Source organism: Myotis myotis, unplaced genomic scaffold (genome assembly GCF_014108235.1).
Source record: "Myotis myotis isolate mMyoMyo1 unplaced genomic scaffold, mMyoMyo1.p scaffold_m19_p_3, whole genome shotgun sequence".
In the NCBI taxonomy this organism is placed as follows: domain Eukaryota; kingdom Metazoa; phylum Chordata; class Mammalia; order Chiroptera; family Vespertilionidae; genus Myotis; species Myotis myotis.
The window spans coordinates 67,034,857-67,106,945 of NW_023416335.1; positions in this window are offsets into that span (position 1 = coordinate 67,034,857).

Genomic DNA, 72,089 nt, shown 5'->3' on the forward strand with positions numbered 1-72,089 from the left:
TCATTGGCAACATTTTCATGGCTGGAGGTCAAGTTCTGTTGTGAAGAAATTTTTTAGGGATACATAATAACTGACATAAAAATTTAAAATAAAATGCACATTTTATCAATCCCTTAACTCTTTTGCATATAAAATATTTTAAGTTAAAGTTTTCATTATTTTAATCACTAAGGCATCCAACAAGATTTGTATACTTTGAGAGTACTCTTTTGCTTTCACCAAAAGAAAGAACTTATATGCATATATGCATAACCCATGTACATAGACAATAGTGAAGGATTGGGGGTGTGGGGGAAGGAGTAGGGTGAAGGGGATCAATGAGGGAATAAAAGCAGAAAATCTCTAATACTTTCAATAATACAGATATTTTTTAAAGGAATTCTGAACCTATTAGTTACTCAGATCCAATAATGTGCTCTGTCCACAGATCAGGCTGAGCAAACTCCTTGCAGCAAGGCATCAGAAACTTTGGTTGCAGTGTTCTGATATATTCCTTCACAAAAAGGGCCTGGACAGTGCTAGCAGTGCCCTCTCAACCATCATTAACCTTTACCAGAGGAAAGGATAAAGAGTAAACATAAATGTTTGTCATGGTAGATTTTAAAAATTAATTAAAATGTATACTTACATTACGAAAAACTACTTTTGAAAGAGTTTCTGCCTATTTTCTCAGATATAAAACTCTTTAAAAGCAGTTTCCATAAATCATGTCAAGAAACTGGTAAACAAATAAATACAGGAAATTCTCAAGGTATTAGTTTTTGGAATAATCTGATTCATGCCTGATTCTTCAGCCTAAATTAACATTCTCAAATTATCTCTTCAACCCAGAATCTTTGTACATGCTGTTCCTTGAGAAATTTTTAAAAATACCCTCTCACCTAGTTAATTCCTAATCTTTCTTCATATCGCCCATCAATCTTCACTCTTTAAGGGAATAATTCCATCTTGTCATAAGTCAACTTCTCATAAAATATGTTCTTACTATATATATGGATATAACTCCTTGATTAATGAAGGTTTTCATTAAATTGTCAACTCAGATAACAAACTATTTTGTTTTTCTCATGACCATAATATCAGCAGCAAACATAGATTTGACAATTAGAAAACGTTCAAAGACTCTCACTACAATGCTCGACACAGGAATCACACACTAACACGTCACAAGTCTATCTACCTGAACATACATTAACATAGAGAAAGCCATATTATACGGATTTGGAATATATTTGAATAATAGGAATTTTGAGTCAGGTAATGAGTGAATATAGGCTTAAGTTAAAGAAAAGCTAAATGGAAGTGAACATATGGATAATTAGTTGAAAATTATAGCAGTTATCTGAACTGATAATAGAAGGATATGGATTTACAGCATTACAGATTTTACACAGTAAAATAGCACCAGTTAGAGTCACTGAAAAAGCAATTTTGGATTTATCACTTGCTCAAAGACTTTCTGTATGACACAATTTAGAATTGAATAATAGCTAAGCAGATGACAAGACCATGCCTCTAATCAAAGTCTCAGATGCAAGAGGAAGCAGAGAGCACTAGGACCTTTATCAATTCTTTACTTATCCTGGAGAGAATGTAAGAAAAGAGATGCAACTGAAATCTGGAATGTCTTCATAAGTTATCTACTGGCTCCAACCTCCACTAATTCTCTAGTGGTAGTTTGGGGCTGACTGAAAAATTCCAGAAAAATAAATTTTTGTTTCCATGGCAACCTTTTTATGAAGTTGGTTGGGATAAACTATGGCTGTCTGTATTTTTGGTAGACAATGAAACCTGCTACCTGTTAAAGTAATATTAAAAGTCCTCTAGGGAGAGCTAAATAGACTGAGTAATTTTATTTTTTTGTGGTGTGATTATAGACATTAGTCTTTTAGCTGAAATAACCCTGTCTTACAGGAAGTGGAAAAGTGCACACTCAATACTCGGCAGCTTTGGGAACAATTACACAAAAATTTGAAGGTCGGCTTGTACACCTGATGTATCATCCCAAGTGAAGCCTATTTTTCTCTTATTATTACATTTTTACATCCTTTAGTGCCTTCTTGGTAATTCTCACACTTCTTTACATGTTACAACCTAAAAATTAGATTCACTAAATATTCACTGTGCAATGTAGTGTTTTATTTTATGCAAAATAATTGAAATAACATGATTTTTAAATTATTTATTGATTTTTTTTCTTTATTTTTTTTTATTGTTGTCACTATTACAGATGTCCCTCACATTCCCCTCTTTGCCTAACTCCACTCAGCCCCCACCTTCCCTGGCCCCTGACTTCACCATATTGTTGTCTGTATCCATAGGCTATTTTTTTTTTTTATTTTATTAACTAAGATGTCTTTATTTTTTTGTGTGATTAATCACTATGCTTTAATTATGTTCAATTTGTAACAAGGAAATTGGGGGTCACCACAACATGAGGAACTATATTAAAGGGTCTCAGCATTAGGAAGGTTGAGACCACTGGTCTAAGGTTTATTTCTACCTCAATTGCTGGCCCCGGTCCGGGCTTGGGCAGGAGGCAAACAACTGATGTGTTTCTCTCACATGGATTATTTCTGTCTTTCCCTCTCTCCCCCTCTCTCTCTCTAAACATCAATGGGAAAACATCCTAGGGTGAGGATTAAAAAAACAAACGAGGTGGGTAACCTGGTCAGAAGGTCAAATCTTCAAAGTGGCTAGATGCTGGGGTCCAACCCCAGCGGGTCCAGGGGTTCCCAAAGGTGTAGACGGAGTCCTCAAAGAAGGAATGACACGGAGACAATGTTCAGTTGATCAGCAACCTAGCCAGGATCTCTAGCCAGGATCTCCAGCCAAGCTCTGGTCTGGATCTCCAGCGAAGTTCTGTTCAGGATCTCCAGCCAGGTTCTGTGTCCATGTTTTCCTTCTAGGTTCTCCAGCCAGGTTCTGTCCAGGTTCTCCAGCCAGGTTCAGTCACCAGGTTCTAGTCAGGTTCTCTTGCCATGTTCTACCCAGGTTCTGTAGCCAGGTTCTGTCTCTAGGTTCTTCAGCCAGGTTCTCCCACTAGGTTCTGTCTCTAGGTTCTGTGGCCAGTTTCTGTCCAGGATCTTTTGCCATGTTCTCTCCATTGAAGTTCTTCTGTCTCTAGGTTCTGTGTAGGTTCTGTGTCTAGGTTCTGTGTCTCTTGGTTCTGTCTTCTAAGTTCTGTCTCTAGGTTCTGAGTCCTGTTGTCTTGTTACATCTGTATTTATACCAGTTGATTTTAATCCTATCAATCTCTATTCCAAAGGTTAGGGCGTTTCTTATCTCCATTCCAGGGAGTAAAGATTATGTAGCTTAAGCATGATTGTTCGTAGTTAAAGTGATTAATTACCCGCCTGGCACTTAGTTAAGGGGTTTTATTCCCTCCCTAACTTCAGGGGAAAATCCCTACCTGGGGAAACAACCTTTCTCAGAGAGGTGACCTTGGTTAAAACACATAGTGCCAAGAAGGTGAGCAAACATATTAAGAACAGTATGCCATATATGCCAGGTCCCTTGAAACAGCAAGGATGAACCGGCTCCCGGCAGCTAGAAGCTGCTCCTCTCAGGGGGTCTGGACTGAATGTTGGAGAGCATTTCCAGGAAGGCCTGTGGGGATGGTGCCTCCACATTCTGGAAGGTGTTCTGAACTCTGCAGAACAGGAATAAGTATTTCAGCTCCAGCCAGATGAACCAGAAGTGGATCTCATCGAACAGGATGAAGACGCCAGGGCAGCGACTGGGGTAGGCCAAGCCATCTGAGGTAACAATGTTCACGCCATAGAAACACATCCTGCAGGTTCGGGGGAAGTTCTCGTCTCTTGAGCGCACGACCACAGGCAGAACAAAGGGGACAGGCTGCTCCTCCGAAGCTGCAGCCCCGGACTCCCCGCCGCTGGGCTGGGCAGGGCTCTGCCAGGCATGGCCCTCGCTTTCCTCAGCCCCGTCTTCTTGCTGCTGCTGCTGCTGCTCCGGATCACCTGCTCCTCAATCTCCTGGACCACGCGGGAGAGCTCATGGAAGTTGCAGAAGATCTCGCCATCCGGCTGGATGCGGCGCATGAGGTGGATCTCCAACGTCCAGATGAAGTCCGCCGTGACGCTCGTGACCCTGGCATACTTCCCACGGAAGCTGAGCATGGCAAGCACTAGGCGGACGTCATAGAATGCGCCTTGGAAGAGGCCTGGCCTGATGAGGTCCCCGGGTGGCTGGGCGGGAGGTAGACGCGGCGTAGGTCACCGAGTAATAGGGCAGTCTGTCCTCCCGCAACAGCACCAGCCCGCGTTCTCCCCTAAGCCGCCTTGGTGAATCCTTTTGCTGGTCTCTCTTGATCCACTGGATGCTGAGCCTGTCCTTCTGAATCTGCATGTGGCGGCGGTGGGACAAGCTGTAGAGCTGTCCATGTACTCCACTGTGGCTGATTTCCTCTCCGTCAGGCGAATTCTGAAAAACGGCGGGAATTGCAGTGGGCCATCCATATCGGTGATAATGGGAGGCCAGCACGTCGAACCAGTAATGCATAAGCCGTCTACCACGACATTCAGCAGTGTTCGATAGCTATGATCTAGCGGCCACAATCCCAAAATGTGTCTGTATGGGTGGAACAGCTTCGCAGAGACTTCTCTATAAGACATACCCCTCCTCTCCTGGTTCGGCAAGTTTTCAGGAACGCCATACTGCATAGGCTATTTTTATATGATCTTTGGCTAATCTCTTCACCTTATTTTACCCAGACCCTACCAACCCCCTTGTGAATATTTTATTTTCAATTATTTGGAATCTAAAGTTGACAGGCTTATGAACATTTATACATATTGATCATTAAAAAATCTAGATTTCAAAAAATAGCCCTAACTGGTTTTGGCTCAGTAGATAGAGCGTCAGCCTGCGGACCGAAAGGTCCCAGGTTCGATTCCGGTCAAGGGCATGTACCTTGGTTGCGGGCACATCCCCAGTAGGAGGTGTGCGGGAGGCAGCTGATCGATGTTTCTCTCATCGATATTTCTAACACTCTATCCCTCTCCCTTCCTCTCTGTAAAAAATCAATAAAATATATTTAAAAAAAATAGAGTGACAGTAATAAACTGAGTCTTTAAAAATACAGTGAATTCTAATTATTCATGGTAGCTATGAACTAAAAAGTCACTGCTGACACTGAATTGGCAAATACTAAACCATTGCTGGGGATACATATTTATATTTATATGTAAAATTACACATGGATTATAATCTCAAATCCTGAAATCAACTCATTCTGGTATATTATTTTCCCCTATTTAAAAGAGAGAGAAACCTAGTTATAGATGTGTTAAGTGACCTGCCTGAGGCCACCCCATGAAAAGGTGCCAACTTAGGATTCAAACCACATCCAACTGGCCCCAGAACCAGAGCTTCTTGCATTACATTAAACCTCCCCTACATTGCATCTCCATCCTCTGATCATCTCTGTATGAGAGCTGAGGGCCTACTGATACCTTGTTGGACTCAAGCTGGGCTCATGGCCATGGGGCAACTCAATTTTTTCATTCCTTTGCACGTGTCCCTCCCTGAATGACACAGAAGCCCATGACTATTAATTTGGGGGTAACAAATACATTTAGCAAGTTTGCAAATTTGCAAATACAGAATCCAGGAGAAAAGTACAGGATTGACTGTACACCTCTGTGAATGAAATCCTATCTTCATTTCTAAGTTGTGACTTTTTCAATGTTTCTATCAAAAGCCTCCTCTGTATACCAAGCCCTTTTAACTTGGTGAGACTTTAACTTCCAAGTGTCCCTTCTTATGATGGACAGTCACTTAAATATCTGCTCGGTTCTTACAATCTGCTGGCTATTGTTTCCTCTCTGGACACTTGCATTTCCAGTTGAGGGACAACTATAGGATTGAGAGGAGTTGTACAGAGGTTGGTCAAGCCTTTTTTGTGGCTTCCTCTTTTGGGCAGTTCACATTTCTAGTGACACTGGGGCCTCAAAATCTATCCTTTGACTTCTCAGACCAATAAAATCCTGGTTCTCTGCTTGAACTCTCTTCTCTGTTCCATTTGTAGACTGAGCAGGTTTCTTTTATAAAAGCCATATAAATGTGGAATTACCCAATGTGTTTCTTTCTAGACAGGTTATATTTACTAAAGTTTCTACCTGCTTTTGACCTGATTTAAGTGACTTCAAAAATAGTTTCCAAAGTTTTTTGTTTGTGTGTTTGTTTGTTTTGTGTGTGTGTGTGTGTGTGTGTGTGTGTGTGTGTTTTTGTTTGTTTATTTATTTTTTTTAGTTTCCTATTACTACCATTAGAAACATTAATGAAAGCAACTCTTATCGTTATAGGAAGTCTAATTTATATTTTCAGACCTCCCGTATGTGAGCAGTTGCTATTGTCTGCCTATTTTTAAAATTTATTGATTGATTTTTTAAGAAGTGAGAGAAAGGGAGAGAGAGAAAAACGTTAATTAATCTATGCTTTCATTGGTTGACTCTTGTATGTGCCCAGACCAGAGATTGAACCTACAACCCTGGTGTATTGGGACAACATTCTAACCAACTGAGCTATTTGGCCAGGTTTCCTATTTCTTTTTAATCATGAACATTATATGGTAAGCTGAGTTAAATTAGGGAATTTAACTTTAAGATATTTGGAAGAAATTTGGTGCATGAATCAAAGCCTCGATGTTATTATTTTCCAAATCTTTGGTTTTCTAAAAGAGCTGTACACGACTGCAGACACAGCTGATTCTCACAGCCACTTGGCCTGGAGGTCAAACCCTCCCTGGTATTAGCTACAACAATCAAGGCTTAACTACAAGACTGCGCACAAAGACCACTAGGCGGTGCACCAAGGAAGCATAACAAAATGCGGAGACAAAGAAACAGGACAAAATTGTCAATGGAAGATATAGAGTTCAGAACCACACTTTTAAGGTCTCTCAAAAACTGTTTAGAAGCCGCCGATAAACTTAATGAGATCTACAAGAAAACTGATGAGACCCTCGATGTTATGATGGGGAACCAACTAGAAATTAAGCATACACGGACTGAAATAACGAATATTATACAGACTCCCGACAGCAGACCAGAGGAGTGCAAGAATCAAGTCAATGATTTGAAATGCGAGGAAGCAAAAAACACCCAACGGGAGGGGCGGAATGAAAAAAGAATCCAAAAATGCGAGGATAGTGTAATGAGCCTCTGGGACAGCTTCAAGCGTACCAACATCAGAATTATAGGGGTGCCAGAAGATGAGAGAGAGCAAGATATTGAAAACCTATTTGAAGAAATAATGACAGAAGGGAATGGCAAGAAATATTCAAAGTGATGAATACCAAGAACCTACAACCAAGATTACTTTATCCAGCAAAGCTATCATTCAGAATTGAAGGTCAGATAAAGAGGTTCACAGATAAGGAAAAGCTAAAGGAGTTCATCACCACCAAACCAGGATTATATGAAATGCTGAAAGGTGTCCTTTAAGAAGAGGAAGAGGAAGAAAAAGGTAAAGATACAAATTATGAACAACAAATATGCATCTATCAACAAGTGAATCTAAGAATCTAGTGAATAAATAATCTGATGAACAGAATGAACTGGTGATTATAATAGAATCAGGGACATAGAAAGGGAGTGAACTGACTATTCTTGGGGGGGAAAGGGGTGTGGGAGATGAGGGAAGAGACAAAAATCGTGCACCTATGGATAAGGACAGTGGGTGGGGAGTGAGGTCGGAGGGTGGGGCGGGAACTGGGAGGAGGGGAGTTATGGGGGGAAAAAAGAGGAACAAATGTAATAATCTGAACAATAAAGATTTAATTAATTAAAAAAAGAGCTGTACACAACTTGTAAGAACATAGAAAAGTAAAGTTAAACATGCTTAAAATTCCCAGGCCATATATACAAATTAACAGATATATTAAGAATTATCAAATCTACTTATAGCTATTGTAGCTATGGTATGTATTTCAAAAGTAAACCCAGAATACAAGGAAATTTTTTGCCCAATTTAAAAACTGTCAGGTTTGCCCTGACCGGTTTGGCTCAGTGGATAGAGAGTCGGCCTGCAGACTCAAGGGTTCCAGGTTCGATTCCGGCCAAGGGCATGTACCTTGGTTGCGGGCACAAACCCAGTGGGGAGTGTGCAGGAGGCAACTGATAGATGTTTCTCTTTCACTGATATTTCTAACTTTCTATTCCTCTCCCTTCCTCTCTGTAAAAAAATCAATAAAATATATTAAAAAATAATAATAAAAAATAAATTGCCGGGGTCCAACCCCAGCAGGTCCAGGGGTCCCCGAAGACGTAGACAGAGTCGGCGAAGAAGGAAGGAGACGGAGACAGTGTTCAGTTGATCAGCAGCCTAGCCAGGATCTCTAGCCAGGATCTCCAGCCAAGTTCTGGTCTGGATCTCCAGAGAGGTTCTGCTGTTTATTGTCTTGTTACATCCGTATTTATACCAGTTGATTTTAATCCTGTCAATTTCTATTACAAAGGTTAGGGCGTTTCTTATCTCCATTCCAGGGAGTAAAGATTATGTAGCTTAAGCATGATTGTTTGTAGTGATTAACTACCCGCCTGGTACTTAGTTAAGGAGTTTCATCCCCTCCCTGACTTCAGGGAAAAATTCCTACCTGGGGAAACAACCTTTCTAGGAGAGGCATCCCCTCCCTGACTTCAGGGAAAAATTCCTACCTGGGGAAACAACCTTTCTTGGAGAGGTGACCTTGGTTAAAACACACAGCGCTAAGGGGAGCAAACATATTAAGAACAGTATGCTATATATGCCAGGTCCCTTGAAACATATGCTGTGCAGATGTTTCTATCCTGCAGCGACTGTGTAAAGCAGCAAGGATGGTCCAGCTTCCGGCAAATTCCCCCTTTTTTATTTTTTAAATGATAGCGCATGCAAATCAGTGGCCACCTCTCAGATTGGGCCGTTTAAGTCTCGGAAGAAGAGTGAGTGGCAAGCAATGATAGTGAGCATAGCTATAAACATAATGGATGGAGTGCAGAAGGAGCCCCGTTCCTGTAGAAGGTTGCCAGCCTCTTCAGTCAAGGGATTTCAGCTGTCCTCAAGTTGTTGGTTTGGTTGTCTTTGTTGGTCTGGCTAGCGGGCGGCGTCACTGGCAACAGGCTTCCCAAAACGTCAGCAAGTTGAAGGGCTGCATCAAAGGGTCCATCAGGGCCGTGGTTGATGGTGGTGTCGATGTCCGAGGAGGAGTAAGCTGTGCCTCTGGATCCAGCTGATATGGAAAATGGAGGGTAGTAGAAAAAGAAGAGAAAGCAAAAGAACTACAAGGCATGGAAGTGTTTAGAAAAAAGAGAAGAAAGGGAAGAATGCAGCATCCTGACACAGCCCTTTCCTTCAGCTGCCCCTTTCCCTGTGGTCCAAGGTAGAAATGGGAAACAAGTCCTGTTGCAGTGAGAGGGCAGCTGCTGTCAGCCAGTCTCTGTCTTTACCTGGGTCCCGATCTGAGCTGGGCATGGGAAGCAGGAAGCAGCCATGGGGACAGGAGACCTTCCTCAGAAGGGGCGAGTGTTCAAGCCCCTGAACCATTGGGGAGGGGGGGTCTGTGCCCCACCTTTGTTGCACCCCAAGTTTTCTCCTACTGGCCCCCGACTGTGCCTGTCTTAGGTTGCCCCACCCTGTGGAGTCTTACCCGTCGTTGACTACCAGCCATCTCTGGGCCAAGTAGGGTGATGTGAGGTTCAGTTTTGTCTCCTTGATAGCCTATGTCCCTCTGGCCTCCATGCCCAGCAACTGCCCTGGGATCCCCTTGCCTGCTGGCGGGGCTCTGGCATTGATCATAGGGAACTCAGGTTTCTTCTCTAGAGAGGGCCCAGCTTACGCCATTGGGCCAGAGACAGATCCATGGTACCAGCCACCATGCGGCTTCAACCTCAGCATGAACAGAGAGCTCAGGCAACAGCTATGGGCAATTGGATTGTAAGAAGAGGGTCCCTCTTGACACAAGGGTAAGAGGGGCCAATACAGGACAAAGGAGAGTCCTGGAACAGGGCTTTCTCAGCCCAGGATGTCAGGCTCTTGGCCCAAGACAACTCCATGTATGGGGCATATACCAAACACCCCTAGTCATGGCATAAAAGGGAGATGCCCTTCCTGGAACAGTAGGGTAGGGAGATTCTAGAAAAGGCTGTGTTCAGGAAAGAAGGAGAAAGGCCAAAGAACCAGCAAACAAGTAGTTAGATTTTAAAAAAAGGAAAAAGGAAAGGAGATGTGGGGCAAAGCTGGGACATGTGGAAAGACAAAACGGAGGCACATGTGATCCTCCCAATGGACAGATTGTTCCAGCTCAGGTCTGCACATCTGCTGCAGATGGGCACTGGTCAGGTGTGCTATGATGAGGCAGAGATGGCGGGCCATGAGACATAAGGTCGGACTAGATGGTCTGGAATCCACACAGGTGAGTCTGCGTCCTGTGGAAATATACAAGCATATCCTCTCCCCTGGGTTAAAAGTACATCAGGTCCCTTCCAGGCTCCTGTAAGCAAGTCTCTCCATTTGACGAGGGCTTTAGGTTTAGTTAGATCAGGGTTCCAATGCCTGTACATCGGGGAATTTCCCTCAGAATCTACATTTAGTATATTAATTACAAATTGAGCATGTTGTAGAACATGATGAGGAGAGGAATATTTAAACTCATTTTCTTGTAATATTTTGTAACAGGAGTAAATCAAACACTGCTGGGGCTATATAATAGAACTCCCATTTGAGATAAGATATCTCTTCCCCATAATGTAAAGGGGATAGTCGTAATTACATAGGGACAGAATGTTCCTGAATGTTGATCTTCATCAGCCCAAGTTAGAATCTGAGAACTCTTTTTTACATTAGATGCCTTGCCTAGTCCTACTAGGGAAGTGGAGGTGGTGTGCGTGGGCCATGAAGAGGGCCAATCCTTCCCTGCTATGCAGGAAACATCTGCTCCTGTATCCAACAGACCTTCAATTGGTTTTCCCTGAATTTGTAAAATTTTTGTAGGTCTAGTAGCATGGATTTCTTGTATCCAAAATGCTGCATCACTAGATCCAAAGCCTCCGGCCCCTCTAGCTTCCTGGGTAACAGCTGTCCCTATTTTATGTATTGGTAACAGGATTAATTGGGCAATTCTCTGGGTGGGCTGAATCTGTATAGTTGTGGTGGGTGGGGAAAGTAAAATCTGTATTTCTCCTGTGTAGTCTGCATCAACAACTCCTGGGATGACTAAGATCCCCTGTAACGAGGTGGAGCTCCGTCCTAATATTAAACCTACGGTTCCCTCAGGCAGCGGCCCAGACACTCCTGTAGGAATGGCTGCTACTGGCGAGTCTGGGGTTAGTACTGCATGGGTGGTTGAGTGGAGGTCCAATCCTGCACTGCTTGGGGTTGCCCTGAAGAGGTCACTGACTGATCGAAATTTGCAAAGGGGTTGAAGGTTGATGCCCCTATTATTGCAGGGGCCTGGGGCTGGCCCCTTCTCAAGTTTCCCAATTGAGGTGATGGGATATAACCTCCTTGGGAGCTATTTGTAGAGTTTAAAGGCCGACCATTTTTATGGTATTTTGATCTACATTCCTTTGCCCAATGGAATCCTTTCTGACATCGGGGACAAACGGTTTTTGGAGGATTAATATTATTCCCTAATGTATTTCCAGGCTGTCGAGGAGCTTGCCATCTGGCCTGAGTATTATTATTTTTATTTGGGCATTCTCTGCTAAAGTGCCCAGATAAGCCACAAGAGTAGCAGTTCATATTTCTTTTATTACCTGTAGTATTGCTGGCTTGTCCTATAGCCTGTACATATTGAGGGTATGTCTCCCCTTTGAGAGCTGCAGCTATAGCTACACCATGTATAAATGCTGGACTTACATCAGCACACTGTTTTATAAAATCATTTATAGTTCCTGTTCTGCGAATCGGCCTTAATAAAGCCTGACAGGTATTATTAGCATTTTCAAAAGCCAGTTGTTTGATTAGGATATCGGCTGCCTCTTTGTTATTGATTACTCTCTTGACTGCCTGCATGAGGCGAGAAAGGAAATCCTGATATGGTTCCCCGACCTTCTGTTTAACCTCTGTAAGGGTGGTGGTTTTTCCTGCTGTATAAGGTAGGGATTTCCAGGCACTTACTGCACAACTGGTTACTTTGGTAAGTGCCTCTGTGGGCATATTCATTTGCTCCTCAGCCGTGTTAAAATCACCTTCTCCTAATATCATGTCTAGGGTTATTCTTTTTCTGGTTTTTTCGCTAGTGGCTACAGCTTTCTTAGCAAGATCTTCATATTCAGTTTTCCATAATAAGTAATCGCCTCCTGAGAGACAGGATTTACAAACCTGTGACCAATCATAAGGAGTCATCCATTTACTGGCTAGGGTTTCTACCAAGGTTTGTGTGTAAGGAGCTAGAGGTCCATATTCAGAGCAGGCCAATTTTAATTCTTTAAGTACTTTGTAAGGTATAGGCTCCAAGGTGGGGTTTCTATTCCCACCAGACTCATTCTCATATGTAACTGGGAAGCAGAGTGAGAATTCAAGATCTCCATTAGCTTCAGCTTCTCTTATTGCCCTTTGAAATTTAGACATGGAGCTCATAGGAGCCACAGGACCTGGTTTAGGCTTCCTTTCTAATTTGGGGAGCCTGTTTTGAATGGGAGGGCCATTCTCCTCTCTACTGACTGGAAAGGAACAATGGTCATGTTTATGATATTTATTCTCCTCCCGATCAGTAGGCATAGTTAAATTGCTTTTAGATTGAGCTGAAGACAATGATGATGTGTCCTCTCTGGGTGGAGCCGAGGGACTATTTAAATTTTGAGAAAGTTCAACCGTTTTTGCCTCTGGTGCCAAGGTGTCACAGATTGAATCCCAGAGGGAAAAGAAACATGGCAGGACCTTGTCAGATTCATGGTGTTTCTTTAATTGCTTTCCTACTTCAACCCAAGTTTTTAAATTAACAGTTCCATCCTCTGGAAGCCATTGACATACTTCTTCTATAAAACTTTCTGTCTCACTGGGAAAAACCTCAACTCCAATTCTGCTAGTAAGCATATGCGTTAAAAGATTAATACAGAGTCTTTTTTCTTTAGACTCAGTATGACCCATCTTGTCAATCTAAGTTCTGTACTAACTACCCGCTTACCCTACTTATTCTCTATGGGGGGGGGGGGGAGGGGGATCTGCAGCACCCTACGGTGCAGTCCTATCCGTCCCAAGTACGGGGGGACTTACCTAAGGGAACCCTGTTCGGGCGCCAGATGCCGGGGTCCAACCCCAGCAGATCCAGGGGTCCCCGAAGACGTAGACAGAGTCGGCGAAGAAGGAAGGACATGGAGACAGTGTTCAGTTGATCAGCAGCCTAGCCAGGATCTCTAGCCAGGATCTCCAGCCAAGTTCTGGTCTGGATCTCCAGAGAGGTTCTGCTGTTTATTGTCTTGTTACATCCGTATTTATACCAGTTGATTTTAATCCTGTCAATTTCTATTACAAAGGTTAGGGCGTTTCTTATCTCCATTCCAGGGAGTAAAGATTATGTAGCTTAAGCATGATTGTTTGTAGTGATTAACTACCCGCCTGGTACTTAGTTAAGGAGTTTCATCCCCTCCCTGACTTCAGGGAAAAATTCCTACCTGAGGAAACAACCTTTCTAGGAGAGGCATCCCCTCCCTGACTTCAGGGAAAAATTCCTACCTGGGGAAACAACCTTTCTTGGAGAGGTGACCTTGGTTAAAACACACAGCGCTAAGGGGAGCAAACATATTAAGAACAGTATGCTATATATGCCAGGTCCCTTGAAACATATGCTGTGCAGATGTTTCTATCCTGCAGCGACTGTGTAAAGCAGCAAGGATGGTCCGGCTTCCGGCAATAAATAAAAACGGTCAGGTTTTATTTGGTTATTTGGAAATAAACACACTAATATTAGTTATAAAATTAATGTAATTTTAGGGAAAATTAACTTATTGGCAGTTAAATAACTTTTACCTAATAAAAATCTAATGACTTAAATGGCAGCATATTTTTCTCAAGCACAAAAAGAGTTTCCCCAAAATGCCACTGTTTAAATAGTAAAAGGGGGTATAGTTGTAAAGTGAGTAACAGTGAGGGGGAAAAATTAATGACATCATTTTAATAATAACTCAAACTATCTATAATAGATCAGGGTTTCCCAGTCACAGTTTTAAATATCATTGGTGAGTATATAGGACTCTTGGTGACATTTTGAAGCAGCAGCATTCTCTCCTTGCTTCTGTAAATTAAGTATCTAAAATAATCTACTATAATTTGACATTTGACCTCAATAGTGAAAAAGTTTTCTCAATATCAAATAATTTTATGAGTAAGAAATGACATTGAAATGACCTGGGATAATTGACCAGTTGTCCTTATTATAGGGCCCTTTTGATAAAAGCGGATTTTCAGTGTTTAATTCTAGTTTTCTCTTTAAGCACTATTACTTTTTATAAAATGTGAAACTTTGAGTTTGGACCACAAGAGTCAATGATATCAATCACACAGTCTTCTTTCATCAGATATATTTTTAAAAAAACCCCTCCATCTCATATGTAATACTTTGTCCTACTATATTTTCAGATTCTACTCTTTGCCTTTTATTCTCTCTCCTCACATATTATAAAACCAGGAAATTAGATTTTCATTGGGATGTTACAATTTCTTTTTGGAGGAAAGAATAAAGGTCAGGTAGCATTCCATTTTGGGAAGATAATTAAATGGCTGGCATTGAAGTATCTGCCAAGATGATGGAGTAGTACCCATTTTTATTTTTCAGTGAAACCATATGAAATTGCAAATAAAAGCACTCACTACTTCTCTTGTCAGAATTGAAATTAAAAAGTCTTTTGTGTTCATGACTCCAGAATCAAAAATTTTTATGAGTGATTCATACTGAGTTCATTGCTTTTTCTTTTAAAAAATAATTTTGAAATCTGAATTACAGCAAATAATTTTAAACTCAAATTTAAGACAATCTTATTTATCATGAAAATAAATGTTTAAAACTACATGTTAATACTTAATTTTTACCTTATTCATTATTAAATGGATTGGAAAATTATTTAAAATGCAAGTGGGTCAAATATAGTATGATCTATATTCTGTGAGGATAAACTAGGAAAGCTTTTTAATATTTAATTGGTAGTGTATCATAAGGAAAATAAATAAGCCATTCTTTATGTTTGACGTTTTTGTTTGTTTTTTTAAATCATTAAATATTAAATATATATATAAGAAATCATAGTCACTATAATAAGAATGATGAAAACAATAATAACTTACAAATACCACATGGTTTGCGTTAATTGAGTGCTAATTACAGGCACAATGATAAGAGATTTACTTAAATGAACTTTTGTTTTTTTAATAATTTCAATATCCTTTAAATTCATATTTTTAAAAGCAATTTTAGAGCTTGGATAAGAAGAAATCATGCTTTATTCATACAAAATATGTTTCTGATTGCTTTCAGAAAGTAATGCAGAAAAATTTTTACTCTGTTTTACAATTTGATGGAAATATTTTATCTTTTAAAGAAAAAATACACTGTACAGAGGAAAGATCATAGACATTGATGAGGCAAGCCTCAATTTGAGTCCTGCCTCAGACATATTTTGTCAAATTCTTATCTTAATTCTTCACTTTGAAAATAATTTATTTTTTTATGTATAATTATATTTTTATTGTTGTGGTCATAGCAACGGGGGAGGAAGAATCACATAAATACACAAAGGCATGTTCTGTAAAGGTAGCTATTACTGTCTTTGGGAAGAATGAACTGGTAGATGGTCATGTGCAGAGGTTCTCTCTGGGCAGCGATGTCTGCATCTTTGGGGAGCGAAGTGAATTATTATAAGCCTGGTGATGAGGAAAACAAGTTATTTGGAAACACCAACTGAAAATAAAAGACCTATTCCTATCTGAGTTGAAATAGCTTCAGACTTGAGATCCCAATATAATCATATTTAACTCTATATAACCACGCATAAATCTGTCTATATGCCACAAACTCAACATTACCAGCTTCATCAGTATGTGAACACTTTTCTTTGTTTTGTTTTCATAGTAAGTTTTATTTGCTTTTTTTCTTAATTGAGAAGTCAATGTGTGTGTTATCCTGGACCTAGAAGCAATGCATACTACAGAACATGTTTCTTATATTTAAAAATTTAAAATCTAACTGGAAACTCAAAACTTAGAAGAAAATAATTAAGAAATAGGACATTTGTATATGATGCAATTCAAAAAATTGTGCCAGGCTTAACAATTTCAGATATTTAGTTTTCTTGTTTGTTTGTTTTTTAAGCAAAAGAATCATTCTCCTTGAAGTATTAACTCTCTTACTGTACTAAAATTTAAAACATGTTAAATAATATATCATTTGATTTATTGATTGATGGATCCTTTAGTGAGAACCTGTTTTATACCAAATAATATTCCATTGGAGAGAAATATAAAGATGAATTAAATCTTTTTTCTTTATCACTCGATGCTAGGAGAAGGAGGAAACAGATATATACACAATTACGCTGAAACTCGTACCTATTCATTAGGAAGGTTTGAGTAAATCTATGTTTTTACAACCGATGGCTCATCCTCCTATCTTTAACTACAGGAGTGGGAAGAAGAGACACAAAGAAAGATAAAATAGAACTGAACTGGATCTTTGATAAAGATCACCAACTAAAGAAATGGAGCAAATGATAAACATGCTGGACAAAAATATATCCAGGTAGATACATCCTACGAAAAGTTCAAATTAAGACTAGCTAACTATACTCTACTTTGCTAGTACCAAATTCTTTTTGAAGATTTTACGTGGAAGTACATGGTATTGCTATTGTTATTGCCATTTTACAAATAAGAAGCTAAAACTTGGGGAAATTAAATAATTTATTTAGATCTGTGCAACTAGTAATTGGCAGAAATAGGCATTGAACCAGCTAATCCGGCCATAGTGTGTGTCTCTGCAATACTTCTTCTTAAAGCTGTTAAAATATCAAATATGCATTAAGTTTGCATGAGTTCAGTGCCAGTAGCTTCTGCATTTTGGTAATCCTGAAAATCATTAGTTTAACATAATACATATTTAGTTTTCCTCTCCTGAAGTCCCACTCGAAGCAAGCAATTGAGGAAAAGGGGTACTCTACTCCAGTCACCTAACCCAGGCTGATGAATTCTGACTAAGACACATGATTTTTAAAGTTATGTTAGATGAATACAATGAGCTAGAAAGGGGAAAGAGAGAGCATGAAGGATTGTGTCAAATTCTTTTATGAACCAGGCTTAGAAGTAGTGTATGCAGCTTTAACTCACAAGCCAATCACAAAGACTTAGTCACATGGTTTCATCTAGATACAATGTTAGAACAGTATATATAGTCTCTGGGCATAAATTTTCAAATAAAAACTCTATCTAGCCTGGTTAATTCTTTCTGCCACAAATACGCTATCCTCTGTGTTAGAGATTACACTTGTATCCTTAAAGGAATACTTTTATTAAAAAAAATAAGCTATTATATTAACACTAAAGGCCCAATGCACAAATTTGTGCACCTTGAAAGAAACTGTGGGCTATGAGGTTGTGGTGGGCACAGGGGCGGGTCTTGGTCCATCCTCTGTGCCCCTGCCCAGCCCCTCCTGCCACGGCCCCCTGTCCCCTATCTGCCAGAAGCTCTGCTCTCACCACTGCTGCTCCCACGTGCTGAGGGCACTGGCCCCATTCACATCTGCTGACAGCATGGAGCGATTGGAGCCAGTGCCAGTAGTGGATGTGAGTGGTAGCAGCTGCCCTAATCACCCCTCAGGAGCAGGGGGAGGTGGAGAAGCCCTGAGGGGTGATTAGGACCAGCAGCTGCCAATTGAACCCTCTGATGGTGCCTAGTGATCGGGGCCAGCACCAGGCGCCGGCAGCAGGTGCAAGCAACAGCTCAGGCACCGGCAGTGGGTGCGAGTGGGGCCAGTGCCAGCAGCAGGTGTGAGCACCTGGCAGGATCACAGTACACAGGAGCAAAGAATTTTCAGTAGCCACCAGAGGCTCGCCCGGATGACAGCTACTAGCGCCCCGCCTTGGTCTGGCGCTCCCACTCACCTGCTCCACCATCTGGCCGCGGCCAATGCCTGACATGTTCCGTGCTCTGCTGCTGGCTGCCAAAGACCACAATGCTTTGCCCGTACCCCCTGGTGGTCAGTGCACGTCATAGCGACCGGTTGTTCAGTTTTTCGGTTGTTATCCTGTTCAGTCTATTTGCATATTTAGGGTTTATATATATAGATGAATGATCATCCATGTTTAATAATGTTACTCATAAAACTAAGCCTTAAATTTTATATATGTATATATATAAATTATATATTTATATATTATATATTATATATTATATATTATATATTATATATTATATATATATTATATATGTATATATATAAACTATGTATATATACATATATAATATATATATATATATTAGCTTACAAAGAACTTTTGGGAATGAGAAGTAATATGGAGGTCATCTGATACATCATTGGCATTCTTGAAAACAGGTTTTTATGAGTAAAAATATTGCGATAAGTAAATAAATTACCCATTCTCCTATAATCCTCTATCAGTCTTTAATTTTTACCATATATATGGTAATTTCTACATGTATTTTCTTTCTTATGGGTACTTACATTTCATTCAGAGTACTCTCTGGCTTACTGATTGTATCTCTTGCTTTGTTCTGTATGAGAAATATGCATAGATCTAAATATGATTATAAACAAATTTATGGATGTATATATATATATATATATATATGTATATAGATGATAATATAGATAGATATAGATATATAATTACATAGCATAATAATCAGTGTGATGCTATTTTTAACCAATATAATTTGGTAAATATTCAATTAATATTTTTCTATTCCACTGTTACTACATATCTGAACAAGTTTATTATCATTGTTAATCTGATTGTTTATAAAATGGTTAAATTCATGTGTCAAGACAATAATAAAAACCAATAGAGTTTTTTAAATATAATTCACCTATATTGTTTTTATTTCTAGCCAATAAAGCAGAGAAAATAATAATGTGGAAGAGACCTGATAAATACTTATTCATAGCTTTAGTAACATTATGGTCAATGGAAATAACATATAACTTCCTTGGACAACAGATAATAATAATAATAATGATAATCATAATCATAATAATAGTGTAGAATTAGAAAAAATTTACTGTTAAGTGTTGTCTGCTGTTAAAAGTGCTTAAAATGAAATAATATATTTTGTAACTCACTATTCTTAATATATATTCTGTGTTATTAGCCCAGAAACATTTTTATACAAGAATTTTTCTTTACAAAATTTTATATTGTATTATATTAATACAATATAAAAATAAATGATACAGAAATAATAAAACTATCTTCATTTAAGTGTCTCAGAAGATGAGCAAGATGCCTAATTTTCTTAGTATAAAAAGCTTCTCAGAATGACTAAAATAAGTCATTACTTTTACTTTACTCAGAATTTTTCTACTGATATTATTATGATGTCCATATTAATTTATATGCACACAGATACATATATACATACATTAATTTAGGAAAAATGATAGTGCATGTTGGATTCTGTCCAAATTTTCATATCTATTTTCCTTAACTGAACACATATAATTCATCACAAACAGGCAAGTAATTATTTGATTATTTAATTGAATAACATGATTATTTGAACTATATGGTACAAATAATATATGTCAGCATGCATACTTGTACATATACATGTGTAAGATATGTTACCCATATCTGTGTGTATATATACATAATTTTTTCAACAATGGCTGTGTTTTCCAACATTTATTACCAAATAAAGCCAAATATAATGAGGAAAATTAAGAGTATACAAATAATTATTTTCTCTTCTCTCACAGATGTCAAGCATGGATTTCAGATTTAAGATGAGAAATAACTTTTAGTTTTCTTAGAAGTCTCTAATGTTGATTTATAAACGCATTCTTCAAAAGACAAAATTACACTGTAAGTTGAAAGGTTAGACCTTGATCTAATTGAGCTCAAATAATACATATTGTCTTTAATAGAAAACAGATATTTTAATTTGATATTGAGTAAAAAACCAGCAACAGATTATAGTAATTTTGAAATGAAAATCATTTCCTTAAATTTTACCTCTTTTAACTTGTAACTGTGAAAAATTCTATGAGCTAATAGAAGATCTTAGTGAAACGATATATTGGGTCCATATTCTAAAGCTTAAGCCTGTAAAATATTTGAAAGTTTTCTATTAGTAGAGGAAAGATAGTCTATAAGTAAACACACTTATATATGCCTAGTAGGTATATGTATATGTATATATACATATATATTTGTATATATGGTATTCCAAAAAATATGTATATACACACTTTGAATAATTATAAAGGATGTGTTTATTAAAATACATTTCATTTTCAAAATTAAGCTATCAGCTGCTAAAGAGAGTATATATTTTTGGGGACACACTGTGTATGTATACTGATATATGCATAGACATACATACAATACATATATATACTAGAGGCCCAGTGCATGGATTTGTGCACAGGTGGGGTCCCTCAGCCTGGCCTGCACCCTCTTGCAATCCAGGATCCCTCGGGGGTTGTCAGACTGCCAGTTATGGGATTGGGCGAAACCGGCAGTCTGACATCCTCAGAGGGATATAACATTGCCAAAGCAGTAGGCAGCTGGAGAGGCTCCCATGGCTGCAGCTGCACTTGTCAGCCATGTGCCCAGCTTCTGACTGAGCGGCACTCCTGCTATGTAAGTACACTGACCACCAGGGAGCAGCTCCTGTGTTGAGCATCTGACGCCCACTATCATTGGGTGTCATAGTGATTGATCAACCAGTCATAACGGTCATAAGGGTTGCTTAGTCTTTTATATAGAGAGATATATACTAGAGGCCCAATGCATGAAATTCGTGCAAGGGGTTTGGTCCTCGCAGCTGCAGCAGCTTGCCTCTGCCCTCGCAGCCCCAGCTTCGTCCAGAAGGTCATCCGAAAGGATGTCCAGAAGGACGTCTAGTCTAATTAGCATATTATGCTTTTAATATATATATATATATATATATATATATATATATATATATATATATATATATCACACACATGAATTAAGTCTTATGTTACTATATGGACCTTTACAATATTCTTTTGGAAAAAACATTATTCTCCCTAACTTTTCAGAAAAAGAACTTAAGCTTAGAAAGTTTAAGTCAATGTCCAGTATTACAGCTATTAAAGCATAGAATTAACATCTAAATTTAATCTGTGTAACTCCAAAATCTAGAACTTTAACATTAAACATTGTTGCTTTCTTCAGAGCAAGCAGACTTCTAAAAAATAATTTATCTATTAATTTAAAATTTTGAAATACTTGGAATATAAATACCTGTATTTTATATACTCAGAATAATGTGTCAAGCTTTAATATCATATGCAGGTTGACATTAAATGTAAACTTCTTGTTTTATGCAATTCCCATGATAACCACAAAGAAAAGACTGATAGATGATAGACAAAAGCAAATGACATAGTAATTAAATCATGCCACTACACACACAAAAAGTAATGAGAAAGAAAATAAGGCAGCAAGAGAGAAAAAGATGGACCACTTAGCTACAAGACACAGAAAACAATTAACAAAATAACAATAGTAATAGTACGCCCCGCCCTTTCAGTAATTATTTTAATTAATGCATTAAACTATCCAATCAAAATATATAGCTTCTCAAAATCATTTTACAGAAGATCCAACTATATGCTGTCTACAAGAGACTAACTTTAGATATTAAAAACATACACAGCTGGTAGTGAAAAGATGGAAAAAGATAGTTCATAAACATGGCACTTAAAAGAAAGCAATGGTGGCTACATGTATATGAGATAAAACAGACTTTAAGTCAAAAATTATCACAAAGACAAAGAAGGAGATTATAATAATAAAAAGATCAATTACCAGGAAGATACAAAAATTATAAATATAGGCACCTTACAGTAGAGCACCAAAATACATTAAACAAACATTGACAGATTGATGGGAGAAATTGACACTAACAGAGTAACTTTAGGTGATTTCAATACCTCTTTTTTAACCATTGATAAATCAAGCAGAGAGATCAATAAGAAAACAGGGACTTGAACAATACCATGGAAGAATTATACCTAACAAACTTATGGAGAAAACTCTGCCCAACTATAGCAGAATTCACATTCTTCTCAGATGCACATGGAACATTCTCCAGCATAAGGCATGTTAGGTCACAAAACATCTTAAAAAGTATAATTGACATCATACCAAGTATTTTTTCTAACCATGATAAAATAAAATAAAAATATAATAGCAAACAGAAAATGAGAAATTTCACAAATATTTGAAAATTAAACAATATACTCTTACCAGGTGTACCGGTTAATAATGTGGATTTTGTAATCAAAGAAAACACGATAATTTCAAGTGAAGCATTAAAACTGTTTTATTCAAAGTAATGTCCATTGCTAGCTACACATTTGCCCCATCTTTCAGGTAATTTGTGGCTACCGTCCCAATAGAACTTTTCATGTTTTGAGGCAAACCATTCAGAGACCCAATTTTCCACTTCTTCGTAAGTTTTGAAGAGCTGCTCAGAAAGTGCCTGTGCCATCGATCAGAACAAGTGGGAATCTGAAGGAGCAAGTTCTGGTGAATATGGCGGGTGGGTTAATACTTCCCAGGCAAGATCTTTTAACGTGTCTTTAAGTGGTTTTGAAGTGTGTGATGGTGCATCATCATGAAGCAAAATTAGTTTGCTGTGTCTCTGGCCCATTCTGGTCATTTCACGATCAAAGTGTGGTTCGAGTTGATTATTTGTTGTCAGTAGCGATCAGTATTAATGGTTTCACCTGGTTTTAGAAGCTCATAATACACCACACCTTCCTGATCCCACCAAACACAGAGCACTGTCTTCTTTCCAAAGCAATTTGGCCTTGCAGTTGATGTTGATGTTGACCTGGATCAACCCATGATTTTGTGCATTTGGGATTCTCAAAATAAATCCACTTTTCATCGACAGTCACAATATTCTATGCAAAAAAGTCTTTCTTTCATGCCATTGAAGCAACATTTTACTGATGACTTTTCGGTTTTCCATTTGTCTTTTGTTCGGTTGATGTGGCACCCATTTTCCTTCCTTTAAAATCTTTCCCATTGCTTGTAAACGATCGGAAATTGTTTGCTGAGCAACGTTTAATCTCTCTGCAAGTTGTTTTTGATTTTGACATGCATCTTCATCCAATAATGCTTGTAATTGTTGATCTTCAAACTTTTTTGGTTGACCTGGACGTACTTTGTCTTTCACATCGAAATCATCACTTTTAAGCATTTAAAACAGTGTTCACAAGTATCTTGACATGGAGCATGTTCACAAAAAGCTTCCTGAAGTATATGATAACTTTCAGCAGCACTTTTCTTCAAAATAAAGTAACAAAGTAAAACTTCCCGCAAATGCTCTTTTTTTTGGCACAGAATTTGACATTTTTAAGCGTAAAAATATCTATGATGTTAACTCTCAGAAAATTTGACATATGAAGTTTTGAAGCTTACTGTCAATACAACAAAATAGCATACATATCAAATCACATATATAGCAAAATATGTGGAACTCCATCTATTGAAAAAAATCCACATTATTAACTGGTACACCTGGTAAACATCCAATGGACCAAATAATAAATCACAAGGAAAATTAAAAAATATCTAGAGACAAATGAAAATGAAAACATAGTATACCAAATGTATGGGAGGAAGTAAAAGCAGTACTAAGAAAAAGTTTACAGTAGTAAACACCTACATTAAAAAGAAAGATCTCAAATCAAAATATAAATAAAACTGAGGCTGTTTTTTAAAGATCAAAAAAATAATGACAAAGCCTTAGCTAGAATAACTAAGAAGGTTCAAAGAACAAAAATAAAAGAGAAGATATTACAACTGGTGCCACAGAAATAGAAGAGTTCAAAATAGACTGTTAGGCAAATGAAAACTCACACACATGGACAACTTATGGTAGTTACCAGAAGGAACAGGGGAGGGAGTAGTAATAGTTAAAGGGAGTTGAATATATGGTAACAGAAGACTTGACTTTGTGTGGTGGGCACACAATGCAATGTACAGAAGATACGTCATTGAGTTGTATACTTGAAACCCACATAATTTTATTAACCAATATCCTCCAATAAATTTAATTAAAAAGAAAATATAGACTGTTATGAACAATTATACTCCAACAAATTGTATGACCTAGAAAAAAATGAGTAAATTTCTAGATGCATAAAACCTATCAAGATTGAATCATGAAGAAAAAAACAAAAAATAAAAAAACTACAATTAGGTGCCTTTTCCTTTTTTTAAATTTAATTTACTGGGATGACACTGGTTAATGAAAATATACAGGTTGCAGGTGCACAATTTCACAACATCATTTATACACTGTATTGTATGTTCACCACACACATACCAAATCTCATTTACAATAGCATTATAAAGTATAAAATATTTAGGAATTAATTTAAGTAAGAAGATAAAGACATGTACATCAAAAATAAAAAACAATGATTAAAAAAAGTAAAGAGTACACAAATAAATATATTTTTAAATCCTGTCTTCATGTATTGGAAAACTTAATATTGTTAAAATGCCATACTACACAAAGTGATCTACAGTTCAATGCCATAACGATCCAAATCCTAATGACATTATTTGAAAAAAAATAGAAGAAAAAAAAAGCTTAGACTCTCAAAGTACCCAAATAATCAAAAACAATTTAAGAAAGAAAAACAAAGCCAGATGCCCCACACTTCATGACTTAAAAACATTTTAGAAAGCTAGGATAATCAAAGCAGTATGATAATGGTATAAAGACAGATATATAACCCAATGGAAGAGAATAGAGAATCCAGAAATACACCTTGACGTACATAGTCAAAATCTTCAACAAGAATGCCAACACTACACAAAGGGGAAGCAATAATCTCTTTTAAAAGTACTGTGAAAACTGGATATCCACATTTTTAATATAATATAATATTATATATATGTATAATATTAAAAGATAATTTATTGTTTAATAAGAGAAAGTAACAGTTGATCAGATTCTCAAAATATGCTAGACTCTAATCCAGTGAGGAAGCGCCCTTGCTTATTCTGTATGCCCATGGTTAAAGCATATAAACAGAGGGTGTGGCATACACCGAGTTTTGGAATTATTTTGATTCCTCTTTTTCTCTCATACAGCATAGCAAAGCAATTATAAAATTCTGTTGACTCTCCTTTCAAAATGCATGTGGTCATCAATAAATTCATAATATCTCCATTTTTATTATCACAGTTCATTCTCTCTCACCTAAGCACAATTGTTTTCTAATTGCTCTCCTTGTTGCCATCACTGCTCCCTTAAGATCTATTTCCACTCAGTAACTAGTGTAATCCACTGAAAATGTAGGTCAAAACACGATCTTTCCCTATTCATTACTCTGTTTGACTCTCTCCTTTTTAATGTCCCAGAAAGTCCTTTCATTGAAATTCTCACTGGCCATTTTCAACCCCTACCACAGGAACTCTGTCTTAATTTTGTCCCTCCACTCTGTTCTCACTGGTCTCCTTACTATAACTTGTGTCCTCCAGACACCCATCCTGAGTGATATTGTACTCCTTCACTACTGTGTCTGGAAGGCTCAACTCTGGAAATCAACATCACTTTAATTTTCTTAACTTATTGTTCAAATGTCACAATTTCAGGGAGGCTTATTAATCTATTTATAAATGCAACCACACCCCTACACCCTCAACCCTATACCCAGTGTCTTTTTTCCTCCATAATTTTATGACTTCCTAACATAATATACAGTTACATGTTTATATTTACTGTCTTATCTCCAGTAGCTAAAACATAAATCTATGTAATCCATGATCTTTCCTTATGCTGAGAAAAATTCTATGCACTATTTTTTCTGGTGTACAGAAAAATTGGACACATAAATAGGTGCTCACTAAATATTTGTTGAGTAGTTGATGCACAATAATTCTTTTGAATAACTGGTTTCCTTGACATTTTATCTCTCTAATGTTGACCAGTAACTTTACCAATAATATAGTCAATTAACACATATTATGTATGTTATATGTATTATATACTGTATTTTTACAGTAAAGTAAGGTAGAGAAAAACTGTTAAGAAAATCATAAGGAAGAGAAAATACATTGACAGTATTTATTGGGAAAATGTCCACATATAAAGGGACCCATGGAGTTCAGCTGTATTTATTGGTTTCCAATTAAATTTCCCTGAGAATTTCCTTATTTTTTCAACTTCCATTTTTTTCCAATATTCTAAATCATTTCCCATTTTAATGTTTCTAATCATGTACTGAGGGGTTGTTTTAAAATATTTACAATTACATTACTGTGTGTTTCAATTCACATGAATTATATTATATAATCCCCTAAATCAAAAAATGTGAGGTTGAATATTGCCACAATGAACATATGTGAAAAATAAAGTTTAATTAATTTTCCCTGTTTATAATTAGAAATTATAGGAATTCAAATTTAAGAATAAACCTTTCTAATAATTGGTTTGAGAAACCATGAAAATTAGTGATTAGTAGCTGGGGGTCTGGAAACAGGTAGATATGATTTAAGTGCCCATTCTGCTTAGTATAAGTTTGAAAAGTCATTTAATCTCTCTAAGTACAATTTCCATATCAGTAAAATAAGGGTAATAATAATGAGCTTACTATGATTATTGAGTTAGATAAGCACTTAATGCATAGCTTGTCATGTAATAAGTGCTCAATATTTATAATCTGCTCCTAGTATTATCATTAGACCAAAGGGGATGTCATTTACTCTCTGCTACACTGATGAACCACTATGAATTAACATCCCATTTTCACTCATCTGCTCAAAGGCAGCCTAAATTAAAGAGGACTAAGGCAAAACATATAAATGTATTAATGTCAGCTGCTGAACAAAGTTTTTTTAAAGACATATACAATAATCTATCTATAAATAACTTTAGTGAAAACCCTTTCTATGTAAAAATACATAGGCTGGCCCAATTAGGGTGTATTGATTCTATAATTACCTATTAGTAAAACTCTGTGTCCAATTAGTTCAACTGATGACTAAAACTAGCTTAGGTGATGGGTTTATATAGCATTTCCTTCTCTTTTTCTTGGCTGGCTACTTTTTATAAAGGGCTTCTGATTCTCAACTGTTCAGCTAAAACACTGCCTTTTGTAACACATACCCACTCACTATTATTGAGGTTCTGATACTGTATTTGCAGTTTTAGTTTGGTTTGGTTTATTTGGTTGGTTTTTAACACAATGTGCAAATTTTATCAGTCATTTCCCCAACAATTGTAATTAGGTGCTCATAATTACCCCATGATAATGCAACTTTTATAAACTTCTAGTAGTCAAAATTGTGATTCTATTAGATAATTTTCTATATGTCTCTAAATCATTTGTAGGTCAGATTGATGAAAATGGTTTTCTCACAAATCTATATTTTGTTACTGGGGATTTTTTGGAAGGATTCTTAACTGATGTCTCAATCTGTTGAAGTTAAATTATCCTATATCATAAAAGGCTAATATGCTAAATGTCCGGTTGTCCAGTTGTCCATTCAACCAATCAAAGTATAATATGCTAATGATATGTTAAGGTTGCTCAACCGCTCACTATGACGTGCACTGACCACCAGGGGGCAGACACGCAATGCAGGAGTTGTCCTAAGGTTGTCACTGGGCTCCCACAGGAGGAACACTGCTCAGCCAGAAGCTGGGCTCATGGCTGTCAAGTTCAGCGGTGGTGGCGGGATCCTCTCCCACCTCCACTGCAGGCAGGCGGTAAGGAGTGAGGGATCCCAGACTGTGAGAGCCTTGGACTGTGAGAGGGATGTCAGACTGCTGGCTTAGGCCCGATCCTCAGAGGAATTGGGCCTAAGCCAGCAGGTGGACATCACCTGAGGGGTCCCGAACGCAAGAGGATGCAGGCTGGGCTGAGGGAAACCCCCCACCCCAGTGCACAAATTTCATGCACTGGGCCATTAGTACAGGTAATATTAAGCTAAACAAAATTATTTTATAATGCTGACATGAACACATGCAGAAAGTATAAAACACAGAGAGGTGAATGTTATAAGAAATGACAGTAAGGAACTCCTTTATTCAGTTCCCCAGTAGTCTGAAAACATACAGATGTGCAACTATGATAAAAACAAGTAGCCCAGTAGCCACTAAAAGAGGAAGAAGCATATTGTACCTCCTCAAAGCCCATTCCCTGAGAAATGTCATCAGTAAACATGTCTGATAATTTCTTAGAAACCCGCATTCACAAGAATTGCTTTAAAACCCTTCCCATGTGAATAGTGTTTTCAGTGGTGCTTGTCAAAAACAATCAGCAGAAATTATTTAATATAGTATCTTTCTGAAGTAGTGCTAATTGGAAAAAAAACAACCAACAAATGTAACAAAAACCTTCAAAGGTAAATAAGATCTCCATAGGTGGCTTTGGAAACAAAAAGGAAGAAGATATTTCAGGTGATCAAGAAGGTCATGCACATTTGTGGAGCTTTGTGCATGTTTAGGAAGGATCTGAGAAGGTGATAAACTCTCAGCTCTGGCTAACCTGGAAGGTCGGCATGAACAGAAAGTGAATGTTAAGATAAAGTTGTAAGTGAATTCCTATCTGAGCATTGCTAGCATACCTCAACACAGAGAGAGAACCCCTCAGAAAAAGCCAAGAGATACTGGTTCAAGGCGTTGAGGACAATCTTTCTATTGTTAGCTGACCATTAAACTAAATGAGCAGAAACTCAAGTGCATACGATAAAGAATGCACACTTTACAGAAGAAGAACAGTAAGTTACTTTAAAACAACAATTCCTGGGGAAGGGTGGAACTCTGATTTCTACAGTTGGGATGTCATATTGTTTAAAATGTCCAGGTTTTAACAAGAAATAATATAAACATGCTAAGAAACTAGAATGTATGATTTATACATATGAAAAAAAGAGTTGATAGAAACTGTTCAAAAGGAAACACAGATATAAGATTTTATAGATAAAAAATATTAAATTATTTAAAATATGACAACTAACCCCAGCTGGTTTGGCTCAGTGGATAGATCGTCAGCCTGTGGACTGAAGGGTCACAGGTTCGATTCCAGTCAAGGGCATATGACTGGGTTGCGGGCTCTACCCCTAGTAGGGGGCATGCAGGAGGTAGCTAATCAATGATTTCCTTTCATCATTGATGTTTCTATCTCCCTCTCCTTTCCTCTCTCAAATCAATCAAAAAAATTATAAAATATGACAACTAAAAAGGATCATATCTAAGTAACTAAAAATATTGTGAGACCATTGCCTAACTAAATATAGAGTAAGTACAAATATATAGACATTATTTAAAAAACTAATAGAAATTTTGGAATTAATAATTATAACTAAAATTTTTTAAAAAAAATCACTCGAGGGTATCAATAGTAGATTTGATATGTCATAAGAAATAATTAGCAAACTTATAGATAGATCAGTTTTAATTATCTAGTGTAAGAAACAAAAGAAAAAAAGAATAAAGAAAATGAACAGTCTGTTAGACCTGTGGGACTCCAACAAACATTCCAAATACATAAAATTGGAGTCTCAGAAGGAGAGGAGTGGGAGAAAGAGGCAGAAAGAATGTTTTTTAAAAAAATGGCCAAAATCTCTCAAATATCACAATAAATATTAATTTATACATCCAAAAAGCTCAAATAAATTTCAAGTAGAATAATCTCAAAAAGCCCAAACATAGACACATTGTAATCAAATTTTCCATAGCCAAATACAAAGAGAGAATATTGAAATTTGCAAGAGAGAAAAGATCCATCATGCAAAAAGGAATCCTCAATAAATTCAACATGCAATTTCTCACCAGAAAACATGGAGGCTAATATGGGATGGCATATTCAAAGGGCTAGAGAAAAACAAAACAAAACAAACAAGCAAACAAATAAAACAAGAAAACACTCTTAACCAAGAACTATGTATCTCATAACTACCTTTTGAAAAAGGAGTATACATAAAGACATTGATAATAATTAAATTTCTTCAGTATAAATTTTAAAAAAACACTAAAGAGTTAATCAAATTCAAATGAAAAAATAAATGTAACCAGTTAGAGAAATATCAAGACAGCATAAACAAAAATATGTCTGTAGCTCTTTTTATTTCCTATATGATATAAACACAACTACATAAAGCTACCTTAAAATTATAAACATATTTTGATAATTTATGATGTATAAATATGTCATTTTTGTAACAATAGCAGCAAAAGGAGTGAGGAGATAATGGAGCTTTAGAGGAGCACACTTTTCAGTTAGTACTGAAATTAAGTTGGTATTAATCCAAACAAGATTGCTATAAATTGAGTTAAAGTGAATACTATGCTGCTGTAAAAAAGAAGGAACTCTCACTCTTACCATTTGCAATGGCATGGATGGAATTGGAGAGCATTATGCTAAGTGAAATAAGCCAGTCAATGAAGGAAAAATATCACATGATCTCACTAATTTCTGGATAATAAAGACCATTATAAACTTATGAACAAAAATAGATACAGAGGCAGAGCTGCCTGGAACAGACTGTCAAACTACAGCAGGAAGGCTGGGGAGGGTGGGAGGGCAGGAGGGGGGTGGGTAAGAGATCAACCAAAGGAGTTGTATGCATGCATATCAGCATAACTAATGGACATAAGACACTGGGGGGTAGGGGAAGCCAGGGAAAAAAAAGGGGCGGGGAAAAAAAAAAGGAGACATATGTAATACTCTAAGCAATAAAAAAAAAATAAAAAATAAATTAAAGGATGGAAAAATATGTTATGGACATAGTAACCAAAAGAGAGCTGAATGGCTACAATAATAACATTATGACAATAATGTTACAATAATAAAATTATGACAAAAACTATTATTGAAGACAAAGAGAAATATTTTATAGTCATATATCTCAACCCAGAAGGATGATATAACAATTATAATTATATATGCACTTAAAAATAGACTCAGGATACATGAAGAAAAAAATAAAGGAAGTAAAAATTAGACAATTCAGTAATAGGTGGAGATTCAATACTCCAACTTTAATAATGGATAGAAAAGCTAAAAAGACAATGACAAAAATAAATAAACTTGAAAAAATACTATAAATCAATAGACATAACAGCTATCTAAGGAATACTCCACAAAGCAAGAGCAGAATGCACAATACACACAGAAAGAGATTTTCCACATCATTAGACATGAAGGAAATGTAAATAAAAAATATGATGAGATTCTACTTCACAGTCTCTAGGATGTTTATAATAAAAACTAGTGACACGGTTCATGGATTCATGCACATTGAAAAGAACTTAATTAGAAGGTGGTTGGCAGGGTGGGACTGGGCAAGATGGGCCAGACACATCCTGGAGCCAACCTCCTGCTGTCCCTCTCTGGCATCTGAGGAGTGAGTGGGGTCCCTCCGGCAGGTGGGGTCCCTCAGCCTGGCCTGCAGGGACCGGGCTGAAACTGGCTCTCTGACATCACCCGAGGTGTCCCAGAGTGCGAGAGGGCACTGCAAAGTTGCTGTCATGCAGGGTGTGGAATGCAAACGCAAGTGTGCAGTAAACCAGATTTGGGCCAACAGTACCCCAGCAACAACATATCCCATGGCTGAAGGTGGAATCACACAGCTCAATGAGGAATCAGACTCCCTCTTCTCTGGTTTCAGGATGCATCACCTGAGAACTGCCACTGCCAAGTCACTGCAGCTCAGCAGCTCCTGCATTGAGCATCTGGCCCCTGGTGGTCAGTGCGCATCATAGCGATAGGTTGGATGGTTGGACATTTAACATATTAGCTATCTACACTAATAAAAGAGAAATATGCAAATTGGTGTCACTCCGCTATGCCCACCAGCCAATCAGGATGAGTATGCAAATTAACCTAACAAAGATGGTGATTAATTTGCATACGTAGGCGTGGAACAAAGACTGAAGATTGAAGACTGAAGACTGAAGACTAAAGACTGAAGAGGCTTGGCTTCTTTGCTGTGGCTGCAGCAGAGAAGCCAACCCTCACTGCAGCCTGACCAAAGGCCTGGGTCCCGGGTGCCAGAGGAAAACCGGTGCCGGCAGCCAGGGGAAGGACAGCCTATTGAGCAAATATTCGTGCAACGGGCTTCTAATATATATATATATATATATATATATATATATATATATATATATATATATACACACACACACACACAAGTGTCTATGCCAGTATGGATAAATTAGAGCGCTCATACTTTGCTGTGGAAATGTAAAATGGTTCAGCCAGTGTAGTTGGTTGAATGGTGTCATCAAAAATTGATGTCTATCCAGAGCATCATAATATCACCTTATTTTGAAATAGGGTCTTTGCAGTTGTAATTCGGTAACAAGTTTGAGATTAAATCATCCTGGATTTAAAATGGTCCCTACAAGCAATGACTGATGCCTTATAAGAAGAATAGAGGGGAAAAAAAGATGTGGAAAATGCCTTGGAAAGATGGAAAATGCCTTGGAAAGATGGAAGCAGACATTGCCTTATGCTGCTGCAACCAAAGTATGCTAAGAGCCACCAGAAGCTGGAGAGGCAAGTATGGATATTTCCCTATAGCCTTCAGAGTGAACCTGGCTCAGTCTTGACATCTTGATTTTGGACTTCAGCCGTCCAGAACTGTGAAATAGTAATTTCTATCATTTTAAACTACCATGTTTGTGATACTTAGGGCAGTCCTAGGACACGAATGCAGCCACCTTGGAAAACAGTTGGGTAGCTACTTAAAAAGGGAAGCATAGAGTTACTGCATGATCCATCAATTCCAATCATAGCAAAATAAAAATGTAGGTCCAAACAAAATCTTGTACAAGAATATTCACAGAATTTTACATTGAAAAATAGAAACAACTCGCATATCGATCAGTTGTTGAATGAATAAAGGTGGCATATCTATGCAATAAAATAATACATGTCCATAAAAAGAAATCAAATACCATTGCATGCTACATCACGGATAAGTCTTAAAAACAGTATGCTAAATAAAAGACTCAAAAAGCCATGTATTGCATGATTATATTTATATGAAATGTCCAGAATAGGGAGATGCATAGAGACAGGCATTAGATTAGTGGTTGTCAGGGGCTGAAGGAAAGAGAGAATGGAGTGTGACTGCTAATGGTAAAGAGTTTCATTGGGAGTTATGAAAATATTTTGAAATTAACTAGCTGTGATGGTTGTGAAAGTTTGAGAATATATTAAATATCACTGAACTGTACACTTAAATAACATTTTTATGGTATGTAAATTATATTTCAAAAAAATACTATATATATATACATATATATACTATGTTATTCTAATTTTTTCAGCTATCATTTGTATTTTTCAGTTATCTTCTGTATTCCCTTTTTATAATATTACAACTAATCAAAATCCATCCACTTCCAATTTTTTGTCATGCAAAGTATCTGACATAGTCATAAAGTGTCATATTGCTGTCTAAAACCCTATTCATATAGCAATATCCAGTGCATCTGATATTTTAAAAAGCCCAGCACTCTGTGTTTCCCATGAACTCTGAAAGTACATTGTGCAAATTATACTTTCTACTTTTCTAAATTTATTGTAATTAGATCTATAGATTACAAAGTATCTACTAATATAACTGCTTAATCTGCCATTTATATGCAGAATACCAGTGGTGAAGAGTTTAGGAATATCAAATTTAATGCACTTTTTTCCTAATCAACTTAAAGGGCTTACTAACTTGTTTCTCTGTGGTTTCCATATTAAAATAAATAAATAATCAGTATAATTTCATTTAGGCATTATTTCTACTTCTGCCATCTTTTTATATGTTTATTGGTTGTTCACTGTAGATATAATGATTTTTCACTCAGAAATAAATGATATAAGAGTAACCCATTTTAATTAATTTATGGGGAAAGTCCCACAATGAACAGATTGAGATAAATAATAGATTCATTTCATATTTCTATTGAATTTTTTATAAAGTTAGGGTAAAAATTAAAATCACAAAATCATCACAAATTTATAATTGATCAAAAGCATTTGAAAAATTGTACATTTCAAGATAACTTCAAAATAATTTCAAAGTATAAAATGAACTTGTTTTTTATTGCTTCCTTTCAACAAGTATGTTAAATAACAAATTTATTGAGTATTTACTATGTACCCATAATATTCTAAGTATTTATACTCTCTTAAACATATTACTCTTTATAAAAATCTTAAAATATATTACAAACATCTCCATTTTAAAATAAAAGTAAGTATAATATCAAATACTTTCTAAAATCACACAATTATTAAAAACTGGAAATAGGACACAAAATCCAGTCCTCTGTCTTCAGAGCTCTCCCTCTTGTTCTCTGTTCTCATAAAGATGTATTAGATAATTTTTAAAATAATATTTCTTACCAGTACTATAAACTCTAACATATTCAAACAGAACAAAAATAAAAATAATTATTTTTCATTCAAGTCCAGTATGTATGATTCATTCCCCACCCCCCACATTTAACAAGGTAATAAAAATCATAAGACCATAGTATATTACTGAGAAACAGTTTTAAATTTCTCTTCATACATTTGCCATATTAGGTATAGTATTATTATGGCATTGATATTATCAGAAACTCCAGAACATGCAGTCAATTATATTGTGATGTAGCTATTTTGATTCAGCACTTCCCTTGAAGTTCAAGTGACTGCATTGAATCATATACTAACCTTAGCTGTTCTGTGAAATGGTACAAAATGGACTAAAATGAAGATCAATCATCACAAACTAAATGGTCTAAAAAGTTTTCACTCCATCATCAATATGTATCACACTAGAGGCCCAGTGTACCAATTCCTGAATGGGTGGGGCCCCTTGGCCTGGCCTGAGATCAGCAGGGGAAGGGACAGAGGGAGGTTGGCTGGCCATGGAGGTTGGCTGTGGGAGCGCAATGACCACCAGGGGGCAGCTCCTGCATTGAGCGTCTTCTCCTGGTGGTCAGTGTGCATCATAGTGACCAGTCCCTTTGGTCACCTGGTCGTAATGGTCACTTAGGCTTATATGTATGTATGTATGTATGTGTGTGTGTGTGTGTATATATATATATATATATATATATATATATATATATATATATGTATATATATATATATGATGGTTTTCAATTTACAGGTAATGTTAGTGAAAACCCATGCAAAGCATTTAAAATGCTTTTAAGGTTTACTCTAGAATTGATTTTCATATGAAATTATTTAAACTATATCTAATCTACAGTAGATAGTTGCTTTGAATATGAAAGTTTCTTACATGAAATTTAATTCAGCCTCCTGGATCATTAGCTAATCACAAAGTATTCAAACACAGATCTCTAGTGACATTTTGCTATGTATAATTCTTTAAAAAGAGAGCCCTTTGAAAATGTAACTATTCTGCTCCACTCAAATTTAGCATTTGTAGTAACTTGTTAAAACTTTTAGATGAAATTGATGAACAACAAAGGTAGTTTGTTAATGAATATCTTATAATTTTATCCAAGTGATTTTTCTATCTTCAAATATATCTTTAAAATTGAAATGTGTTGAGCCCTGGCCAATGTGGCTCAGTTGGTTGGGCATTGTCCTGTGCACTGAAAGGTTACCAGTTCAATTCCCAGTCAGGGCACATGCCCGGATCCCCAGTAGGGGCATGCAGGAGGCAGCTGATAGATGTTCCTCTCTCACATTGATGTTTCTCTCTCTCTCCCTTCCTCTCTCTCAAAAATCAATTTAAAAATCTTTTTAAAAAATGAAAGTGTTGCTTATTACTAACCTTATGTTTATCAAGAATGAATAAATGTAAGTATCTATATACCAAATCTTAATTTTTTTAATCCTTACCCAAGGATATTTTCTTACTGATTTTCTGATTTTGAGATGAGAGAGAGAGAGAGAGAGAGAGAGAGAGAGAGAGACACTCATTGACTGTCTCCCATATGTGCCCTGACCAGGGATTGAACCCACAACATAGGTATGTGCCTTGACTGAGAACCCAACGCTGAACCCCTTGGTGTGTAGGATGATGCTCCAACCAATTGAGCCACTCTGCCAGGGCTATATGGCAAATTTTATTGTTTAAAAAACACACCTTCAGAAACACATAATTTATATCATATTCTCAAAGTTTATTATAGAATATTTACGGTTTACTTTTTAAAATAATTATTATAATTAAGCTTTATAAATATTTATTTCCTATTGATAGTAGTTTATGAAAATTACTGTTAAGTAACACCATATACTATTAATATTAGATATCTTAACATAGTTTACTCTACCTAAATATGTGACTAGAATAATGGAAGTCATTCCTTTGATTTGAAAATAAGGTGATAAGGTGTATATAATAAATGAGAAAAATAAGTTTTGCACATTTTCTAATTGCTTATTACACACAGAGCTAATACTGTCACTGTATGTGGCATCTCCAGGTGGCAAGTACATCAGTGGGAGATTGGGAAAACTTGTAGAATCAATTACAATTGAAGGTAAAATTAAGCTTGGAAGCAGAATTGTTAATATGTTGAATATGCATCTGGTTACAATTCTTTGAACCATTTAAGAACATTTCTATCCTATTCTAACTCATGAGCCTTTTACATGTTGTAATTGCTAAGCCTCTTCTGTCTGAATTAAGCCCATATGTGAAGTTTAGGCTTATCCCCAAGGAGTCCATCTGGAGCAACTGATGTCTAAACCATTGTTAAATCTTGATGTCCAATGAGCCTCAGGGAGATTGAAAGCTAAAGGAGTTGATTATACAGACACTTCTGTTTTCTTTGTTTGTTTGTTTGTTTGTGTGTTGTTTTTTAATGTATGTGCTTGTGAAATTTAATATTTAAGAACTTGTGAGATTTAAGATACTTTTATTTGAAATAAAATTTACCGTTATTTATATTAAAGCATCGGATTTAAAATGCCTTTTAAAGCTTTTATTGGAAATACATTGATTCCTTCATATTCTACTTTTTTTTAGAGTATCAAAATATAAAATGCAGTAAATTAGAACCAAGACCAAGTTGTACACTATTGAAACACTTCTTAATAAATTATATACAGTGCATATTTATTTTGTAAGGGTATTGTGTTACAAAAATATTTCCCTTTGAATAAACTCTCTAATAGGATTTTGTGAAACAATGTTATTTCATGAAATACTCTGCCCATAGATATCTATCTCTATCTCTATCTATCTCTCTATCTATCTATCATCTATCTAAAAGTCTAAGAGACCAGCCAACCATTCAAGCATCCAACCAGTAGCCATAACACACATTGACCACCTGGGGATAGACCCTCAATGCAGGAGCAGAAACCACAGGCATGGAAACATGAAGCAGACTGATGAATGTCAGAGGGAAGGGGGGAGGGCAGGAAGAGATTAGCCAAAGATCTTATATGCATATTAGAGGCCCCATCCCTTGGCCTGGCCTGTGCCCTCTTGTAATCTGCGACCCCTTGGGGGATGTCAGAGAGTCAGTTTTGCCCCAATCCCCGCAGACAGAGCTGAGAGACCCCACCGCATTGGGCCTCTAGTATATATAATATACACATATATATGCTACATACAAACACCAACTACATGGTCATGTCAGCCTTCATATTTATAATACTATCACACCTGAAAATTTTATTAAGTTCTGCAACTTTTTTATTTACTTGAAAGGCAAATATTATAGAATACTAAATTATGGAATCAGAAGTAGATATGAAAATACAGGTAACTTCTATTGTGTAAGAAATTTTGAAAAATTGCAAAAATGTAATCAATGCCACTCTTCTCACGACGTGCTTTTTTGTTTTGCATTATATAGTTATCTCACAAAAAGTGTGTAATTCATATTAAAATGTAATTAATTTATAAATGATAAAGTAAAATAAATTTCTAAATCGATTTTTTAATTCTTAGTATTCACTATAAATATGGTAAGCATTGATATACAAACAAAAGCTCTTTGGGGTTCTCAATAATTTTTGTGTGCAAAGAGTTTCTAACATGAAAAACTTTGAGAATCATTGCCTAAGGGCATGTATTTGGCATTCTCACTGTGGGAGCAATGTAATTTCCAAAGGGGTAAAGAGTAACTTTTTGGAAATGGGTAAAAATGCCTTACTCTTTTCATTTATAAAGCATAGATACACAGATAGTACATAAACAGATATATAGTATATGTGGTATTAAATTCATGTGGGATTGTGATGATTCAGAGAAAAACTTGAAAAGGGATTTTAGTGGTAGATGACAATTGATCAAAAGATATTAAGCCCTACTCTAGATTTAAGTTTAAATCCTAGAAGGAAGTAGAGAGTGTGCTTACTTAGCCTCAGAATGTTTGTGGAAGATTGTTCATTTTATATCCATTTTCTGTCCTTTAACTACAATGTAATTCATTTGCTTGCTTGAGTCTTTGAAAAGAGCCTCCATGATCACATAATTACCATTTGTGGTTGTCAGATCACTGTAGGCTTATTGTGTCCTCCTTATTTTGATCATCCAATTTCATCAAGTGTTTCAATATATCCTTAACCTTTCAATGTCTCTTTGGGGTGCAAAGTAAAGGGGATTCACTTGCTTTTTCATATGATGTCTTCTTTGAAAGTGTCAGGCATCTGCTTCAAATTTCTCTTCCACGTAGCCTTCAAACTGCCTTTTCTAGTTGACTTCTTAGATGCCATGGTTGTATATGACCCATGTGCAGCAATGCTGCCTCTCAAATTTTTTAAAATAGTGCCTTGAATATTTCTCTGCCCTTGGATCTTCAACCCCTATGATTTGGTGGGCAAAGACAAAAATATCTCAATGACATCTCTCAGTGAATCAGTAGCTTCTAAATTCTGATTACACAATTTCCAAACTTCATTTATTTTAACCAAGAAAATCGTTATTCTTTGGTTATGGACAGCCAATATTGCATCCTTGAAGCAATAATTAGACCAGTTTATTAATTATTAATTAATTACCTTGCTTAGGTTGCAATACACTTGCTGAAAAAAAATGTAATTTTACCTGAGTATGTCCATGGCAAAGCAGTAAATATTACTAATTTTATTAAATCCCATCATTAAGAATATATCATTTTAATAGTCTGTGTCATAAAATGACAATTGTATACAAGCATTTCTACTTGACAACTTCTAACTAATGTTTGTCTCAAGGAAAAGCACTTGTGGGGCTGTTCTTAGCTCTGCACTGAACTAGCCACAGTTACTTCAATAGAAACTAGAGATTAAGACACTGGACATCAGAGTGTGACTCAATTAGCTCCACAAGTGGCACACCTGAAGGAAGATCTCAGGAGGCACCCTACTCTGCTGGAGTGAATTCCACTTTATGGGGACAGCCTGCACAAACAGCCCAGACACTGCTGGTGGGAATGCAAACTGGTACAGCCATTATGGAAAACAGTTTGGAGGTATCACAAAATATTAAAAATAAAACTGCCTTATGACCCAAAGATTTCACTTCTGGGTATACACTGAGGGGCCAGATTATTATGACCACCTGATATTTGTAGGCAAATTAGCCATACACTGCATCATATGGGATATGGAAGCTAAAGGCCTGTTTGAACACCTTTGCTGTCTCCAGTTACCAAGATAAAACATCTCCAATTCACACAGGAACACAAGGATTGGACAGTCGAACATTGGAAAAAAGTCATGTGGTCCGATGAATCACGTTTCCAGTTGCATCATGCAGATGGCAGTGTGAGAAATTTGGCAGAAACAGCATGAAAGCATGCACCCCACATGCATGAGTACAACCCTTCAAGCTGGTGGGGGCAGTGTTATGGTTTGGGGCATGTTTTCCTGGCATGATTTGGGCCCTTTAATTCCTGTGGAACAACGTCTGAATAGCACAACATACCTAAGTAGCATTGCTGATCAAGTTCATCCTATCATGTTGATGGCGTATCCCAATGGAGATGGCTTCTTCCAACAAGACAGTGCGCCATGCCACGGTGTTCGTATTGTGCAGGAGTGGTTTCAAGAACATGAGGGAGACTTTACCTTGCTTAGGTGGCCCCCACAATCACCAGATCTCAATCAAGTTGAGCATTTGTGGGACGAAGTTAAAAGAGCCATCAGGCAGCTGGTTCCACAACCATCAAATCTCACAGAACTGGACAGTGCTATTCATCAGGCATGGTGTCAGATCCCTCGCATCACCTTTCAACATCTCGTGGAGTCAATGCCAAAAAGAATCGCCACAGTATTGAAGGCAAAAGGTGGCCCAACGAAGTACTGATGGGGTGGTCATAATAATCTGGCCACTCAGTGTGTATCCAAAGAAATCAAAAACACTAACTGAAGACAATATATGTGCCCCTGTGTTCATTGTAGTGTTATTCACAATACCCAAGATATGGAAGCAACACATATGCCAATCAATAGATGAATGGGTAACAAGTAGTGGTACATATATACAAAGGAATATTACCTGGCTATAAACAAGAATGAAATCTTACCATTTTTGAAAAGCATGGATGGACCTAGAGCAGTGATGGCACACCTTTTGAGCTCGGCCTGTCAGCATTTTGAAAAACCCTAACTTAACTCTGGTGCTGTGTCACATATAGAAATTTTTTGATATTTGCAACCATAGTAAAACAAAGATTTATATTTTTGATATTTATTTTATATATTTAAATGCCATTTAACAAAGAAAAATCAACCAAAAAAATGAGTTTGTGTGTCACCTCTGACATGCGTGTCATAGGTTCACCATCACTGACCTGAGGGTATTACCCCAAGTTAAATAAGTCAGTAAGTAAAAGACAAATACTATAGGATTTTACTTATACGTGGCATCCAAAGAACAAAATAAACAAACAAATTTGAAACAAATAAAACAGAGTGAGGTTTGCCAGAAGGGAGGTGTGCTGGCCAACTGGGTGAAAAGAGTGAAGGGATAAAGAAGTACAATTTAGTAGTTATAATATAGTCACAAATATGTAAAGCCCAGCATAAGGAATATAGTCAATAATAGGGTAATAATTATGTGTACTGCCAGGTGCTCACTGGAAATATCAGCGGGATCACTTTGGAAAACATGATTATCTAACCACTATGTTGTACATATGAAACTAATGCAAAAAATAGCCTATCTAATAAAAGAGTAACATGTAAATTAACTGTCACTCCGTGGCAAAGATGGCGCCCATAGCGGCCAGGGCGGGACCCTGAAGGCATTGCCCCAGCAATGCAAGACCAGCATCTGGCCCGGCTGCATGGATGGAGGGGAGGGGAGGGGCCTTGGGCCGGAGTCAACCTCGAGGAATGCCCAGCGTTTGCGCCCTGGCCGGGCAGAGGGAGGGGAGGGCAAGGGCCTTGGGCTGGAGTCCACGGAGAGAAATGCTAGGCTTGCAATGATGTGAGCCTAGCATCTGCGCTGAAGGTAGGAGGGGCCTCGGGCCTGGGCCGGAAGTCCCTGGTGAGGAATTCTGGGCTCGCAGCGACACATTCAGCTTTAGAAGTTATCTATTAACCATCAGTAAGTAAATAACTTCTAAAGCTGAACATGTGTGCTTGGCTGGGTGAAGAGAGGGAAGGGCAAAGCCTCGGGCCAGAGTCCGCGCTCTGGCCGGGAGGGGGGAGGAGAGGGCAGGGGCCTTTGGCCAGAGTCTGATGCGAGGGATGCTGGCATCTTTGTAGACCAGGCTGAGGGAACCCTTCCCCCCCATGCATGAATTTCATGCATCGGGCCTCTAGTTTAATATAAACTGTAATTAAAAAGAAAATTTAAATTAAAAAAATCAAAAAGATATTGTGCTCAATTCGATATAAGCAGAAGCCTTATTCTTATACTTCAGCATAAGCAGATTGACACTCTCATGTACATATAGGCTCAGAAATCTGAGAAAAAAATTCTAAGGAAATTGCTATACATTCTTGGAAGGTGTACATTGAGATTATAAATTGGGAAAATTTAGTATAATGATTTATTTAACAGGGTTATTTGGTTACTATTTTTCCCTAGTTTTCTTTTTCTTTTTTCCCTTGAATTTATTGTGGTGACACTGATTAACAAAGTTATACAGTGACATCTTACTTTCACTCTAACAGTTTATCTACAAAGTACTATTCATTGTGATGGTCCTTTGAAACTGTCAGACCATTTACTTTTTCCTGCAGTTTTAAATTTACTAATATTACTAGATTCTTTTATATGAACTTATATTCAGTCTTTTTCAAAAAAGTATGGAAAACATATTTTTGTTATTATTAGTGCAATTTTAAAAATTCCTATTAAATTCATAGTAGAAAAGACTAATTATTTGAAATTACTTTAATGTATTAATGTTGAATTATATGACAACAGCCTATGATTCTATAAAAGATATTCAAATCTTATATAATAAAACCTTAATATGCAAATTGACCTAATAGCGGAACGACCTGTGGAACGACCGGTTGCTATGACGTGCACTGTCCACCAGGGGACAGATGTTCAATGCAGAAGTTGGCCACTGGTGGTCAACTCCCCACAGGGGGAGCGCCACTCAGCCAGAAGCCAGGCTCACGGCTGGTGGGAGCCTCTCCCGCCTCTGCTGCAGCACTAAGGAGCAGCGAGCCAAGCGGTAAGGAGCAGTGAGCAGGCGGGTGGTATGGGGCGAGGGATCCTGGACTACAAGACGGGTCCCGGACTGCAAGAGGGTGCAGGCCAGGCTGAGGGACATCCCCCCTCTCCCGCCGCCTAGTGCATGAATTTCATGCACTGGGCCTCTATTTATTTTAATAAAAGAACTTTGTTCTAACTACTAGGTTCTCAACAGGAAAAAAATGCCCTAAAGTGCAACTGTTGTTAGTAAAAGTTTTATAAAACTTAGTAAATATAATGCCATTTTAAAAGTCAGATGAGAAACAAACTCTGTGTGAGACAAGCAATAAATTGTATGATAGAGAACTTAGTCTTCTAATTCATTTATTTTTCATTTTCAATTTATCTGTTATGGAAGACAACATGTATTCAGAAATTTTCAGAAATCAAATGTGCATAGGTCAATGAATTTATAATTAGGTTTTGATGACCAGATACTAAGGAGTTAGAGTTGAAACATAGGAATGAGCAAGTTACTCATCACTTTTTAGAGTATTTACGATAACAAAGAGTACAGAAGGTTTTCCAAGTTAGAAATTAGGCAATGTCAGTAGAAAGTCACTCTTTAATTTTGAAAATAACAACATTTAGTGCATAAGGCATGGTGCTAGCAGTATACAGAAAACCACTTTAAGAAATGGTTTGTATATGTTTTCCTGAGGAGTCTTTTGAAAACCCTGAATTCAATTAGGGCTACCTGATTTTATCAACTGCAGTGTAACTAAAGAAAGTGTTTACTTAATCAATTTTGTTGTAACCTTGCTTTCTGAGGCAATGCTGGATTAATGGAAGGATGGAAGCTGCAAAAGAGAGGATCTTAAAGAATTTGGATTTGTATCTCCAGCACTTCTAAGAAACAGCATACTCTGATTGTAGGATTCCATTTCTTTTGGAGAAAAAGTAAATAATTATAGCTTTAGGTAACTAATTATTCTGTATGATTTGTTACTTGCTAACCAAAGATATTTCTGACTTCCAATATGTCCTTTATACAAAACAATATATAGTAACAAGAAAACATTCTTTTCCCGTATGCCTAGTAAATTTCTTTGTTTTCCTTCTTTATTTTCTGTCATTTTCTTTCCTTCCTTCCGTCATTCCATCTTCCTACTTTTCTTCCTTCCACACTGTTTTTCTTTTTTGACTTTTCCTTCTTGCCTCCTTCCCTTTCTCCCTCTCTCCACCCCTCCCTTCCCTCCCTTCTTTTCCTTTCTTCCTTTCCATTCTTTTTCTTTTTGCTTCCTTCCCACACTTTCTTCCTTCTTTCATTTTCATGAACCAACTCAGACATTTCTATTGTGATAGAACTGCCCATTAGCACCATCATTCTCAGATCCTATTATTAATTGGTAGAATTAGATTGTTTAGTTATTCTAAAATGATAGGCAAAATGAAATAAATTGAAAACTGAAAACCAAGAATAGTTTGAGATGAATGTGACAGCATCTTTAAAAATGTGTTTCTCTGATCTCTTACTATATTTACAGACATTGTACAGTTTACTATGCTTACTGATATTTTATCTAATTGTTACAAAGATGTCTGATTGTCTTACATTCTTAAATGCTGACCACCTCTTGGATTTTGGCGTTATTCTGATATGTTATTAGTGTCCCCCATTCAAAACCAGAATTAAGTTATTTGATAACTTCCTTTTCTCATATTAACACTATGTCTGGGCATCTTGTGATTTTCAAATCCCAGATTTCTATGAAATTAAACTTTTAAAAAATGTTACACCCAATCTGTTGTTGAAAATTCTCTCTAACATTGTAATACTGATTGGAAAGCACACGTTATATACCAGTTTTATATTTTATATGCATTTACACACATATACAACATTTGTATTTTGAATTTTCAAAGTAAATATTATTTTTTCCTAAAATGTGAACATTATTAAAAATAAACTATGCAAAAATAAGTAAAAAGGTTAATAAACTCCTCTGGTTACTTTTTCTCTCTAAGATAGCCAATCTATATTTCAAGCATACATCTCACAATCCTTACTCTTTTTTTAATAGTCGTATAAAATGTATCAACATTTACAGTTTGCTTTTTATATTTGTTTTTACATCAGGGTGGGGGATCATACTATGCTTCCTGAAATAACATTCAGAACTGTAATTCTTAACATTCAATATGACTGACCAACAACATTTCTCAAAAATCAAATCCCTTTGTGTGTTATTACAGTTTTATTTATCAAAACTATATCAACTTGAGAGAAATTTTATCCTAGAAATATTCTATCCAGATGTCTTTTTTTGGTTTTAACATTTCTTAAACTTAGATTTTTATCGTCGAACATATACAATCCCAGTCAAGGCTTTAGAACTTTATATTCTATAGACACACCAGGTCTCATGTAAAGGGTTTATTAAAGACAAAACAAAAATCAAAAACAAAGGAAAAACAGCAATATAACAATACAAGGACACACACACACACAAAAACATGTTAAAGTGGCCTTCTGCTCTTAACACAAATATCTGCCTCTGTGAAGTCACTGTTAACACAGTAGTGCTTTATATTGAGTAGTATCTCAGAGAATTGTTCAGTATTTAAGTAATTAAGCAGAGAAATTGTTTTAGAGAAGTCTTATTTAATGACAGACATACAAAGACTCTTCTTTTATAATTTGGGCATTATTTTACATTAAATATATTACAAACACCAGAAGTTGAGAAATAGGTTTTGTTCAGGTCCCTTGTGATCTTAGGTCTGCCTTTTCTAGACACTTAGGCAATGGTAAACTTGGAGGTCTACACATTCCTAGAAATGGTTATATAAATGTCTATAATTTTCAAAGCTTAGGGAAATGTTTTACATACTTGGACCATAATATGTTACTTATAATTAAAATATATTTATTTAGACATTACTGGCTTAAAAGTTTTAAACAGAACCACAGGATGAAAGTTCAGAGTGTATGTATATAGTAAGAATGGTTATTGTATAAAAGTTATTCCAATGTTCTGTGTATGTGTGTGTTTACATTTACTTAATTTGGGTATATGATGCATTTATTACCGGAAGATATAATTAAAAATAATTATCAAGCCCTAGCTGGTTTGGCTCAGTGGATAGAGTGTTGGCCTGCAGACTAAAGGGTCCCAGGTACAATTCTGGCCAAGGGCACATGCCCAGATTGCGGGCTTGATCCCCAGTTGGGGGTGTGCAGGAGGCAGCCTATCAATGATTCGCTCTTATCATTGATGTTTCAAATACCTCTCTCTCTCTTTCCCTTATCTCTAGAATCAATAAAATATATTTTAAAAAATAGTTATCAAACTGGATAAAGGGATGGAGTTAAAAAGGTCTGATAGACTGAGAAGATCTGATAGAAAATATAACCATTTGTTACATAGTATTTACATTTCCAAATCCACTAATTATTCAAACTCAGCATCCAGTCACACAACAAACTATGTTATCGAGGGAAGAAGAAAATAATAATCAACTTAGTTTTAATTTCTTTACTTCATTATATTTTGCGAAATATTTTTCTCATAAAACCATATCTAGATTTATGTTTAACTCTTAGGTTATCATATAAGTTGATGAAATTTATTAATTTATTTTCAGAAAAACATTTATAAGCATGCATAGAATGTCTTTGCTTTGGAACTATGGTTTAGTTGACCTAAAGCTTAGAAAACAAACATATCTACTTATTTTATTTAGCTGTATGGATGTATTTAACTCTAAATATTTAATTAATTTGGAAATTAATGATTCCATATTTTAAATGACTAATTATTGCCTGGCTGGCATGGCATCAAACTATGAACCAGGGGGTCATGGTTAGATTCCCGGTCAGTGCACATGCCCAGGGTTGGGGGCTCAATCCCCAGTGTGGGGCGTGGAGGACGCAGTGGATTAATAATTCTGTCTCATCATTGATGTTTCTATCTCTCTGGTTATCCCTTCCTCTCTGAAATCAATAAAAATATATTTATTTTAAAAGATGAAGTGAAATTGACTAATTATTATTTTCATATAATGAAAAGCATGCCATGTTTTCTAACTTGGAGAATTTCATTATTTTCCAAATTTAACATTTGCATTGTTGATATCCTAGATCATAAAGATATAGATGTTTTGAAAGACTTCTTTCAGTAATTCTTTGGTTTGAAAACTAAAACTCATTCAAAAACCCGTTTATTCTGCAGGATACAAAAGGGAGCAGAAATTTTAAAAACATTTGTCAAGTAAACACAGAAAATAAAAACAAGAAAACAAAGTGGACAGGTTAGAAATTTCTACATTGCTTTACTATGTTTTCATTGCATTTTCCCTGTTGGCATTAGAACATCCAAACCTATAGAGAATCTTATGAGTTTATTGGAGCCAGACATGCCCAGAAGCAAGATTTCAATGGACTGAGAAAACGCTCTGGAGAATGGGAGTTTTACATTACTTTTTATGTATTTGGAATCAAAGGAGGGAGCATCAGTAAGATTACATAAAGCTATCGGTGATAGATTAAGAAAGAGGGTGTGGGATAAGAGAGGGAAATACCTGTGATTGAAAAAAACAAGTAATGTTAACATTTTGTGTGTGTGTTAATCCTCACTCAAGGATATTTTTTCCCATTAAGTTTTAGAGAAAGTGAAAGAAAGGGGGAAGACGAGAGAGAGAGAGAGAGAGAGAGAGAGAGAGAGAGAGAGAGAGAGAGAGAGAGAGAGAGAGAAATGTGAGACAACTCCCACATGCACCCAATTGGGGCCAAGGATGGAGCCTGCAACCGAGGTACATGCCCTTGATCAGAATCAAACCTGTGACCCTTCAATCCATGGGCCAATGCTCTATCCATTGGGTCAAACCAGCTAGGTTAATATTTAATATTTGCAGTAAAAAGGTGGGGTTGGCACATAGGCAAGAAGATCATGTACGCTCTTGAGGGTGATTATGCCTCTTGAGAGGTCTGGAAAAGGACCTTCTGGCATTTCAAAGGTGTGCTAAACTAGATGCATAGGAACACACACAATGAACAGCGCTTGCTTAGGCAAAGTTAAAATTTCTTTACTAAGGAAGTCATAGTCCTGAGTGACTACCCCATGACCTGCCCAGTTAGGAGTTTATAATCTGCTCACCCTCTGAGGTTACTTTTGGTCACTGAGGTTTTCAGATTTACTACATAACCCCCTTTTTAAATTTACAACCCTATTAAAATTAAGAAAGCAAGTTGGCTTCTGTTTTTATACTTATCAATTATATTTTCTCTCTCACTCTCTCCCACATATAGAAAATACAATTATTTATTTAACTAATATTCTACAATATCTATAAACCTTGTTTCCCATACTTATATCTATGCTTTCTTTTAATAACTAAAGCACCACTCAAAAATACGAGGCCCTGGGAGTAGGAGAGTGGGTAAAAAGAGTCTTGATATCAAGATTTTCAAAGTCCCTAAATATACCATTTGCCAACACAATATCATATACATTTTTTTTAAATATATTTTATTGATTTCTTACAGAAAGGAAGGGAGAGACATAGAGAGTTAGAAACATCGATGAAAGAGAAACATCGATCAGCTGCCTCCTGCACATCTCCTACTGGGGATGTGCCCGCAACCCAGGTACATGCCCTTGACCGGAATCGAACCCGGGACCTTTCAGTCCGCAGGCCAACGCTCTATCCACTGAGCCAAACCGGTTTCGGCAATGATATACATTTTGTTATTTAAGAAAATGCAGGTAATTTTATAAGTAATGTTTATGCTTATGGTACCAAACCCAGGTTCTTGAAAGCCTTGCCACTTGAAAGCCAATAATCAAGAGACAAGGGCTGGTGGAAGAATAAAGCAGTTTATTCAATAACTGAAAGTTTGAGAGGAAAGCAGACTCAAGTTGCAAAGACCAAGGTTTTTGGTGTTTTTTTTTCTGTTGAATTTATTGGCGTGACACTGGTTAACAAAAACATGCAGGTTTCAGGTGCACAATTCCACAACACATCATCTGTACACTGTATTGTGTGTTCACCAGCCCAAATCCAGTCTCTGTCCATCATCAGTTATCCCCCCTGTACCTTCTTCCACCTTCCCCACCTCACCGTGCCTCTGGCAATCACCACACTGTTGTTCATGTACATGAGTTTTTCTCTTTTTTGCTCAATACCTCCATTTTCTTCCCAGACTGCCTCCAACAGCTGCCATCCTGCTATCTATAAGTCTACTTGTATGTTGCTTATTAGTTCATTTTGTGAATTAGATTCCATATGTAAGTGAAATCATATGGTACTTGTCTTTCTCTGACTGACTTACAATAATTAGCATGATTTATCTAAAGTAACTTAAAACACTAATTGGAACACACCCTTATGTTCACTGCAATATTATTGACAATAGCCAAGATTTGAAAGCAGCCCAAGTGCCTATCAATATTATGAGTGAATAAAAAAGCTGTGGTATCCACTCATCTACCGATGGGCACTTGGGCTGTTTTCAGATCTCAGCTTTTGTAAATAATGCTGCTATGAACATAGCGGTGCATCTATTCTCTCTGATTCATATTTCGGGATTCTTAGGATATATGTCCAGAAGTGGGATCACTAGGTCAAATGGCAGTTTAATTTTTTGAGGAAACTCCATACTGTGTTCCATAGTGGCTCCACCAGTCTGCATTCCCACCAGCAGTGTACTAGGGTTCCCTCCTATATGGCTCGAAAAAAGAAAGATCTCTTACCCTTTGCAACACCATAATGGACCTGGAGATTATTATGCTAAGCAAAATAAGCCAGTCATAGAAAGACAAATGTCACATGATCTGACATATGTAGAATCTAATGAACAAAATATACTGATAAATAAAATAGGTCCAGAGGCCTGGATGCATGGAACAGACTGACAGATCTCAGAGAGATGGGGCTGGGGGGATGGAAAGAGATTAATTAAAGAACTATATGCGTATATGCATAGCCCATGGACAGAGACAATAGTGTGCTGAAGGCCTGGAATAGGGGAGGAGCTGGGAGGAGGCAGATAAAGGTGGGAGGAAATGGTGGATATCCGTAATGTTTTCAAAAATTTTTTTTTTGAATGGTACATTTACACAATGCAAAGACCATCTTAACATCTCATTGCAGGCTAGGTGTTTTATGATGGGGAAGGGGAGGATATAACAAAGGAGACTAAAGGGGTTGTGGGTTGCTTGGTCAGGGTGCTACACGAGTCAGAAGAGTCTGCTCCCATAACCATCTCGAAGCGGGTCAAGCCATGGTCTAATTTGGGTCATCCTGGTTTTATGGTTGAAGGTGAGCTAATCTCCTGGAGCTGGAAAGTCTGAGGTCAGGGTCTGCTCCTTTTAAAGTTAGTTCCTAGAATTCATAAGCAAACCTGTTGTTTATCTACAGACACATATTAGTTAATAGTCATCATTTACAGAAGCAATATTGGAAAACAGTGGGGTTCATTACACTTCCATCTAAGTCAGGGGTGGGGAACGTTCAGCCCTCAGGTTGTATAAAGCCCACAAAATCATTTGGTATGGCCCTGCCATGGCAACCGTAAGTGGGACTTGACATTCAATAAATCTAGGAGCTTTTTTTCATAGCAACATAAATTTATATTAAGTGAATCATAATAATAACGTATTTTCTTTTTTTGTCATCTAAAGTTTTACATATGTATCCTTTTTCCCCATTGACACCCCCCCCCCCCACCAATCCAACCCCAGGCAAGCCCCCACCACCCCAGTGTCTGTGTCCATTGGTTAGGCTTATATGCATGCATACAATTCATTTTGTTGCTCTCTAACCACCCCCCCCCCCAACCTTCTCTGCCATTTGTCCCTGGATCTATTTTTGATCATCAAATTATGTTGATCATTATATCTCATATATGAGTGAGATCATGTGATATTTATCTTTCTCTAACTGGCTTATTTTGCTTAGCATGATGCTCTCCAGTTTTATCCATGCTGTTGCAAATGGCAAAAGTTCCTTCTTATTTATTAGTGGTATAATATTCCATTATGTTGATGTACCACAGTTTTTTAATCCACTCATTGGCTGATGGGCACTTAGGTTGTTTCCAAATCTTAGCTATTGTAAACTGTGCTGCTATGAACATAGGGGTGAATATATCCTTTCTAATTGGTGTTTCTGCTTTCTTGAATATAGTCCTAGAAGTGGGATTACTGGGTCAAATGGGAGTTCCATTTTTAACTTTTTGAGGAAACACCATACTGTCTTCCACAGTGGCTGCACCAGTTTGCATTTCCACCAGCAGTGCAGGAGGGTTCATTTTTCTCCCCATCCTCTCCAGCACTTGTCCTTTGTTGATTTGTTAATGGTAGCCATTCTGACAGGTGTGAGGTGGTATCTCATTGTTGTTTTGATTTGCATCTCTTGGATGACTAGTGACTTTGAGTATGTTTTCATATGTCTCTAGGCCTTCTGTATGTCCTCTTTTGAAAAGTGTCTATTTAGGTTCTTTGCCCATTTTTTTATTGGATTGTTTGTCTTCCTTTTGTTAAGTTGTATGAGTTCCCTGTAAATGTTGGAGATTAAACCCTTATTGGAGATAACATTGGCAAATATGTTCTCCCATGTAGTGGGCTTTCTTGTTGTTTTGTTGATGGTTTCTTTTGCTGTGCAGAAGCTTTTTATTTTGATGTAGTCCCATTTGTTTATTTTCTCCTTAGTCTCCCTTGGCCTAGGAGCTGTGTCTGTAAAAATATCCTATGGCACATGTCTGCTATTTTGCTGCTATGGAGTCTTGTGGAATTTTTATGTTTTTCCATCTTACATTTAAGTCCTTTAACCATTTTGAGTTTGTTTTTGTGTATGGTGTAAGTTGGTGATCTAGTTTCATTAATAACGTAAATTTTGAGGGGCAAGCAAGGAATAGACTCATATGTATGAGTGCATGATGGGACAGACAAGTATGCTTCTCGCCAGCTGCCCGCAGCCCATCTGCCTGTTTGCGCTGACTCAGAGGGCAGGCGGTGCCGGGCAGGCTGGGAGTGCACAGGTTTCCAAAGTGTTAACACACCGCAGTGATCCCTGATGATGAGACGAGATGCCATGAGATGATTCCTTGCGACTTTGATGACCTTGTCTCTGATGATTGACAATGTTATAGACTTCTTTCTTTTTTGTTGTTGTTGTTTTTCACTTTAAAAAATATATATATCGACTTCTTTCTTGACATAGATGATAACTCCAATCCAAACCTTATCCACACATCCATGATCAACACTCCTCGCAAAAAATGAATCTCAGAGGAAGAGTAGGGAAATTACTGTACACGGAAATAGCCAATGATATGAACGTTGGCTATTCTCCAAATCAAAGCTGCAGGATTAGAACAGCAACCGAAACAAAAGATTCGTGTTTTTGGCCACACACACACTGGATAGTTATTAAAAGTTAAGCGGTGTGACATCCTACAAATGGCAACTACACAGAAGAGAAAAGTTGATGCAAATTGTCGATCTTCCCAAGAAAAATGTACAAATGATTATTTTGGTTGTTGACGTCAAATGCAAATCTGTGTGCCTCGTTTGTGGCGACGCATTAGCAGTCATGAAAACAGCCAACCTGGAGCGTCATTACAGCTCAATACATGCTAAACTCAGTGAACTGGGAGGCCAAATGCATCTGGGTAAAACCATCTCTTCAGCGGAGGTTGGAATCACAAGAGCTTTCACTAGGCCTCGTTGTGACAGAGACCTTGTTATTCGTACTAGTAGGTGTTATGCAGTGAGTGATCTCATCACAAAGAAGCTGAGGCCGCAGGTAGAGGGAGAGTTTGTGGAAGAGTGCATGGTGGCTGCGGCAGAGCTGTCAGCGCCAGGCAAAGTAACATCGCTCAGTGTTAGTTTGTCTCAGAGAACCATCTCAGGTCGGATTCCTGAGTTAGCACAAGACATTGCAAAAACACTGAAGGATTCTGCAGATTTCCAATTTCCTCTCTGGTTTGTGATGAGACAACGGACTTAACAAATACTGCCCAACTGGCTGTTGTTGTTCATGGGAAAACTGCAGAGCTTGACACGCCAGAGGAACCACTGTCACTGGAAGCCAGGCATGGCGCTACAAGAGGTGAGGACCTGTTGGAGAGCCTTGTTTTAACAATGAAAAAAAATTGTGCTAAGATTTGAAAAGTGAAGTGGCCTTACTACAGATGCAGCTCCAGCCATGGTTGGCTTGCAAGAAGGGTTAATTGCATTTGTCAAGAAAGAACTGAATCCTTTCAGTCTTGATCCAAGTGATTTAATTATGTGCCTCTGCATCATACACCAAGAAGTCTCTGGGCACAGTGGTTGTGGGCCAACAATGTGATGTCAACAACAATATCATGCATAAATGTTGTCAAAAGCAGAGGGTTTGAACAATGTAAGGAGTTACTGAATGATCTTGACTCTGAGTACAGGGATCTTGTTTATCACTGTGAAGTGCGGTGGGAACATGCTGATGAGTTTTATGAGCTTCTGGATGAAGTCGAGCAGTTCCTGGAGATGAGGGGAAACCTGTCACGGAATTGAATGACAGCAAGTGGCTGTGTGATCTAACGTGCATGGTGAACATGACCAAGTACCTCTCAGAGCTGAACGTCAAGCTGCAGGGCCTCAATCAGCTTCTCAGCTCCCTCCTTTCAAACGTGAAATCATTTGAAGCTAAATTAAGGCTGTGGAAAGTGCAACTCGAAAGGAATAACATAGTGCATTTCCTCGCTCTGGAAGGACAAAAGCCTTCTACCACCCTTGAATGTGCTGGTGAATGTGGGACACTAATTGGAGGCATTTAATGAAAGATTCAAGGATGTGAAAAGTAAACCAATGGAATTGAACATCTTTGCTACAGTGTTCAATATGGAACCAGAAACACAAAACCATTTAGCTGCAAAGCGATGAGCTGAACGCTAAGTAGAACAGCCTCCCTCTGCTTGAGTTCTATAAACATTACATAAGCAATGATGAATTTCCCACAAAGAGGAGATATGAATTGAAATATGCATCTGTGTTCAGAACAACTTACTGTTGCGAGAGGTTTTCAAAACTTACCATCACAAAGAATCGACTGCTTGACTGTGCTAAAACTGGCCAACACAAACCTGGAAAAGCAGTTGCAAACAGCAATATCTCAAATACCAGCTAACATCACATGCTTCACTAAAGAGAAGCAGTTCCAGGCATCACATTAGGGGTGAGTTAATTAAGTATTTGACCAAATATAGCAGGCTAATTAGTTTTCAATATGTTTTCATTGATTTCAAAGGGGAAGAGAGAGGGAGAGAGAGATAGCCACATCAATGATGAGAATCATTAATTGACTGACTCCTACATACCCGCTACTGGGAATGGAGCTTACAACCCAGGCATGTGCCCTGACCCGGAGTCGAACCATGACCTCCTGGTTCATAGGTTGACGTTCAACCACTGAGCCATGCCAGCCAGGCTCCCGGGCTCATTTTTAAGTTGATAATTTTGACCCTCAAATGATGTTATAAACATTCAAATGGCCCTTGGTAGAAAAAAAGGTTCCCCAACCCTGATCTAAATGCTGATTTTGACACTTAAAAACAATTAAACATGTGTCATGGTCATTTTTTATGGCGCTATATTCATTTTATTTTGAATTTCCTCATCATGAAATATTATGTATGTTTTGATAATATTTTTAATAAATAGAATGGAATGTGTTTTAGGGTATTTATTGGTCTGAAAGAGAATGTTTAACATCCTCTAAAACTTAATTTATCATTATTAAAAGAGTAATTTTATTCCTTCTCATTGTATACTAGAAGCTCAATGCTTGTGCAAGAGTAGGCCTTTCTTCCCCTGGCTGCTGGCACCAGCTTCGCTATGGATCCTGGGACCCGGGCTTCCCTCACAGCCCTGACTTCATCCTGAAGGTCTTCCAGAAAGATGTCTGGTCTAATAAGCACATTATGCTTTATTATTATAAACTAGAGGCCTGGTGCACAAAAATTTGTGCACTCGGGGGAAGGGGGTGTCCCTCAGACCGGCCTGTGCCCTCTTGCAGTCTGGGACCCCTCGGGAGATAATGACCTGCTGGCTTAGGCCTGCTCCCGGGTGATGAGGAAGCTGGGGTGACAGGTCACACTGTCCCCGGAAGCCTGGGTCAAACACTGGAGGGCCGGTTGGGGCCGTGACTGGTGGTGAACTGCAACCAGCCCGGATCTCCCCCAAGAGGGCCAGTTGGGGGCGTGACTTCTGGCCACCACTGTGGTTGCCGCACCAGCCCCAATTCCCCGGCAGGTGAGCCTGTTGGGCGGGAGAGCGGGTTGGGGGCGAGTCGCCTCGCCGGCCCGCGTCCGGGTCTGCCAACGGGATCGGGTCCTGGGCGACCGCCAGCACTCACACCCCCAACCTGCTCTCTGATGGCGCTGTACCATCCTGCCTGCAGTATGCAAATTAGCCGTCATCTTTGTTGGCAGTTAACTGCCATCTTAGTTGGCAGTTAATTTGCATATCGCCGTGATTAGCCAATGGGAAGGGTAGCGGTCGTACGCCAATGACCATGTTTCTCTTTTATTAGTGTAGATTGAAAGCTTTTATGTTAACGAATTTATCATATAAGGGATTGTTTATCTTATTTAGCACACATTCAAGGGCTCTATGAAAATAGTTCTCTATATCAATTCCCCTACACATATTTTACTAATGCATTATTTTACTTTTCTTTCTTGCTTGTATTAGTTATTAACATATAACTTTTTCATATGTTTATAATGAGTATTTCTGATTTCCAATAAGCTAAATATTATTTAGTAACAAAAAATGAGTAATATACTATTGAGCTATTTTGTTGTATTTTAAAAGAAAGTGATCATTTTTTACTGCTCTTGTGTTTACCTTATTAAATTTATAAATGATTTTATTCTTGAAAAGCTGCCAGGCAAAACTATTTTTTAAACAATTCTGTTTATTCTGTTCCTGTTAATTGAGTTGATGTTCTTCTATCTTCACCATTATTTTTTATATTAATTGAAATATCACACCAAATAATGACCTTCTATTCCTTATGTTAGTTGAAATATAACACCAAATATTTACCTTCTACTTTTTAAGTAAAATAATTATATTCATTAGAATAATCTTTATTTTTAAAGTTTAAAACCTCACACACTTTCCCAGAATCAAATTTTTGCCTTATGCTTTGTATGATATTTCTAAAGCAGAGTTCACAGAGGTTTTCTGCTTTCCTATAATTTTTTTGACCAAGTGTCAGTGGTCTATCACCTCAGTCATTTTTCAGCAATAATGTAATGGAATTATGTTTCATTAATTTTTCAAACAATCAAATCTGGTAACCACATTAGAGTAGTTACTGGGGGTAGGGAAGGACTTTGTTGTGATTCTGGTGAGGGTTGTAGGGTAGTGAGGTATATGACGTTTCTATAAAATTAAAAACGCATCCTATTAACAGTGTTAAAGGTCCCTCACATCATCGAGCTTAGCTTAATAAAATCTGTTGCTTAGAAATGTGTCCATTATGCAGATATGTTCTATGCAGATCATAGTGGAAATGGATCAGATAATATTTATTGGACACTAACTCAACTAGAAATTCTATCTTTTAATGGTCTATGTCTTTAGCGTCCTTAGGCAACCATTTACAATATTGTGAAAATTATCCAAAAATGTGGAACACCAGTGGTGTATGAATTACAATAGGAAAAGTAGAGAGACAGAAAAAAGCACCCAAACAGAAAATTAAGTAATTTAAAATATTTTTTAAAGGTAGAAAATTATGAACAAGAACAATGGAAAGATAGGATTATAAACTAACTACAGGCTTGGTGCACAAAAATTTGTGCACTCGGGGGGAGGGAGGGTCCCTCAGCCCAGCCTGTGCCCTCTCTTAGTCTGGGACCACTCAGGAGATGCCTACCTGCTGGCTTAGGCCCACTCCCTGGGGAATTGGGCCTAAGCTGGCAGTCAGACATCCCTCTGGCAGCCCGGGTGTCCTTGGGGGATGTCCACCTGCCAGCGGGGAGCAGGCCCAAGCTGCAGTCAGACATCCTTAGCACTACTGAGGAGGCGGGAGAGGCTCCAGCCACTACTGCTGTGCTGGCAGCAGTCAGCCTGGCTTGTGGCTGAGCAGAGCTCCCCCTGTGGGAGTGCACTGACCACCAGGGGGCAGCTCCTGCATTGAGCATCTGCCCCCTGGTGGTCAGTGTGTGTCATATTACCCTTTTATTATATAGGATAAGAAAAATAAAAGAAGTTAATGTCAGGAATCGAAGAGAAATATTTTTAAGAAAAATCAATAACATAAAACTTCACAGAACGAAACATTAAATACAATTTGAAAATCACTCTATTTCTTTCTTTTTTTTTAATTAAATCTTTATTGTTCACATTATTACATTTGTTCCTCTTTTTTCCCCCCATAACTCCCCTCCTCCCAGTTCCTGCCTCACCCTCTGCCCTCACTCCCCACCCACTGTCCTCATCCATAGGTGCACGATTTTTGTCCAGTCTCTTCCCGCATCTCCCACACCCCTTTCCCCCCCAAGAATAGTCAGTCCATTCCCTTTCTATGTCCCTGATTCTATTATGATCACCAGATTATTTATTCACTTGATTCTTAGATTCACTTGTTGATAGATGCATGTTTGTTGTTCATAATTTGTATCTTTACCTTTTTCTTCTTCTTCCTCTTCTTAAAGGATACCTTTCAGCATTTCATATAATACTGGTTTGGTGGTGATGAACTCCTTTAGCTTTTCCTTATCTGTGAAGCTCTTTATCTGACCTTCAATTCTGAATGATAGCTTTGCTGGATAAAGTAATCTTGGTTGTAGGTTCTTGGCATTCATCACTTTGAATATTTCTTGCCATTCCCTTCTGGCCTGCAAAGTTTCTGTTGAGAAATCAGCTGACAGTCGTATGGGTAGTCCCTTGTAGGTAACTGAGTTTCTTTCTCTTGCTGCTTTTAAGATTCTCTCTTTGTCTTTTGCTCTTGGCATTTTAATTATGATGTGTCTTGGTGTGGTCCTCTTTGGATTCCTTTTGTTTGGGGTTCTCTGCGCTTCCTGGACTTGTAAGTCTATTTCTTTCACCAGGTGGGGGAAGTTTTCTGTCATTATTTCTTCAAATAGGTTTTCATCTTGCTCTCTCTCATCTTCTGGCACCCCTATAATTCTGATGTTGGTACGCTTGAAGCTGTCCCAGAGGCTCCTTACACTATCTTCGTATTTTCAGATTCTTTTTTCATTTTGCTTTTCCTGTTGGGTGTTTTTTGCTTCTTCGCATTTCAAATCTTTGCCTTGATTCTTGCGCTCCTCTGGTCTGCTGGTGGGAGTCTGTATAGTATTCGTTATTTCAGTCCGTGTATGCTTAATTTCCAGTTGGTTCTTTATCATGACATCGAGGGTCTCATTAGATTTCTTGAGGATCTCACTACATTTATCGGCGGCTTCTAGACAGTTCTTAAGAGAGACCTTAAAAGTGTGGTTCTGAACTCAATATCCTCCATTGACAGTTTTGTCCTGTTTCTTTGTCTCCGCATTTTTTATGCTTTCTTGGTGCACCCCCTAGTGGTCTTTGTGCGCAGTCTTGTTGTAGTTAAGCCTTGATTGTTGTTGGCAATACCGGGGGTGATTTGACCTCCAGGCTAACTGGCTATGAGAGTCCCGAAAATCACTCTATTTCAATATCAAAAGGTGGCATTTGAAAGAAAAACATAATGTCTAATGAAGAAGAAAAAATCCAATATAATGATAGCCAGAACAGTGAGCCAAGGGCGTTTTCCCGGGGTCCTGTCTCTCAATGCCGAAGAATGAGCTCCACAGACCAGAAGATTTAAGCAAAAATGTGGAAAATTTATTATAAGCAAATTCAGACGCCCCACATGGGGATGGGGGGCCACTAATGGGCTGCCTGTTGAAGCCTTATAGTCCAGGGGTATATATTTGCTACAAGCCTGCTCTTTGTCTGCCTGTGTCCTCACCTGATTGATTCCCTCATTGTTCTTGCCCAGCAACAGACCTGAAATTTCCCTGTTTCTATGTGTACTTTCTCTGTCCCTGTGCTGAGCTTACCCTGTTTCTATGTGTACTTTCTCTGTCCCTGTGCTGATCTTACCCTGTTTCTATGTGTACTTTCTCTGTCCCTGTGCTGATCTTACCCTGTTTCTATGTGTACTTTCTCTGTCCCTGTGCTGAGCTTTCTCTGCTTCTATGCGCTCATACACCTTGTGACTGCAGGCCCTCCCCTGTTTTCCATGCCTCCCGCTCTGAGTCCAGAAACATTTGATGATTTCTGCTTGGTTGGTTCCTGGGATGATGCTGCTCAAACTGCTGTGTCTGCCCCTGCCTATGCTCCACCTGCCTTTGTTTTCCACTGGACCCCTGCCCTGTCTGCCTATGTTTCAAGTTAACCCTCTCAATGAGAAGAGATGAATGTACAGTTAGGTAGTAAAACTAGTGAGGAGAAGTGTTGTTTTTAAAAGATGAGATGATAAGGGTAACAGAGAGAGAGGTGTATATTTTAAGTATGATATAGTGAGAAAGATGAATATTATTCTCTCTCAATATATATGCATATTATATATCAATATACATATAGAAAAGATATACCTACATATATACATATTTACCATATGTATCCTCACATATATACATGTTTATATATGAATATATATATATAGAAAGAAAGAGAATGAAATTTATTATTAACAAAGTCCAGAAATACCTGTTTCAAAGAAATTTAAAGAGAGTTTATTCAGATAATAATTTGCAAGAAATGTAGTCCTGGGTATGAATGAACCCAGAATACTTCCCCAAATTAAGGGGATTGGGCAGGGAGCTATTGATCAAAGAGAATGGTTGCTAGGGGAAACAAGACCACAGACATATATCATTTCTTTTCTGATTGGTGGGGGCAACTGGACTTTCAAAGGTTGACTGAATCTGTGATCTAGCATGTGGGTTGTGAGCAAGAACAATGGGTAATATATGATTAAGCATTAATCAACCCCAGTTTCCGCTCAGGCCTGTTGAATAAAAAGGCTTTCTTTGATCACACAATCATAGTACAAGGAATATTATTTAATAGCGATGCAAGGAGTACAATTTATCAAACAGCACAATGAGCACAGGGGCTGCTGGCCTTGCAGGCATGTCTGGTCTGCAAGCAGCTTCAGAGCTCAAACTGTACAAATCCAAAAACTGGGTCACCAATTATGAAATTAAAAGTCCTATAAGCCCACATCATCTTCCTCACCACATTACACTGAATGTATACACCTCTCTATTGCTCTTTGTTTTTTTTTATCATCCCATCTTCTAAAATAAAAACAACATATTTTAAAAGATATACATAACCACATATTTGTAGTAAAAGTCAATCTTCCATATGTTTATGGGCTATGCAACAGATGGCATGGAAAGATCTAAAAATACATGAATGTGAGGGGAGAAGTGTAGTTACTCCCAGCAGAAAAATAAATACAAAACTACATATTTTACAGTATATTTGAAGAAGAAACCAAGAAAAAGAAAGAGAAGTAAAATGGGCTATTTTGCTCTTCATAATAAATTAGATGAGATCACTTTCTGAAATGGTAACCTAAACGCTGGAGTTCTTCCACCCTAGGATTGCTAGATACAGCAGCAAATATACAGAACCTACAGGTATATTAAAGTTTATATGAATGACAAATACGTATAGTTTTTAGTATAAGGATACCCGTGCAACATATGGGATGTGCTTATACAAAAAGAAAAGTTGTTTGTTGTGAAAATCTTTTATTTTACCTAGAAACCTCAGGAAATCCCTTTCTGAAAAGGTAGCAACTGTTTGGAATTATTTCTCTGATAAGAAAAATGAAGTTAACTTGATTTGAATAAAGTAATTAATGAAATCCTAGGAGAAGCACTGAGAATGAATTAGCGGGACATTTTTGTGTTTTCTTTTTTATTAATTTATTTTTTTCTTTATTGATTGAGGTATTACATATGTGTCCTTATCCCCCCATTGCCTCCCACCCTCCCCACTGGTGTGTGTGTCCATTGGTTAGGCTCATATGCATGCATATAAGTCCTTTGGTTGATCTCTCCCCCTTACCCCCACCCTCTCCTACCTTCCCTCTGAGATTTGACAGTCTGATCGATGATTCGCTGTCTGTGATCTGTTTTGTTCATCAGTTTATGTTGTTTATTATATTCCACAAATGAGTGAGATCATTTGATATTTATCTTTCTCTGACTGGCTTATTTTGCTTAGCATAATGATCCCCAGTTCCATCCATGCTGTTGCAAATGGTAAGAATTCCTTCTATTTTACCACAGTGTAGTATTCCATTGTGTAGATGTACCACAATTTTTAATCCACTCATCTGTTGATGGGCACTTAAGCTGTTTCCAAATCTTACTTATTGTAAATTGTGCTGCTATGAACATAGGCGTGCATATATCCTTTCTGATTGGTGTTTCTAGTTTCTTGGGATATATTCCTAGAAGTGGGATCACTGGGTCAAATGGAAGTTCCATTTTTAGTTTTTTGAGGAAACTCCATCTGTTCTTCACAGTGGCTGCACCAGTCTGCATTCCCACCAACAGTGCATGAGGGTTCCTTTTTCTTAGCATCCTCGCCAGCATTTGTCATTTGCTGATGATAGCCATTCTGACAGGTGTGAGATTGTACCACATTGTAGTTTTGATTTGCATCTCTCAGATGATTAGTGACTTTGAGCATGATATCAACCCAAACCACTGTGCTTAATTAATACAGTGGGGCCTTGACTTACGAGTTTAATTCGTTCCGAGACGGAGCTCATTAAGGAGCTCCTTAACTCAAATTACTCTATCAAATCAATGCAAAAAATTGGCGGAGAGACAGCCGGTATCTCAAAAAACTCGTTAGTCGGGACACTCGTAAGTCAAGGCCCCACTTTATTGTCAAAGGAGGCGAGAACATAAAATGGAGTCAAGACAGTCTCTTTAATTATGGTGCTGGGAAAACTGAACAGATACATGCAAAAAAATGAAACTAGACCACCAACATACACCATACACAAAAATAAACTCAAAATGGATAAAGGACTTAAACATAAGTCAGGAAACTATAAAAATATTAGCGGAATCCACAGGCAGCAAAATTTCAGACATATGACAAAGCAATATCTTCACTGATACAGCTTCTAGGGCAATGGAAATTAAAGAGAAAATAAACAAATGGGACTACATCAAAATAAAAAGCTTCTGTACAGCAAATGAAACCATCAACAAAACAACAAGAAACCCCACTGCATGGGAGAACGTATTTGCCAATGTTATCACCAATAAGGGTTTAATCTCCAACATTTACATGGAACTCATACAACTTAACAAAAGGAAGATAAACAACCCAATCAAAAAATGAGCAATGGACCTAAATAGGTACTTTCGAAAGAGGACATAAGGAAGGCCAAGAGACACATGTGTTTGTTTTTAATACAATCCATCATCACAAGGTTACCTTTACCTTTGATGCTTAATAGCTTTAACAAGTAGAAGAGAAAATTGATTTCTAATTGCATATCTAATTTGAAATTGATAGAGTATAACATAATTATTAAAATGCTGGGATTAGTAAGTTTAATCAATGAATAGGTTATGTAAGGTATTTTTAGTACAGATTAGGGAGAATGTTTAGAAAAGAGATAACGGATAGAAAAAAATAATGATCACATTGAAGAAGAAAATAATGATAAAAAATAAGGGGGCAGCAGAAGAATGAATGGAGAGAGGCTGTATTAGAGACTGGGGTACACGCTCAAATCAAAAGCAGTTGAGTAGTTACAGTGTGTCCAAGGTTGCTCTCAGGCTCCAACTGCCTGTTCACTTTTATGAAATAATAATAGGAGACTGTGTAGAGAGAAATCAGGGACCTGAGCAATTTTTATTGAAAATGGAAATCCTTCATGAAATGATGAAGTGTCTCTTAGAAATTTATAAATGATAAGAAAAGGGTGTAAATTTAAAGTGAGGACAGATTGTTGAATAAGGTGTTAGAAAAGGGGTGAGAAAGTAGTACTTGAGAATGAGAAAATGCCATGTTTTTGGCTTACTAATACCAGAAAATTGCATATGGAGCAAGAAATTGAGAATTCAAGCAAAATAAGTATTTCACTTCAGCTGAACGAGTACAGTTTGCTTAAATAAAAATTTGAGAACACAGTGAGGACCAAAAAAAAAAAAAGGGGGGGGGGTTCTGAGGAAAGTAATCTCACAGGGTGATTCTGAGTATAAATTCCTAACTGGGAAGGTCATGGTGGGTAGTCACGCCTCAGGCATATACCATTTTAGTAAAAAGCTTTATCTTTGCCTTAAGCAAGGCCTATGCATTGTTTTTGTGCATCTAGGTTAACAGGCCTTTGAAATGCCTCTTTTCCGATCCCTGCTTCTAAACTGGAACCACCCTCAAGAGGACAAGTTTTCATAACTATCCTGTAATCCAACCCTGCCTTCCTTGCTTTCTCCCACTTTCTGCGATCTTCCTGATGGTCCCCTCCTTCATTTCAAATGCAGACAAGAAACTGCAAAATCGTTGTTCTCTGGAGCATTTGAGATCTTGCTACCCAGTTTATGTCATCAATTTGGCTGAAATAAACTTTTATACAAATTCTCTAAGGTTAGGGTGTTTCTTATGTCAACAACAGACACATTTCTAGATGATTAGTGTATAACTTATCAAAGAATGGGCTAGGCACAATAGTGCTCTATAAGGCAGAAATAAATAAAAGGCAAGTGTTAGGATTTTATTGCTGAGAACATTTACCTTAGTCATGACTGTGAATAACAGGAAAAATAGTAGACGATAATCCACAAGCACAGAGATTTGTTACTTCAAACACGGAGAAAGAAATTATGCATAAAACTTTTCAGCCTATAACAATAAGTCAGTGATAATTCTTTTGTTGTTTTGTGTTTTGCTATGCTTTATATTTTAGAAATTGCCTGTATAGTTGGAAGGTGTCTGACACTGATTAAAAATTAATTAACTATGGATCTTCCAAAATGACCATCTGAACCTTAAAGAAAAATTGAAGTGATTTAAGCAGTATTTGAAAAATCTGTTTCAGAAATAACTGACAACACAAATAAGAGTGAAGTGCTGACTTACCAGGAGCATACCTAAACATTATCAAAGTGTTTTAATTGATAAGATTAACATAAAGCACTAGTGTGATATGGTTGCTAAAAACACTAATGTAACTAAAATATTGATAGAAATAAAATAGCCAGAAAGATTGTGTGCACTAGTACAGTTTATCTATAGACACTTGATTTGAAATATTATTTTCAACTCTAAGTTCAACATTTGTACAGGGTTACTTCATAAATGAAAGTCAAGTTTATAGTGGTGAAGATAATGTGGTCATATGAAGAATTTTTGAAAGAATTATGCTTGAGTAGTATAGGAAAACAAGATTTTGAGGAGCGGCATTTGTTTTCAACAATTTTCCAACATGGCATGTCAAGTCTTTGACCCTTTAAAAAACGATGGCAATTTTAACATTATACATTGTACTCAATGTAATAAATCATTTTAAGTAGGAGTTATAGTCCTTAAAAAATAGGATGAATATAAAGTGCAATAAATGGGGGATAAAATTACAGAGTACTATGAATATAGTCACATTTTAAAGAAGCGATGGAGGAATACCATAAAAGCATCCTTTAATTGATTTTGTCTTTGACATTTCCATGTCTCCATAGAAATTAATTGTGTTTCTGCTTAGTTTAACACTCATGCTAATATGTTATAAAAATGAGCCATGGTTTCTCTGAATGTAAAAAGTGAAAGTTTAAAGTAAATCCATGAGTAATATACTAAAAAATGCCATATTAGCTACCTGAAACTCATTAAAAGGAGAATATTACACTAACTCACATTTTAAATATGATATTGCATATTGTCCTTTTTCATGTTTTTGTTTTTTAAAAAAGTAGAGAGCTAGTCTCCACATAACTGGTTCAGGTTTCAAAAATACTGTTAAGCACAAGACAATAGAATATTCTAAAACTTACCAAAATCTATAAACTGTACTAGTATGTATATATTGAAAATGATTAATTTAAGTTGCCAATATTTTCATAGAAGTGTGTATCAATTAATGCACAGTGTTGAAAGAACATACTTTAACTTTTCACAGATCTGTACTGAACTTGAATATTAGTTTAGCTACTTACTTAAAATTTAGATTCCCTACTTCTAAAATTTCTAAGTTTAAGCAAACAAGTTATCTATTCTCCCCAAGTCTCAGTTATTATTTTTAAGTAATATATATTTTATAGTTTTTTATGGAGATTGAATAATGTAATGCATGTTAAATAATTCATAGTAAATGTTTTCATTGTGGTTGCTACTTTGAGATGCTAAAGACTCCCATATTCAAAAATTTGAATTTTATAAGGATTACTGGTTTAATTGCAAAGTTTACTTCATACCATAAAACTTTTGTTTTTAAATAATGGATTTGAAACAGCACTGACATATTTTTATTTTTCAATACAAATTTTCAAATTCAGTATTTTTTAGGTCTAGTTCACTTCTAACATTTCTCAAATATAAGTGAAATAGCATATATAAATTTTGTAAATACATAGGTTAATTAGCAAACTCCAAAAACGTAATACTAATGTTTATAATAGTATACATTTGTTAATTCTCACAAAAATACATATTTTGATGTATAATCATGGCCTATGCTGTTCATTAATGACTAATTTAATTTAGTTTGGGCAAAACTGAGAGAAATGTATTATACTCATTTCATGATTCTTTTTTTTGTTGTTGTTTGTTTGTTTTTAATTAAATCTTTATTGTTCAGATTATTACATTTGTTCCTCTTTTTTCCCCCCATAATTCCCCTCCTCCCAGTTCCCACTCAACCCTCCGCCCTCACTCCCCACCCACTGTCCTCATCCATAGGTGCACGATTTTTGTCCAGTCTCTTCCCACATCTCCCACAACCCTTTCCCTCCCCCAAGAATACTCAGTCCACTCCCTTCCTATGTCCCTGATTCTATTATAATCACCAGTTCATTCTGTTCATCAGATTACTTATTCACTTGATTCTTAGATTCACTTGTTGATAGATGTGTATTTGTTGTTCATAATTTGTATCTTTACCTTTTTCGTCTTCTTCCTCTCCTTAAAATATACCTTTCAGCATTTCATATAATCCTGGTTTGGTGGTGATGAACTCCTTTAGCTTTTCCTTATCTGTGAAGCTCTTTATCTGACCTTCAATTCTGAATGATAGCTTTGCTGGATAAAGTAATCTTGGTTGTAGGTTCTTGGCATTCATCACTTTGAATATTTCTTGCCACTCCCTTCTGGCTTCCAAAGTTTCTGTTGAGAAATCAGCTGACAGTCGTATGGGTATTCCCTTGTAGGTAACTGAATTTCTTTCTCTTGCTGCTTTTAAGATTCTCTCTTTGTCTTTTGCTCTTGGCATTTTAATCAGGATGTGTCTTGGTGTGGTCCTCTTTGGATTCCTTTTGTTTGGGGTTCTCAGCGCTTCATGGACTTGTAAGTCTATTTCTTTCACCAGGTAGGGGAAGTTTTCTGTCATTATTTCTTCAAATAGGTTTTCAATATCTTGCTCTCTCTTATCTTCTGGTACCCCTATATTTCGGATGTTGGTACTCTTGAAGCTGTCCCAGAGGCTCCTTACACTATCTTTGTATTTTCGGATTCTTTTTTCATTTTGTTTTTCCAGTTGGATGTTTTTTGCTTCTTCTTATTTCAAATCTTTGACTTGATTTGTGCACTCCTCTGGTCTGCTGTTGGGAGTCTGTATAATATTCTTTATTTCAGTCAGTGTATGCTTAATTTCTAGTTGGTTCTTTATCACAACATTGAGGGTCTCATTAGATTTCTTGAGGATCTCACTATATTTATTGGAGGTCTCACTAGTCTTTTCAAGGGCCTTACTAAATTTATCAGCGGTCTCACCAGTCTTTTCGAGGGCCTTACTAAATTTATCGGCAGCTTCTAGACAGTTCTTGAGAGACCTTAAAAGTGTGGTTTTAAACTCTGAATCCTCAGTTTCTGTCGTTTTTGTCTTGTTTCTTTGTCTCCGCATTTTTTATGCTTTCTTGGTGCACCCCCTTGTGGTCTTTGTGCGCAGTCTTGTTGTAGTTAAGCCTTGATTGTTGTAGGTAACACTGGGGGGGATTTGACCTCCAGGCCAACTGCTATGAGAATCAGCTGTATCTGCAGTGGGAGAACTTCTGTGCTGGATCTCTAGGGCGGTGCTAATCTAGCCTTTGCCTAAGGTTATCCCGCAAATGCCTCTGTGCAGGGCTTGGGCGGGGCGGGTCCCAGGGGATCAACAGGGCTGGCCGGAGCGAGCAGTTATGGCTGCTCTCAGTCCAGTCCCCAGAGGCTCTGCCTCTCAGAGTCCCAGCACCCACTGCAAACCTCAGAGAGAAAGCTGCCCTCGAGTTCTGACTGATGCCAGACAATCCAGCTTCTCCCGTTTTAGTCTGGCTCCCCAGAGACTCACCTGGAACTGGAGCTCAGAGCCTGATGCTCCCTCCCAATTGAAACAGACAACCACGCCCTCAGCCGCCAGCCCGCACCTCATGCACCTCCGAACCTTTCTATTTTCCGCAGTGCGCCTCCTCTGAGTCTCGGTATGCTTTTCTCTTTCCTTCTAGTTGTAGAATTTCCCCTCAGCCAGCCTTCCTGTGGTTCTGGGTGATGTCTGTTCCATCTTTTAGTTGTATTTTTGAAGTGGTTGTGCGAGGCAGCAATCTCTGGTGTTTACCTATGCCACCATCTTGGTTTCTCCATTCTCATTTCATGATTCTTGAAATGTTTTTCTCAAGTGCTAGCTCAGCAAAACAGCACTTGGTTTCACTAATTAAGGTATTTTAAAAATATTTCGCCTAAACTGGTTTGGCTCAGTGGATAGAGCATCGGCCTGCGGACTGAAAGGTCCCAGGTTCGATTCCGGTCAAGGGCATGTACCTGGGTTGCGGGCATATCCCCAGTAGGAGATGTGCAGGAGGCAGCTGATCGATGTTTCTCTCTCATCGATGTTTCTAACTCTCTATCTCTCTCCCTTCCTCTCTGTAAAAAAAAAAAAAAAATCAATAAAATATATTTTAAAAAAAGGTATTTTAAAAATATTTTAAAATATAAGTATAGTATAAGAATTTACTACATTAATAAATTTATGTTTATCAGAAACCTGTGCATCTGCTTTGTGTAAAACAACAGCCAAAACTAAAGTTTAAATGCTGTAGTAAAATAAATAAATAAATAAATAAGTTTTAATCTCAAGCTGGGTATAGAAGGAATGTAACTAAAGATAACAAAGGCCATATGTGACAAGCTCACAACTAACATCACGCTCAACAGTAAATAGCTGAAAAATTTTTCTCTAAGATCAGGAACAAGACAAAAATGACCTATCTTGCCATTTTTATTCAACATAATAGTGTAAGTTCTTGCCAAAGAGACAAGAAAAAGAATAAAATGCATCTAAGTTGGAAAGAAATAAGTAAAATTGCATCTGTTTGCAGATGACATAATATAGAAACCCTAAAAATCCACCAAAAATTATTAGAAATAATTAACAAATTTGATATAGATGCAGGATAAAAAATCAATATAGGAAAATTAGTTGTATTTCTATACACTAGTGAAAGGAGTTTTAGGGTAAAATAGGCAGGTTTAGGAAATTTTAGGAATTAAGGTGTCCATGGGAAAAGCACAAGGCTACAGAGCTGGGAGCTGCAGAAGCTGTACATTCACAAAATAAAGAAAAGGAATCCACTCATTCAGAGAGGGAAGAGAAAGACCAAAGGGGACAGGAAAACAATAAGTGAGAAGAGGGGAACCTCACAGGAGATTTGAGCTCTGAAGCTGCTATATAGTGACCAATCAGAGGGGACAGCAAGACAGGAAACTGCAGCTTTTATAAACGGATAAACGGGACTTAGGGGGACTCCATCCCCACATGGGAGTCTGTGCATTTTTCTCAATAAATTTCCAAATTTTCCTATACCAACTTTTGTCTGTGGTTTCATTCTTTGACTCCACCTAGACAAGGACCCGCGAATCATCCTGCCCAGAACACCACCACATGTTCCAGTTCAATTTTTGCGTTTCACTAACAACAAACTATCAGAAAGAGAAATAAGGAAAAAATTCCATTTTAAGAACACTGAAAATAAAAATAAATTAGGAATACATTTAACCAAGAAGGTGAAAAGCCTGTACACTGAAAACTACCAAAGGTTGTTTATATAAATTGAAGAAGTTAGCAATAATTGAAAGGATATTCAGTGCTCATGGACTGGGAGAATTAATATCATTAAAATGTTATCTACAGATGCATTGTAATCCCTTTCAAAATGTCAATAGCATTTTTTTACAAAACTGGAACAAACTGGAGTCTTTTGTGCTTCCATATGAGTTCTAGAATAGCGAAAACAATCTTAAAAAGAACAAAGGTGGAGGAATCATATTTTCTGATTTCAAACTATATTACAAACTTATAATAATCAAAACAGTATGGTATTGACATAAAACCAGACACATAGATCAATGGAACAGAATCAAAAGCTTAGAAATAAACCCATGCATATATATGGTCAAGTAATATATGACAAAATAGCCAAGAATAAACAATGGGGAAAGGATATCTCTTCAAAAAATGGTGTTGAGAAAACTGATCAGCCACATACAAAAGAATTAAACTGGATCACAAAAGTCAATTTAAAATGGGTTAAAGAGTTGCATATAAGACCTGAAACTGTAAAATTCTTGGAAGAAATCATAGGGGAAAGGTCTTTGACATTGTCTTGGTATTTTGAGTTTGAAACCAAAAGCAAAAATAAATAAATAATACTGCATCAAACTAAAAAGGTTCTGCACAGCAAGGAAAACACCCCAGCTGGCGTGGCTCAGTGGTTGAATATTAATCCATGCACCAAGAGCTTGCTGGTCTGATTCCTGGTCAGGCAGGGCACATGCCTGGATTTGGGCTTGATCTCCAATGGGGGGCGTGCAGGAGGCAGCTGATGGATTATCATTGATGTGTCCATCTTTCTCTCCGGTCTTTCTTCCTCTCTCTCTCTCTCTCTCTCTCTCTCTCTCTCTCTCTCTCTCTCTCTCTCTCTCTCTCAAAATCAATAAAAGTTATTTTTAAAAATCTGTTTATTTCAGAACTTTTTGATGTCTGAAAAGCTTTTATTTAGCTATTTTCCATATATAACACATATCATAAACTATACATTCTTTGCAAGTTTAAAGAAATGGAAATCACCTGGATATTCACTAGATGTTTGATGGTGGGCTATGTTTTTATATTCATATGTAATACTTTATTTCTTTTATGGTACTCACAGTAGAGACAAATATCAAAAGTCTTGATTTTTTTTCATTGATTGACTTAGATATAACAAAATTAAATTTAGGCTCTTTTTCTTTTAAAATAATCCTCTTCAAAAGTGTAATAGTAGCTGATTGAAATATGGGTCAAATACATGAATTCTCTTCATTCAAAGAAGAAATTGTCACTTCAGTAAGGTAAAAAGCATCAGAGATTTTTCTACACAATCATGACCCTTTCATATTACCTTTTAATTTGCTTTCACTGTATATATTTGCACTGATAATCAGAATAGTAAGATGTACTAGTTGAAGATTCAGAAGGGTAGTCAATCTTTTATTCTGTAAATATTCAGAAACTTTAAAATCTTAGTTCCAACTCTACTGAGAGCTTCATCTCATCATCTTAATTGAGAGATATATAGTTCTATCTACATAGTGCTTATTCATGGGAGATCCAGATGATTTAAATTTTCTAAGAGTCTTTAAAAATAACAAAATACCATAACAACACTTTAAAGAGAATCAGCTTATCTTTATTTTTCTGAGACACAGATAGAGAAAGAGAGGGGGAATAAAGAAAGGCTAAAGGGGTGGGGGTGGGGGGTAACCGTGTATTACTTACACAAGACAAATTGATTCCAACATCTCAGTGACTTCTCTGATCTTAAAAGAAACTATAAAGAGTCTTGTATTATCAGATATATTAACTAGTTGGTAACATCCTATCAACATTCTCCAAAGCATCCCCTCCATGAAAGACTAAAGATTTATGTCTCAATCCAACACATGTCTGAAGAAAAAGATTTTAAACACCAATATTATATTATGAAAAAATCTCATTTTCCTGCAGAATCATACAACATCTTAAATTCTATGGATATACTTTAAAATGATTTTTTTTCTCGATTTTAAGATTAAGAAGAAACACAAGATAAGTAAATATCTCATTCTTGAGGTTAATAACATTAAACATTTTAAAGGACTTTTTTATATTTTAGGTACCTCATTATTTTCTGAAAATTTTATCTGACATTGTCATTCTTAATATTTGTTTAATATTTTACATAATTTGCAAGCACAGGCAGAAATAATTTTAACTAAGTGAAACTAGCATTTTAAAGAGTTTACGAGGTTGTCAGCACTGTGATAAGATTTTCAATATACGATTTGACTTAAGTATTACACATATTCTATAAGAAAAGCATAAATACATTTTGCAGGTCAAATAATTCATGAAATGTTTGGTATCTTGCCCAAGGACACAAACTAATTGAAAATTGAATTTTCCTTCCTTCAATGTCTACGTATCTATGTTTTACTAATTCCCCAAACTTAATCAAGATTATGTATCAAAGCCTTGACATATAAACTGTAATAACCGGCTTCTATTTAAAGTTCCCTTCCTCCATTTTTACTACATATTTCACTGTATATGTCATTTATATGCTCAGTGCTACTGGAATTGAAATAAATTCTGAACTTGGGAAGAAGATATATGTGAAGGCTCTCTGAACTTTAACTCACTATCTTATGCTATTGTTACTTATGCTTTCAGTTTCTTTCTTTTCTTTTTATTTCTTTTTCTTTTTCTTTTATTTTTTTGCTACAACACATCATCTGTATTGTTCACCACCTAAGTCCAGTCCCCATCCCTCACCATTTATTCCCCTTATTCCTTCCTCTACTTTCTGAATTTCTTCCACAGATATCCCAACATCTTCAAGGAATAGGATGAAGTTATCTCTCTAACATGGATCTGGTTGTTCTATGTATTCCTTTCATTACCTTAGTTGAGTTCCTTAAATATGAACTCTTTAGTAACTGTTTTTAATATTTTAATTTCTCTTCATCTGATTAATCATTAATCTATATTTTCTTCATTTGATATAAATTATTTAGATATGAAGCCTACCTCTTTGCTATACCATTCCACCCGTTATTACTATTATCAAGCAAAATTCTCAGTAA